The sequence below is a fragment of the Nothoprocta perdicaria genome, unplaced genomic scaffold (genome assembly GCF_003342845.1).
Source record: "Nothoprocta perdicaria isolate Ctin4 unplaced genomic scaffold, notPer1 scaffold_58, whole genome shotgun sequence".
Classification (NCBI taxonomy): Eukaryota; Metazoa; Chordata; class Aves; order Tinamiformes; family Tinamidae; genus Nothoprocta; species Nothoprocta perdicaria.
The window spans coordinates 1,830,062-1,897,145 of NW_020455843.1; the positions used below are offsets into that span (position 1 = coordinate 1,830,062).

The 67,084-nt window shown below is 55.3% G+C and overlaps 6 protein-coding genes across 9 annotated transcripts in view; 1 reads left to right on the plus strand and 5 right to left on the minus strand.

Annotated features, from left to right (window-relative positions):
• Positions 1 to 2,790, plus strand: part of LOC112955550 (28S ribosomal protein S26, mitochondrial-like) — a gene marked incomplete at its 5' end in the record, with an annotated part of 4,718 nt that extends 1,928 nt beyond the window's left edge. Inside the window, 4 exon segments of the mRNA XM_026048879.1 lie at positions 11 to 167; positions 946 to 1,083; positions 2,017 to 2,140; positions 2,481 to 2,790. Coding sequence (XP_025904664.1) covers positions 11 to 167; positions 946 to 1,083; positions 2,017 to 2,140; positions 2,481 to 2,612 — 551 coding nt within the window.
• A 942-nt stretch (positions 2,791 to 3,732) lies between these two features.
• LOC112955563 (neurophysin 1) lies at positions 3,733 to 4,937 on the minus strand. Its single transcript, XM_026048892.1, has 3 exons — positions 4,818 to 4,937; positions 4,447 to 4,651; positions 3,733 to 3,882 (listed from the first exon to the last, which is right to left on the minus strand). The coding sequence occupies exons 1-3, from the start codon at positions 4,935 to 4,937 to the stop codon at positions 3,833 to 3,835; spliced, it is 375 nt and encodes a 124-aa protein (XP_025904677.1). The 3' UTR covers positions 3,733 to 3,832.
• Positions 4,938 to 7,032: 2,095 nt separating this feature from the next.
• On the minus strand, positions 7,033 to 9,157 carry LOC112955565 (vasotocin-neurophysin VT-like). Its single transcript, XM_026048894.1, has 3 exons — positions 9,038 to 9,157; positions 7,449 to 7,650; positions 7,033 to 7,236 (listed from the first exon to the last, which is right to left on the minus strand). The coding sequence occupies exons 1-3, from the start codon at positions 9,155 to 9,157 to the stop codon at positions 7,070 to 7,072; spliced, it is 489 nt and encodes a 162-aa protein (XP_025904679.1). The 3' UTR covers positions 7,033 to 7,069.
• A 2,859-nt stretch (positions 9,158 to 12,016) lies between these two features.
• On the minus strand, positions 12,017 to 25,280 carry UBOX5 (U-box domain containing 5). 3 transcript variants are annotated; one of them, XM_026048888.1, is made up of 6 exons: positions 25,218 to 25,280; positions 19,021 to 19,109; positions 17,096 to 17,192; positions 14,978 to 16,160; positions 13,067 to 13,213; positions 12,017 to 12,255 (listed from the first exon to the last, which is right to left on the minus strand). In XM_026048888.1, exons 3-6 carry the CDS (start codon positions 17,147 to 17,149, stop codon positions 12,047 to 12,049), a joined length of 1,593 nt encoding a protein of 530 aa, XP_025904673.1. In that variant the 5' UTR covers positions 17,150 to 17,192; positions 19,021 to 19,109; positions 25,218 to 25,280; the 3' UTR covers positions 12,017 to 12,046. The 3 variants fall into 3 exon arrangements, with proteins under 3 accessions (XP_025904673.1, XP_025904675.1, XP_025904676.1); XM_026048890.1 differs by lacking the exon at positions 25,218 to 25,280 and having other exon boundaries at positions 19,021 to 19,218; XM_026048891.1 differs by lacking the exons at positions 19,021 to 19,109; positions 25,218 to 25,280 and having other exon boundaries at positions 14,978 to 15,817; positions 15,860 to 16,160; positions 17,096 to 18,011.
• FASTKD5 (FAST kinase domains 5) lies at positions 19,559 to 22,249 on the minus strand. Its single transcript, XM_026048850.1, has one exon. The coding sequence runs from the start codon at positions 22,247 to 22,249 to the stop codon at positions 19,835 to 19,837; it is 2,415 nt and encodes an 804-aa protein (XP_025904635.1). The 3' UTR covers positions 19,559 to 19,834.
• A 4,707-nt stretch (positions 25,281 to 29,987) lies between the features above and the next one.
• Positions 29,988 to 49,344, minus strand: LZTS3 (leucine zipper tumor suppressor family member 3). 2 transcript variants are annotated; one of them, XM_026048881.1, is made up of 4 exons: positions 49,293 to 49,344; positions 38,958 to 39,446; positions 36,454 to 37,284; positions 29,988 to 34,066 (listed from the first exon to the last, which is right to left on the minus strand). In XM_026048881.1, exons 2-4 carry the CDS (start codon positions 39,405 to 39,407, stop codon positions 33,356 to 33,358), a joined length of 1,992 nt encoding a protein of 663 aa, XP_025904666.1. In that variant the 5' UTR covers positions 39,408 to 39,446; positions 49,293 to 49,344; the 3' UTR covers positions 29,988 to 33,355. The 2 variants fall into 2 exon arrangements, with proteins under 2 accessions (XP_025904666.1, XP_025904667.1); XM_026048882.1 differs by lacking the exon at positions 49,293 to 49,344 and having other exon boundaries at positions 36,454 to 37,215; positions 38,958 to 39,338.
• Between the last annotated feature and the right edge of the window lie 17,740 nt (positions 49,345 to 67,084).

Consider the following 67,084-nt stretch of genomic DNA (forward strand, 5'->3'; position numbering starts at 1 on the left):
GGCCCCGCCGCCCGCCTCGTGCCCGCGCGCGGCCGCAAGAGCCGCCACGACCCGCCCGCCAAGTCCAAGGCGTCGCGCCTCAAGGTGCCGCCGCCCGTGGAGCCGGAGGAGCTGCTCGTGGTCACCGAGCGCTACCGGCAGCACCGCCGCGTGCTCAGCGCCCTCCGGTAGCGGCGGCGCCGCGCGCGGGGGGCGCCTCGCGGTAGGGCTGGGCCGGGGCCGCGCGCGGCGGGAGGCGGTTGGGGACAGGCCGGGGCTGTGGAGGCCCCTGTGCGGTGGGAGAGCGCGGTGGAGTGTGGGGCTGGAATGTGGGCTGGAATGTGGGCTGGAATGGAATATGGGGGCTGGAATAGGGGKCAGGGGGACTGAGATTTGGGGCTTCAGAAGCCATGGGGCCAGTATCCGTGTGCCATTGGAGGATATGGGGCAGGGGAGCTGGAATACGGGGCAGGGSGACTGAGATTTGGGGCTTCAGAAGCCAGGGTAAGCATGGGGCTAGTTTGGGATAGGAAAGGATAGGGGAAAGTAGGCCTGGGATTTGGGACAGACAGGGGTTGTGGAGGCCATGGGACCAGGACCCGTGTGTGTCTGGAGAGGATATGGGGCAGTGGGTCCAGGATTTGGGGTGAGCAGGGGGGGCGGGGGCTGTGGGACCAGGACCCATGTGGGGCAGGAGAGGATACGGGGCAGTGGGTCCGGGATTTGGGGCAGGCAGGGGATGTGGAGTCAGTGGGACCAGGACCCACGTGTGATAGGACAGGATACGGGGCAGTGGGTCCAGGATCTGGGGCGAGCAGGGGTGTCAGAGGCTGTGGGACCAGGGCCCGTGTGGGGCAGGAGAGGATGGGGCCGTGGGGCAGGCGGGGGGGTTGGGCCGCGGGCTGGTGCTGCCGCGGGGTGCCCCAGCTCCCCGCGCTCAGAGCGCCCCGTTACGTGTGAATGCAGCTGCGAGTTCCGAGCCGAGGTGAAGCGCAGGAAGCAGGAGGCGCTGGCGGGCGGCGAGGACGCGGCGCAGCACGCGGAGGAGCACCGGCTGCTCATGGCCTGGAACGAGGCCGAGAACGCGCGGCAGCGCGCGCGCAGGTGAGCGCGGCGGGGACGGGAACGCCAGGAGTGCCGGCCTGTGGCACCGTCGGGAGCGGGAGTGCTGCACGGAGCACCCACCCTTGCAAACGGGAATGCCGGGAGCGCCTGCCCGCAGCGGGAACAGGAAGGCCACCGAGCGCCYGCCCATGCGGCCCCTGCTCGTGGCACCCCGTGGAGGATGTTCATGGGGTGCCAGGCTGGAACCAGTCACCTCCACTGGGCGACTTGGGGGGTTTCCCTTTGTTTGCGCGGAGTTAAGCTAAATACCTGCTAGGTCAGAGCCAAGCTGCAGTGGAAAAGTGGTTGTTTCTACAAACTTTGATTCTGGCTTTAATAAATCTGCTTTTGAAGGTGGTGGAAGTGGGAAGCACCTGCTTTCCCTGCAGTAAAGGTTAATCCCTGTAGACTGCTGGGAGCTGTCAGGCCACCTGCGGAATGGATGTGATGGGCACAGCTGCRCTGTGGCCGGGAGAGCAGCCTCAGATGTGACATTCGGGGAGGGAACAGCRACAGGCTGATGATTGCTGGCCCCACTCAGCAGTGGCCAGGGTCACCTTTGCGCCCGAGCTCAGAGAAAACAGGTTGTTCCCTTTTGGTTCTGCTGCCAAAAATCACCTTGCGAGGTGGGGACATTTCAGGTTCTGACAGGTGAAGTGCTGGGCACTTGGTGGCCTCTCACTGCAGAGCAGAAGTTGATGGAAACAGAAACAGTCGTAGCTCRGAGTCAAGTTTCTACCTGTTCTGTGGCAGACACTGCTCGCAGGGAGCCATCGTCTGGCTGAACACCAGAAGTGGATAAAATATGTGAATGTAAATAAATAAATGAATAAATAAATTAAAAGGATGTTTGGGAGCCTGTCTGCACTGAATCCTGAAAACAGGGAAAGGTTCTTCGTGCCACCCTACAGGTTTTCTTCCTTTGTGTGGCAGGGAGGAGAGGATTCGGAAAGAAGAGGAAGAGCGGAGGAGGCAGAAGCTGGAGGCTGAGGAGAGCAAGGCYAGGCTAATGGAGGCCTTCCTGAAGGAGAAGGAGAAAGAGGTTCTGCAGCTGCAGGTGAGAGCAGCTGGTGGCTGCTGGGGAAAACGGTGTCATTGGGGCCTGTGAGCAGTTTGAGGGGACCCGGTAGGGGTGACGTGAAGGCAGGAGGCTTCTTTTCTGGGGAGCTACATGTTGGGAACACACGAACACAGCTGGGAACACAGGTCTTGGCTCCCTCCTGGAGACGTGGCAGCTTGTGGATGGGTTAGAGCTTGTGTGGGAGCTCTGAAAACAGCAAAGGACAAATGCCAAGCGATAGGGAAAAAAGTCTCCTTTTCCCTGAAGCTGAAATATCAACCGAATAGCGATTTGTCCGTTAACGTGCCCTAAAAGCCAGTGCTTCTCTTTGGTTCAGGAGGAAGCCAAAAACTTCATCACYCCCGAAAACCTGGACGCGCGGATTGAGGAGTGCCTGGACAACCCCCGCAACTACAACTTTGCCATCGACAAAGAAGGCAGGATCGTGAAACGGACTGTTCTGTCCTAGCGGCTCCCCTGGTGGGAGCGGAGGTTTTGGCCCTGATTTCTGTCCAGAGGCTGAGCCCGTGCCCTGGTGGGAGGAGGTTTCCTCCTTGGAATGCATGGATCAGCCATGGAATTGTTGCACAGGCAGCCTGCAGCTCTCACTGCGGTTCCGCTGCTCCAGGGTAACGGCCCCGGTGGCAAAGTTAGGGGGAGAGAGATGGATTTGAAATAAAATCCGGCCATGCTGAACCCTGGAGGCGTTAGCAGTCTGTGTCAGTCCCTGTGGAACTTCCCCACAGGAAGCTGTGCGAGGAGCTCCTGGTATTCCTGGTTTCCCCAGGCTAAACTTGCAGGCTGGAGCGAGAATGATCCCACGGCAGGTCCTGCCTCGTAGGTGCCTGATGTTTGTCTTCCAGAGGAGTCTAATCCCGTCCTCTGCTTTGCCGAGCTAAAGCAACCGGTATCGCTGCTCATCTCTCTCCTTTTCCTGTGGCCTCCTGCCCAAACCCTTTGTGCTGATCTCAAATATGGGTAACCAAAATCACACACCTTCCCCAGGTGGGATCGTACCTGGGCTTAACACGCTAGAACATTATTCCCATCACAGGCAAGAAAGCAGTATCTGGCTCATGTGACACCTTTTTCCTCTTGGGAACCTCRGGCTGGAGTATCTCAGGTGCTACCAAAACCTCTTTCTGGTCCCTGTGTGCCTGGTGTTTGTATTTCAGCCCATCCTGGTGCTTTTGAAAGAAAATGGGGTCTGGGTATTTTTGTAGGAACACTGCCACTTGGCTGTGTCTTATTGGCTGGAATAAGTCTTAGTTCCTCTGGTCTCTGCTGTGGCGGAAGGGCCGTCTTTAGTCATTCCTGCTTATTCCTTAAACCCTCCTTTGAATGTTGGTTCAAGGGAGAAGATCACACAGTGCAAGTCTAAAGGAAGCGAGCTGGTTTCTGTGCATCTCTTTCCCTTTCTGCCTCGTCAGCTGTGGCATCACTTTTCTCCAAAAACAGCCTTTTCTCTCCAGCCAGTCACATGAGTCTTTCTGAGCAGACAGCAGCAGGAGTCTGCCACCGAACCAGGCAAACACAGGAAAACAGACTGATTTTTTGGTGCAAGCTTTTATTTCTAGTTACGAACATCACTTAAATTTGAGTCACGGGACTTGCTCTGTCTGTTGGATGTGGGACTCGGACAAGGTGGCGGGTCCTGGGAAGCCTTYGCTGTCCTGTGGTCGGGCTGGGCTATGGAAAGAGCCCTTCTTGGTCGCAAGATGAGTCAAACACGCAGCCCTCTGCAGAGGGAGAGAGCRAGAGCAGCGCGCCGATGAGACGGCATGAAGCCTTAGCCATCAGGGACCCCCCGCGGCCGCTTTAATAACGGATCCAGCAGGACTGTGTTAATTCCGTGCCCCGGGAGCTGCAGCAGCAATGTAATTTGTAGCAGCACCTCCTGCAGCGTTGCCTTTCCGGAGGTTTTTGGAAAGATGTGGCTAATGCAGGAGAGCTGTGTGGTGGTAGGAGTCCTGCTGCCTCTCCAGCCCCCCGTGCTGGGCTGGGTAAAGCAGAGGCTTTACCCCCAGATCCCTCAGTCGGTGCCCTATCCTACCAGCCTCCTGTGCATCATGGTGGGTCTCCCAGTCATGTCTGCCCTGAGCAGGACGGTCTATTGGGTACATAGAGGACAAAGAAGGGTCTTATCTGCCTGTTGGGCTGCATACCCTTCCCCACTTCCAACTCGGATTGCTCCTCGTGCAAATAGGGAGAACGGGCAGCAGTAAGTGAGGGGCTGGGACTCGAGGGATGGGCAGAAGGAAAGTGGGATGAGGTCGGTCCTGCGCTGCCCCTCGGGCTCTCACCGTGGCTGCAGCAGATGCCGGCGGCCGCGCAGCTCCCTCCGTTGCTGCCGCACGCTTTCCGGCCGGACTCGCACGGCGTCGGCAGGAAGTTCTCTTCCTGGCACCGCAGCGTTTCGGAGGTGCCCAAGTAGCAGCCCAGCTCCTCTCCGCAGCAGATGTTGGGACCGAAGCAGTGGCCCTTGTTCCTGGGACCGCAGGGCAGGCACTGCAGCGGGAGAGGTAGGGGCAGAGGTAGGAAAGACAAAAACCATCCGTACTGATGCTATTCTCTTAAAAWAWAWATATATATATATATATATTTCACACCCAGCAGCAGTGTTGGGAGACAAGGAGGGAGTTGGGGAGTGTGCCAGGGTGGCGACAGGACCTACCTTCCTGATGTCCATGTCCAGCACGGCGCGCTTGCCCCCGATGGGGCAGTTCTGGATGTAGCAAGCGGAGGAGAGCGCCAGGAGCGCCAGGAGGCAGAGGGCGAGCGCCTTGCAGGGCATGGCTGCGGTTGCGGAGCGCCGCGGCTGCTCGGCCCGCCGCCCGCGAGCCGTATATATAGCGCCCGGGGCTGCTTATACATGCCAGCGCCGTCRTCACTCATTTCCCTTAAAGAATACAAGGCATTGCTTCCCACACCAAAGGGCTCGGCTAATAGCCGGAGGTCAAGGACGTGAGGTCAGTGCCAAGACGCTCGTTTTCTCCCTGCTCTGGCCACAGCTGGGGAWGCGTGTGGAGCCTCTGGATGCTGTGGGGGAAAAAGGAGTCCCATAGGATGGGAGAGATAGGGAATATTGATAGTTCAGGTTCCTTTCAGCAAGCGCTCAGGCCATGAACGGTCCGTGCTTCTGTGTTCTCCTTGTTAGCCAATGTCTCTGCTTCCCTCTTGACCACAGGTTGGGTTGGAAGATGCCTCTGAAGGCCTGGTAGGCTGTGTTTCACAGAATCACAGAATCATTAAGGTTGGAAAGGACCTCTAGGGATCATCCAGTCCAACCCCGCCTCCTCCAGCAGGGACACCCAGAGCACGGGGCACCTGGTTGCATCCAGGCAGGTTTTGAAGACCTCCGGAGCAGGAGCCTCCACAGCATCCCTGGGCAGCCTGGGCCAGGGCTTGGGCACCCTCACAGTGCAGAAGYTCCTCCTCACRTGGAGATRGAGCTGCCTGGGTTTCAACTTGTACCCMTTGCCCCTTGTCCTATCACTGGTCACCACTGAGAAGAGCTTGGCCCCTTCCTCCCTACGTTTCCCCTTCAGGTGCTTATACAGATTAGTCAGATCCCCTCTCAGCCTTCTCTTCTCCAGAGAAAATAGGTCCARCTCAATCAAGTTTGAGGGGACTAAGTGCTTCCTTTGGGTTCAAATCCCCTCACGTGGGGAATGAGCCCATTTTTTCCTCCACAATGGCCTGGGGACTCCACACTGGAGGGTGAAGCATGTGGTGATGGTGATGGGCTCTTCCTTGCTTGCTGTTGGGGGGTGCTCCTCTACATCCTGCTCGGAAACAGGTGGGAAGAGGCACAGGGACGACACAGAGCACATCCCTGTGTTTCTTTCCCATGCAAATCAATGTGGCCCTGTCCCTGATGGATGCCGAGGATGCGGACGCAAGCAGGGCGCAGGCTGGCGCGTGCCGGCGCGCGTCGCGACCCCTCGCCCGCGCTCATTAAGCGCTTCCCGCCCGGCATAAATCCCCAYGCGGCGGACGAGGGCCCGCAAGCCTCGCGCCTATCGAGCCCATTAGTCCTGGCTTACTTAACGCGGGAATATGCAATCCGGCGGCGCCAGGGCCGTAACCTCTGCCCGGCCCCGCTGGCTGGGGTCGAATCCTGACGCGCTCCAGGGTATGGAGCCGGGATGGGTTGGGATGAGGGGATGTGTGACGCTGAGTGACCCCCAGCTGAGCCCGGCGGCTGCTCTGGAGTTTGGGACAAAAGTTTTTTAGCAGAAGAGCTGTAGAAAAACCCTGTTTTCAGCTCCTTCTGTCACACAGGAGTTTTATGGGTCCTTGCTGCCCTTGGGGGTGTTGGGTGAGTGTCCCTGCCCWCATCCCAGTGCCCTCCGTGCACCATCGCCGTGTCCCCTCCTTCRCCTGCACGAGTCCCGGCTCCTTAGTGACCCCTCACGAGGCACCACATACTGCTGTTCTCCCCCCAAAACCGCATCCAGCCTTTCCTGGATCCCAAAGCAGGCCGGAGAGGCGGCGGTGCCGAGGCCGGGCACGCTCGGGACACGTGTCCCAGCGCTGGGGATGCCAAGGGGCACTGTGGGGAGGATGGAGCGGCTCGGGRTCAGGGCGGCTCATGGCTCCCGTGCTGACGTGGCCGCCGCAGGCCGGCCTCCCGCTCCACCTCCCACCCTGGGGACATTATAAAGGCCAGAGGGACAGTGACGGGCGCCCCACGAGGGTAAGCGGGAAGGGGCACAGGTGGACATGGCGCCTCTGGGACTYGGTCGGTGTGAGGGCTGGGAAGCACCAGGCAGATGCTGCGAGGGGCGACTTGCTGGGGGCAGGAAGCMAAACCTTGCTTATTTCTTTTATTATTATTATTTTATTTGAAGTAACTCTTTCCCCCCTTCCCCATGGCCAGGAGCCGCGAGCAGAGGGGCTCCGCAGGGCAGCATGGCGGGCGCCTCAGAGYGGCGCCGCGGCGCCCGGCTGCCGCCGGCTCGCCAGGCGCATCAGCTTGAGGAGCAGCTCGCCGGCCGAGGCGTCCAGTGCCGTCCCGTTGGCGCCCAGGGCGTCCTGCTCCGTGCCCGCTGCCTCCTCCTCCAGGCACGCGGGCTCCAGCCCGCAGCTCTCTGCACATGGACACACGAGGAGAGCGGCAACAGGTTAGTTGCGCCCTGAGGCGGCGGCCATTTTCTCGCGGCTGCCGCCATTTTCTTGCAGCTGCCGCCATTTTCTCGCGGCTGCCGCCATGCCTCAGTTTTCCCCCGGGCAGCCCAAACGCGGAGCTCGCGCCGTGTTTCTGAGCTCGCCCGTCTCCTCCAGGGCCCGTCGCGGCTCTTACCGTCGCTGCAGCAGATGCCGGGGGCGGCACAGCGACCGTCGGCGCCGCACGGCCGCCCGCCCGCCCAGCACGGCGAGGGCACGTAGGTCTCCTCGGCGCAGCGCCGCGTCTCCGCCGTGCCCACGTAGCAGCCCAGCTCGGCGCCGCAGCAGATGCTCGGCCCAAAGCAGTTGCCCCTGTTGCCGGGGCCGCAGGACATGCACTGCGGCGGGCGCGGGTGCGTTATGGGGGCACGTGCACCGGGGCCAACGCCGCCGCCATCCTCCATCACGGCGGCCTTGGCCACCTTGCCCGGCCACGAGCTGCATCTGCCCTGCTCGCTCTGGCCAGGGCATCATCCAGCTACCCCGGCACTTTAATCTCCAATTTTTGCATCCCTTCCCCCTGTTTTTGCATCCTTTCTCATCTTTTTTTTTTGCACCCATTCTCCTTTTTTTTTGCACCCATTCTCCCCTTTTTCTAACCTTTCTCCCTATTTTTGCATCCTTTCTCCCTCTTCATGCACTTTTTTGTACCTTTTCTCCCACTTCTGCACCCTTGCTCCCACTTTCTGCATCTTTTCTCATTTTTTAATTTTTTCGCCATCTTTTAGCACCCTTTCTCCCTCTTTTTGCACCCGTTCTCCCTCTTTTTACATATTTTCTCCCTTTTTTGTACCTTTTCCTCACATCTCTGAGCCCTTTCTCCCTCCGTTTTTGCACCTTTCTTTTTTACAGCTTTCTCCATCTTCTAGCACCATTTCTCTCTCTTTTTGCACCCTTTCTCCCTCTTTATGTACCTTGTTTCCCTTTTTYGTACCTCTTCTCACATTTCTCCACTCTTCCCTTTTTTCTGCACTTTCCTCCCTTTTTAACAGCCTTTTCCATATTTTAGCACCCTTTCTCCCTCTTTTTGCACTTTCTCCCCCCCCTTTTTTTTGTACCCTTTCTCCCTCTCTTTTCCTTTTTTTACAGCTTTCTCCCACTTTTTTTGCACTCTTTTCCTCCTTTTTTTGGTACCTTTCTCAATCTCTTTGCAGCTTCTCTCCCTTTTCCCGCCCTTTCTCGCTCTTTATGCACCTGGTCTCCCTTTTTTTTGTACCTTTTCCTCACAATTCTGCACCCTTTCCCCCTCTTTTTTGCACCATTTCTCCCCTTTTTACAACTTTCTCCGTCTTTTACCATGCTTTCTCTCTTTTTTGCACCCCTTCTCCCTCTTTTCTCGCCTTTCAACATCTTTCCTTCGCTTCTTTTGCACCCTTCCGCCCTTTTTTGCTCCTTTCTCCATCTTTTTGCAGCCTTCCTCTCTTTCCCCACCTTTTCTCCCTCTTTTTGAACCCTTTTACCTTTCTTTTACACTCATTTCCCATTAAATGCAGCTTATCTCCCGCTTCCTTTCACCCTCTGTCTCATTTTGAACCCGTTAAACCTTCTCATTGCAGCCATTCTCCTTCTAAATGCACTTTGCCTCCCACTTCCCTGCACCCATTCCCTTCTTTTTGCACCCTTTCTCCCTCTCCTTCCCCCCGCTCTCCCCTTTTTTCCCCCTTTCTCCCACTTGTAGCCCATCGCGTTACCACACGCCGGGGGGTCCCGTGCGTGCCCCGGTACCTGTCGCGTGGCCGTGTCGGCCAGGGCCCGTTTGCCGCCGCGGGGGCAGTTCTGGATGTAGCAGGCGGAGGCCAGGGCCAGGAGGCAGAGGAAGGAGAGGGGCAGCGAAGGCTCTGCCATGGTGCCGGGCGCCGGGAGCCGAGCGGAGCCGGGAGCCGCCGTTGGCATCTGCCGCCGGGGCTGCTCCCGCTGCTATTTATGCCGCCGGCGCCCCTTTCCCGCGGGAGGAGGAGGAGGAGATGGGCTTGCTTTTTTTTTTTCCTTTTTCTTAAAAAAAAAAAATAATCTTCCCTCCCAAATTGCTTCTGTAATTGCGGTGATTCAGTGCCGACGCGCGCGGCGCTCGGGGCTGGCAAGTCCCCYGAGCTGCAGGGCAGGGGCCCGGCGGGGACGGTGGCGGCGCGGGGGGGACGCGTGGGGACGGCCGCTGCAGCCCGGGGGTGCTGCAGGGCAGGGTGCTGCTTTGCAGGGTGCTGTTTGCTGGGATGCTGTTTGCCGGGATGCTGCTTGCCGGGATGCTGCTTGGTGGCATGCAGCTTTGCAGGGTGCTGCTTTGCGGGATGCTGTTTGCCGGGATGCTGCTTTGGGGAGAGATGCCAGTTTGGAAGGGATTTGGGGCTGCCGAGACAGGGCAGCTGAGCGTGCGCCCAGCGTGAGGGGCTTGGAGTTGGGTGAAGAAATTGGGCACAAACCTATTTTTTTGCATCCCTTTGGTCCCGTGTTGGTGACCCCGGCCCCACGCAGGGACCGGGACAGTGGGGTGGCCCATGGTGGGTAAAGCGCGGCCCAAGCGCGGCTGCAGCTGCCAGTGAAAGCACGAGGATGGAGCAGAGACACAGCAGCAAAAGGGGGAAAAGAATGCACAATAAAAGGTACTTTGGGGTCCAGCATTGACCTGCCTATTGGGTGGCCAAGCTGAGCCCTGGCACGCTCATGGCACTGCTGGGCTGCCAAGGCCATTGCAGGTGCTGCTGGTTTTGGGGAGCGGGGTCCCCTATGGCATCGCAAGGGGGACTTAGGCATAAGTGCTGCCGAAACGAGGCAGCCAACGGAGAAGGCGGCGGCGGAGGAGGGTGCAAATCCCCCCGCGCCGCCAAACGACCTCGTTACATGTGTGGCCGCGGAGGAAGGAGGAATGAATATTCCTCGCCCAATATTCCCGGCCGGCCTTTCCCGGCGGGAAGCGCCGGGGCGCGCGCGGCTAATGCGGGCCGGGGCGCCGGGCGCACGCGAGACGCGGCCCCGCATTAAGGCGGCCGGCGCTCCATGCAAATGCCTGCGTGCCGGGAATGCTAAAGGGCTGCGGCTGCCGGGAGGCGCTTCCCGCCCGGCATGGCGTGGAAATGCCGAGGGAAGGGGCTGCTGGCGGCCTCGGAGGCTGTTGTGGGATTTGGGCGTGAGGAGCCGCCGTGCTGGACCGCGGGAGGCTTTTGTGGCTCTGCTGCTAAAGCCTCTCCGATGCCTGGAAAGAGATGGGATTTTCCAACCCTCGGGCAATCAGCGGCTCAGGAGGGAGTGAGACAATGTCTCCCTTTCCTAGTGCAACGTACTGGGTGTTTTTGAGGGAAATGGGTGGAAAAGAGGTGTTTTCCTCGCTGCCGTTTCCACACGGCCCTTGCCCGGCCCAGGTCAGGGTGCTCCGAGTCGGAAGCAGAGCCGGAGCGCTGCTCCCGGGCTGGCAGAACATCCCAGGCTCCCCTGGAGCTGCAGCCACTCCTGGCTGGGCACAAAGGTGGAGAATGGGGAGGAGGAAGAGGGTGGACGAAGGCTGAGCAGCCTCCGGGCAGGCATCCCTAGTGCGTGGCAGAAGATGGGGGCAGAATTGCAGCCAACGTCCCCACGGACATCATGGGGTTGCTCCCAACGCGAGGAGTTTTCAGGATCACCCTCTCTCCTTTGCGACCCGTTATCACTTAACGCAGCCCCCGGGTTGCTGGTTTTTGCCAGGCGGGGTCTAACAGGGCTGGGCAGCGGCCTCGCTCCGGGGCAGCTCCCACGCGCTGGCCCTGCCCGTTATTCCGCAAGCGGGTGCCTCATAAAAGACTCCATAAAAAGGGTATTAGAGGCCGGAGGAGCTGATTCACTYGGAGACCCGTTACCCCAGAGAGCCCGGCGCCAACGTCAGCTCTGCCAGGAGAAATTGCCAATTAAGGGGAGCGGCGGGGGGTCACGGCAGCGACAAAACACGGCTGTCACCTCCCCGYGGCACAGCAGGCTGCGTCACAGACGGGACGTGTCCCAGCCCCCTCACTTAGGGCTTTTCTGATCTCCTGGGATGCAAGTATGCGGCTCGGGATGCTGGAACCCCTCAGCAGGAACRCGCAGCTCCTGCCCTGGCTCTTCCCAGCGCCTTCCCTCGGCGCGTCGCGCCAGAGTCATTAAGTTGCACAGTGAGACCCACAGATGAGTTGGAAAGAGCAGGGGACTTGAACCATAATTTTATTAAGGCTTAAATGTCTATCAGGCAGCCGGGAGCCGGTCAGGTCACACGCCACAAACCAGGAGCGACGCTGTGCGATGCGATGGCTTTTCTACAGAGCTTGGCACGAGCAGGAGGGCAGCGCCGCTCCTCCCCACGGCCGCCCCGGTGCCTGCACGGAGCAGGGCGGAACGGGGAGGCTCAGGGAGCTCCACGTGCCCTGGAGCACGAGGCCGGCGGCTGCTCCGCATCCCCCGTGRCTGCTCGGCCGACACGGAAGGGCTTTAACTCTCGGGGAAGCTGAACCCGGGGGCCGCAAGGCACCGACGCGACGCGCGGGCTGGGGACGGAGATCCGTGTCGTATAAATACGCATTCCTCCTTGGAGAAGCTATGGCTTTTATTACCCTCGGACCGCTCTGCTCCGGCGCAATGCTCTAATTCCCCCCCCAAAACTACTCTGTAAGCGTGAGGCGCCCAAGACCCCTCCGCTGGCCCGGCCGGCCCCGCGCCGGCCTCCGTCCTCGCGCGCCGGGGCCGGCCCCGCGCGGCGGCGCCTCCTGCTCCCGTCCTGCCGGCGGCCGAGCCCGCTTAGAAGTGAACCCTCTGCACGTCGTGGGTGGCCACCGACCTCTTGCAGTTCCCACACAGTATYGAGAGGGACTTCTGCTTCTCGGCCAAGCAGGGCCGGCACAGGAGGTGGCCGCAGGGCAGCTGGTACACGGGCTCCGCTTTGAAGTACGAGGAGAAAGTCTTGCCGCAGGAGGCGCATCCCGGCGTCTGGCTGCTCCGCCCGTGCTCTGCAAAGTGAGGGGAGAAGGAGCTGGGTGAGTGTGGGACACAAACCGCGGTGCCAACCCCGTCACGAGCTGGGGACCTACACGTGCAGCAGGGCTGCACCGCAGCCCAGCACCCCTTTGGTCTTGGGCTCGGGGGCTGCCTCAAAGTGGCATTTGCACCATCGGGTTCTTTTAATTGAGGACAGATGACAGCAAAAAAAGGGCTTCTCGCTCTTGCCAGGACTAAATCAGCCTCCCATCCCCTCGCAGCAGTTGAATTAATCACCGGCTCCTGCCTCGGAGCTTTACGCAGCGCTTGGTATTCCTGTCACATCGCGCTACAAAGGGCTCCTCAGACAACTCCTRAACAGCAGCAATTTGAACGGGGGACAGTGAAAAGCTTAATAGCTCCATGTCACGGCGGAACAGCCAAAGCTATTCAGAGGCACGGTCACAGGGAGCTGCACGCCCCTTCCCGGGTCCCTCCGCACCCGCTCCGGGCACCCCCAGCGCAGCGCGGTGCTACCTGGTGTTGCCTGGACCTGCTCCCCATCCAGGCAGCAGCTCCCTGGCCTGCGCCCGGAGCCCTGGGCCGAGGTGCTCCGAGCTCCGCTCTCAGGGCGGCCCAACGCTGTGGGCTGCACGTGGGCAAGGCACCGGGCCTAACCCAGGGGAGCAACCATTAAAACTGCCACCATAACAAGCAGCGGGTTGGCACTGGCAGGTAAGGCTCACAGAGATACCCGGCGATGCTTTTCGACCCGAAGAGGCCCACGAAGAGGGTGGCAGCTCTTYCCCTGCCGAGCGTGGAGCAGAGGGGCTCGCCGCTTACCCGGCACGCTGCCCCACGAGCTGCTGCAGCCGCCCTCGCTCTGCTGGCCCCGCATCAGCCGCGCCGTGAACGACGGCATCGAGCTGAGCGCCGAGGTCAGGGCCGTGTCCAGGCTGTCCGAGAGTCTCTGCTCGTGGGAGACCAGATCTGCAAAGAGAAGCACAAGCTCGAGCGCTGCTGGGAACAGGTGAGTGCCGACACAAGYGCCGTTCGCCTCTGGAATACTTCAGGAGGGGACCTAAACCCAAGCCAAGGGATACAGGTAGCGGAGCTGGAGCTTTTCCCGACGGATACAACAGCATTTCTTTTCTGAGTGCCTGCCTTTGATTAAGTCTGTGCATTAAGAAAATGGTGTCTGCGCCGTTAATTCTGTTCAATAAATCTCCCAGAGGAGGAGCTCGGAACGAGCGCCGCACAGTTACTGCGGCAATCAGGGCTGATGTGGAAAGCAGCTCTCAGGGCCAGGCACTTGCATCCGGACACGGCTCTCCTGAGAGCTGCAGGACCCCAGCGGGCCCCCTGCAATGAAAAATCACAAGTGACTGTCCCTAAAATCCAGCAMGGGCTCCAGAAGGGAGATCAGAGCAGCGGTGTGCTGTCCAGCTCCTCCCTGCAGTTTCTGGTGCTGCCAAAATGCTGTTATTTTCAAGTCACTCTTTAAAGAACACATTTTAAATCAAAGAAAGTGTTTTAAATCAAGGCTTTTCCCTCCAACACATGGCTTAGCACTTTGGGGAAGAGGAGGAAGGCTCTAGGTGCCAATGGGGACTAACAGCAACCACGAGTGCCACTTGACATGTTTCAGATGAGCAGTTTAGAGGAGACACACAAGAAAACTCAACCTACCTGCCTCGAGAGAGCCCTTCTGTGCCCAGAAGCCACGCGAGCACCGGCTGTTTGCAYCGTCCTACCTGCTTGCAATGCAGGGCCTCACAGACAGGGCAGCTCTCCTGGCTCTCGGCTAAATACCAGCTTGCTAAAGCTGCCCCCAGCTGAAGTTTACTCTCCTCCCCACCTTGGGAGTGCTACCTAAAGCTCAGCTTAATGGTACCAGAGGGAAAATTAGAGAATTTGCTGTAGGAAACACAACTATATCCAGGTACGAGCTGCAAAGACAGCAACGCTGATACATGTTTGGTATCTGTGTAAGCAAGAYGAAAACTGAGCAGAGCAAAACAGAGATTCTAGCAAAAGAACCAGCGTGGAGGAGCAATTCCCCAYGAGCTGAGCTCTTCACCACAGACTGGCGATGAGAATACTGTTGGTTTGGGGCTAAACCACAAGGGGGAAGAGATTTTTGGAAAGAGGTGTGGGTTTCCTTGGGGCTTGACTATCAATCACCCCTGATTTCTAAAGACTGTCACTTCCTAAGAAGTCAGCCCCAGCACTTAAATCCTGTTGTGTGGGAGCTGCTAAAGCTACAGTGTCCTGCACTCCTGCAACAGCCTCTAGTGCTAAGTGGGTATCCAGAGCAATAAAYTACCCCYGATTAAAAAAARCAAAACAAAAAAACTACCACATTATGAGCAAAAAAGGTTGTATCYTCATGCGAGTGACTGGAAAGCAACAAGCAGAAAGGAAATACAAATGAAAAAAGAAACAGGGTGACCTGAACCATCAAGAGAGTCGTGAAGCAGCCTGTGCAGGACCAAAAAGGTGAGAACAAGGAGCCTAGAGATGAGGAAATAATGGCACGGAATGAAGTAAATACCACCCCTGGACAGCAGGCTGTGCTCAGGGGGCAAAAATACAACAATAAACTCATCTCCATTGTGATGTCCATCCAAAGCAAAACACAAGAGCCTGAAAAGCCTCCCAGATGTGGCCTGAGAATCTGGACTGGGGCCTCCTGACATGAAAACCAGGCCCAGGCCAGTTAGGAAAGAGAAGCGAATGCGGGAGCCGAGGTACCTGTTGAACAGTCCATTTGGATCAAGTGGGAGTCAGTGTCAGTTTTCATTTTTTTAGCACTGTTCTCTGAGGTAGACACGACAAGCAAGTCTGTGGCGGCGAAGTGGGGCGGCTGCGCGGGGCTGTGATCCATGCAGTCCATCTTCCTCTTGAGAGCGGCCCCGGCGAGGGAGGAAGGCGCGAGCGCCTCGGCGGCGCGCGCCCGGCCCACCAGGTTGGTGCCGGGGATGCTGTGCTGCAGGAGGAAATGGTCGATGCGGGCCTTGAGCGTGGGGTGAGGCAGGGGCTGCGAGTGCTGGCTGAAGGCCACCCCCGTGAACGGGTCGCTGGGCACCCTGCCCCACGCCGCCTCGCTGCGGTTGCACTTCTCCAAGGTGCTCTGGTCGATCACCTTGCCCGAGGGCAGCAGCATGGGCAAGGTCATGATCTCCAGCGTGATGGGGTCCAGAAACTCCTCGGGGACGTCCTGGACGGCGTCGACGAGCTGGCGCAGGGCCTGCCGCTCGCTCTCGCCGGTGCCGAAGGGCGCGCAGTCGCTCTCCATGGGCGCCCACGGCTCGGGCTTGGGGCCGCCGGCGTCCTGGGCCGAGCACTGGGAGGCCACCTGGAAGACGCCCTCGACCACCTCCTGCGGGCACGACTTGGCCGGCTGGCCCCACACCTCCAGCCGCCTCACGCAGGGCAGCCCGCCGCCGGCCACGTGCGTGATGCAGATCTTTAAGTGTGACACGTTGCTGAGCGAGGCAGGCCCTTTGTTCCACAGGTCCTGGGATGCCGAGCCGGGATAGGAGAGGACGTTTTCCATYTGATGGAAGGGAGGCCTCGGCTTGAAGCCTCGGTGGCCAAACGTCACTTTGCTTTGATTTTTTAGCACAGCTTTGCCCACCAGCGTGAACGCCTCTTTGTCCGACACGGGCTGACCGGCCAGGCCCGAGGACTGGCCCTCGGGGCTCTGCCAGGACGTTTTGTTGCTTGAGGTAGAGGTGCAGACTTCGAGGCCCGTGAAGGTTTGGTACCCTCCGGAGGAAATGTCGATATTGATCCTGCAGATCTCGATGTTGAAGGGAAAAGAGATGGTGATGTGGACCGGCGGCTTGATGAAGTACTCGCTGCGGAAGCCACGGTTCCTTCTGGCAAGGTCTTCAGAGATGAGATTCTCCACTTCATAACCATCCGCAGAAATCTGCGTTTCGGGAGAAGTACTGGCTTTAATTTGAATCAGGAAAATAGAAAGCACCTGGTTTCACAAGCATTTAAATAGATCCACAAGAGGAAGCACAGTGGGAGCCCAGCTGCAGTTTTGGGTGCAGCTGAAAACCACAGGAGATCCCTGCTCCTTAAGGAGAGCAGATCCATTCCCACCCTCCTCCCAGCCTGTGGTGACACCCTCTCTTCTCTGCCCCTCTGTTACTGACAGGTGAGATGCAGAGCTCATTTAATTTGGTAAAGGAGCAGAAAAACACGTATGGTTTGTGGTTTTCACCATGTCAGTGAATTAAAGCAAGGGCTGCAGGGACTTCAGGAGCAGAGCTGGCTGGTTCACCCCTCGAGCAGGTGTCACCCCAAATTCAGGGGGCAGAACCAACGTTGATGCCAACACGGGCAGATGATGGATGCGAGGGCCTCATTCTGCTCAACTAAATTGGGATCCTGCTCCCCAGCAGGTTCTGATGTGCCCAAAACCTCCCTTCAGGGCTTCTGCTGGAGGAAGGACAAGCTTGGAAACCACTAGAGACCCAGAGGAAGGAGCTCAGGAGAAGCCAGGCCAAAGGGAGCCAACTTAGCCATGAGAGTAAAACCTACAGTGACTTCTGCAGGCATCTAAAGCTAAAGCAGCCACACCTGGGAGGACATAGCTTTGTCCTGCTAGGAGACCCTGAAAATCAGGGTGTTTTCCTTCCCCRTTAGAACACCCGCAGCGTTCTGACACCAAACACTGATTTTCCAACATATTTTCAACTCCATTTTATGTCCACGTGAGCGACAGGCAGATTCTGAGCACCCCAGACCCTGGATCTCTGCATGCAGCGAACCAGCCCTCCTCAGCCCCGCTGAGTCCTGCACGACAGCTCCGCCTAACCCCTCCAGCTCCCCAAACATCCCCCGTTGCCCTTTTACCTTGTTGCAGTGAATTCGCGGCTTGAACTGTGGGAGACAGACGTTTATTACCATCTTTGCAGCTGCAGAGAGCTCACTTTCTGAGCATCCGATTCAGCTTGTAAAGAAAAAGCAGAATAAAAAGAAGTGAACGGCAGCACACGGTGAAAGAGCCTCGTGTTTCAGAGCCGGGGCCAACTACGAGTTTGGTGGTTCCAAAACGTGGCTAYGCTCTGAGTCAGGGAGGCGAAATCCGTGTCCGAGAGACATAAGAACCTACGGTGAGGACATGGGATTGAGAGAAACCCGCACAGAAACATTCACATGGGAGCCCTTGCAGAAACATCAGAGTTTGGAAAAGGCTTTTCTCACCAAAAGCTTCTTGCCTATGGATTAATCAGTAATTAAGACTTGTCTTAATCAGTAATTAAGACTTGTCTATCTGCTCCCTCAGCAGCTGGAGGTCTTGGACATGACTCAGTGTGAGGTGCTGAGCTCGGACAGAGCCTCCTGGGATGAGGAATCGGCTCTGCCACCACTGATGTAGCGAGTTGAGGGCTCCAGGACGCGCAGAGGAAAGCTAAGATTAAATACAAACATCACTGATTAGTATTTAATAGCTGTGAGGGAGCAGAGGAGCTCCGAGACAGCTGATCTGTGTCTGACCACAGACCCAGTTGGTTCTTCTGACAGTTCATTACAGCAACTCAAGTGAACACGACTCAAATTGGTTGTATCAGATGCCTTTTAAGAAGGAAATTTTCTGCAAGGTGAGAGTTTTAACCTTATGTTAACCTTAGTTTAAATATGTCATTGCCTTGGGCAGCTTTACAAATCAGGAACCTGCTGCTGCTTTCAGGAACAAGTAGCCCCTTGAGTGATTTCCTACCGAGGGTGTTAGTTCAGTCGAAATGAAATTGCCTTTTGGGAGCACTTCAGTTTGGCCCTGGGAGCAGTGACCGCAATGCAGGGAGGCCTCTTGGCCAAACTCACTTTACCTGCCCACAAAGCACAGCCCAATACTCCTTTCTAGCCCCATTTTTGCTAATACAGAGATGAAGAGCCATTCCCACCCCTGAACGGGGAACAACTGAGGAAGACAAGGAGGAACTCCTGCTGCAGCCTCGTCACAGCAGAATTCTGCATGTGGATTTTTGAACTGGTCTAGTTTTTGGCCCATGTTTCTTATGATGGTAAAGATGCCCAAATTAATAACAGATTGCACAACAAAAARTGTTGCTTTTGGTTCATTCTGGACCCGGTGCCTGGTTAATTTAGCCCTCTGAGCTCTGGTTTTGTGAAAGACGGGGAACTGCTGCCYTGCTCTTCCCTTGCATGAGCCAGTCAGGAAGGAAAGCGTCTTCCTAGCCTGAGGCTCTTACTCACGTCCTCGATTTTCATTTTGTTTTACCGAGCTCTCAGCATCCTCCGGCGACTAGTTTTGGTTAATTAAAAAGAACTTACTCCTTTACTAAATTTGCAGTCTTTCAGTGCATATTCAAAGCTATCCAAATTATCCTTTTTGCCACCCCAAGCTCCTCTGGGATCTTGTCTAAAACAGTGTTTTCCATAATCAGCCCATTCAGTGCCTCTTCCTGGTTGTCCTGCAGGCAACCAGGGAGCTCCAGCAGTGCAGAACATGCACAGCAGCCACTGAAATGAGAGGCTCTGCGTTATCCAGTATTTGAGGGAGGGCAATAAAACAAAAACATTCCAGCCACTTTACATCAGGCAGCGGAATGAGCTCACAAGGCGGTGGGGCAGCAACAAGGCTGCAGCCGCTCGTCTTTCCCACCCTCCGCCTCAAAACGTCGCACTGCAAAGTGGTCAGAAAGGTCCGGCCGCTTCCGCAGAGGCGACGGGAGCGTCTCCTGCTGCTCCAGACGGGTAATTCCTGCAGCTTTGCTGAGATGCACTTCCCTGTGCAGCTCAGGAACTGCCCTCACCTCGGAGAGAGATGCCGTCTGGAGGCTCAGGAAGCAGCCGSCCGCTCTGTCTTCAGAACATGGTGCAGAAATAAGACACGGGCCACATCCTGAGCAAGAAAATAACACAGTGAGCAACGTGGCAGAAGGGGAAACGCACAGCCTCCAGAGCAGATGCTCCGCACAGCGAGAACGCAACAGGCGCCGTCACCCCGGCACAGGAGAAGCCTCCACTTGGATTTGCAGCCCTGATTCCTCCTTCCTAGCAACAGATGCAGCAGCAGGATCATTATGGGAAGTAAATCCTCGCTGMCAGCCACTGCTGAGAGCTGAAAATGAAACGAACCTGTCAGGTCAGAGCATCCCGGCTCTCTGCTCAGCTTTCGTGTCTGCTTATATCCAGACCCGGAGGAACCTGGACTGCACATCCACCTGCTCACCACAGATCAGCAATACTGAGGAAACAGAGATGTGTGCACCCTGCACGGCCAAAAACCATCCCAACTCTCTCCTACCTCTCACTGTGGCTCTGGCACTATCCTATTCCCAAGCATCGAGCCACCAAATCCACCCGCTTTCACTCAGGGGGAAGGAACAACAGTAATTGTGGAGAGAAGCACATACAACAGCCGGTTTTATTTCTAATGGAAACAGCTGAGGATCTACAGAATAAAGGGCAGCACGAGACAGCAGACGGCGAGCAAAGCAGCAGAGAACCGGCCCGCATGCCGGGGCACCCTCAGCACGCAAAATTCCTGCCAAAAACTCAGCTAACATCCAGGTCCAGATCCCGAGGAGCCTCCGGGAGAGCTCCGAGCGCGACGCCAGGCGCCGTTTAGGGCCCCGCTCCCCCGAACAGCGCCGGGTTGAACACTTTGTAGTGCAGGTAGCTGAGCTTCTCCGAGCGCGTGCGTTTGAGCAGCGGGAACCATTCCCAGAAGGGAAGCTCCACCGGCACGTAGCCCAGGCGCCGGAGCTGCCGCCGCTTCAGGCTGTGCAGCCCCAGGAGCCGCTTGGAGCAGTAGCAGTAGTGGTTGCGGTTGGACACCTGAAGCGCCAGTTTCACCTCTCGAGGCTGCTGAGCGGGCGCAGGAGGAAAGGGGCCTTCAAGAGAGCGCTGGGAATTAGGTAAGACTTCCAGCCTGGCACCAGGAGCTCCATGAGCACGACCTGCAGCCTGAGCTGCTTCCAGCCGCTCCCCACCGCCGGCCCTGGCTTCGTGTCCCGCTTCCGCAGGAGCCYGGCCACCAGGTCTGCCCTTTATGAGCTGGGTCAGTAAATCATCCGTCAGGCTGACTCCGATGTCTTGGAGGTGCTGGTGTGCAGCCGCCCCGCTGAAGTTGAAGGGGACGGGATGTCCGTCCAGGGCCAAACGAACCTCCAGATCGCTCGATCTGGTGTGGGGCAAAAGCATGTGGCTTTTCACGTACTCAGGGCCACCCAGCACGCTCTCCAGCAGGGAAACGGCCTCCACGATTTCAGGCCTCACGTAGATTTCCTCCTCRGCAAAATTCAAAACCATCTCCGTGATCTCCTTGGAAAGCTGCGGGGAGAGGCGGCTGCCTTTGTAACCTGGACACTCGATCTCGACGCTCTTGCTGAGGGTGAGCAGGTCCTTCCCGAGCTCGTATTTGCTCTCTCTGGTTTTCTGGACAAACTCAGCGCTCAGAGCAAAGTCKATGAGGTCGGCTGGGAAGCGCTGCACGAACGCCAGGCCCAGCAAGCCAGTAAGAAGGTGCTCTGGAAACTTCTCGAATTCGTGGAGCTTTCTGTGCATTTGCTCTATGAGACTGGAATAGAACTGCTCCTCGTTTGGGGGCTCGTAGTCCAGGCATCCAAACGACCACAAGAACTTGGCAGCGTCTTTGCTTCGGCAGTAAGTCACCTTGGACGGCAACGCGGCGGCTACGGCGGCCAAAATGTCCTCACTGTAGTAGTGCAGGGACGAGCAGGCAAGAGCCACGTGCATGATGCCCTGGATGTTTATCGTGGGAATCCGAGGGGGGATCACTTTTCCGAGTTGCCTCAGGAGCGGCAGGTGGTCCATGCGGCTGTAGCGGAGCATCTTGAGCACGTTCACCAGCGCGTAGCTGCTCATGTCCTCCATCTGGAGGGCCACCCTGTCGGCAATCTTTTTCATGACGTGGTCAGAGATACCGCTGATGGACTTGAAGAGCCCTAAGCAAACGGCACCCACCTCCTCCAAGGTGAAGGCGTCCAAGTACTTCAGAATCAAGCTCTCCAGCTTCTGCACCAGGTCCGCGGGCGACTTGCGGCCCTCRCCTATGATATAAATGAGCTGAACGACCTGGGGCAAGGTGAGCTCCTTCCAGTGCATGTTGGCAAAGCTGAACAAGATGCTCAGGTAGGAGGGCACGCTGCGCTCGAGGCAGCGCCAGCAGTCGGCCACGAGCAGCAGCTGCTCCACGTCCATGTCCCAGGCGCGGCGGCAGCACTCGCGCTCGCAGGCGCGCAGCGCGGGCAGCGCCGCGGGAGCCCCCACGCGAACCAAGGCCTTGAGGGTATCGAGGAGCTGCGGGGTGCTGACGGAGCGGAGGGCGCGCGCGGCGCCGCGGCACAGGCTGCYGAAGCGCGGGTCGGAGCGCAGCGCCGCGCGCCGCTCCGCGGGCAAGCGGCTCAGCCGGCACAAGTACCCCGCGAGGGCTTCGGCGCTCTCGCTGTCCCCGCACGCAGACACTCTGCGCAAAATCGCCTCCCCCTCCTCTGCGGGAAGGGCCTYGATGGGCTCCAGCGTATTGTAGCTGAGAGACTGGTATTCGGGCCTGCCCTTCTGGAACATGCGTGGGTCCTCCTTAGAGTCGTGCATCTCTGCCCTTTCCTTCTCTGCCTCTTCCTTGGCTGGTGCCGAGATATCCTGCTCAAGGAGTGGTTTGAAGGTTGGGTCCGGCAGGGCATTTTTGGGAGCCGGCTCAGCCTGCGCGGAGGTGGTGCTGACCGTCCTCCGAATCCACCCGGCGCCAGCGCTGCCGAGGCCGGGGCCCGGGGCCCTCCGCGCAGCCCCAAACCGCTGCGAGGCAGCTCTGCTCCCGGCGCGGGGATCGGACGAGACGCTGCAGCCCGCAGGATTCGGCGGCCRGGTGGCGGCTCCGCGCTCGGCTCCAGCGCCGGCCCCCGCTGGGCTCTCTTCCCTCTCGTGCTCCCGCCGGCCGCTCGCGCCCGTGCGCCGCGTGGCGAACGCAGCCACCCTGCTGAGTCCCGGGAAGCTCCGCCGGATTAGCACTGTAGCCATGGCTCACAACTTAGTGGGGTCAGAACTGCTTCCAGGTACTGAAAAAAGGGCAGACGAAGAATGAGTGGCTTCCACCTGCCTAGAGGCACTTTTTAATCTACCCTTACGCTAGCCGCAGCTAAGAGGAGGTCGCTGTTTCCCCTCCTGAAGGGGGATCGTTCCCAGYGAGGCAGCAATTCAGTCGCTATCAACCACCAGTTTATGGAACAACAGCTCAAGAAAACACCCTGACAATTAGATAAACCTGAAGACGGGGCACATAACACTTCGGTATTAGCAGCTACTCAGCAGTTACAAGTAATCTGAGAGAAACTGGAGAAGTTAAGGGAAAAAATATCCTTTCTTTTTCATTTTGCAAGGGACCCAAACTACTTTTCATTCATTTTAAACACATGGAAAACATTTTTTGATGGAGCTGCACCTTCAAAAGTCTTTTCTGTGTTCAAACAGAGCATCCTGCTTCAACATCCTTCTGACACACAAACCACCACCCAAGGAGCTGCGGGAAYATCCGCGGAGCAGCAGGGCTTCTCGCACGAGGGTGTCTGCAAATGGCTGTGTGAAAACTCTCCTGCAAACCAGCAGTGGGAAAGCCAGCCCATAACCTGCAGTGAGAAACCAGTGGAATAGAGAAAAGCAGCCCTGGAACAAAGCCGAGGGGATGAGGATGAGGGGATGAGGAGCTTGTTGAGGCGGTGCTGCCGGGTGAGCTGCCAAGTGAGCTGGTTTCCCGGTGATCCAGACAGGGATTAACAAAGCCCCAGGTCAGCGCTCCGTGCAGCGGGTCCTTCTCCCACCCCACGTGCCCACCCCCACGGATGCCGTCGACTCCTTTCCTACCACTCGCCCGCGCTCACGCTGTCCTGAGAACGAGACCCGCAGGACACGAAGCCACCAACAAGGCTGGAGCCTGGGCGAGGCTGCAGCCTCAGTACGCACCGGCCTCGGTGCTCCTAACCGGGGGCAAACGAGCCCCGATGGACACTGCTCCCAGCTCCGCCTTCCTCGCCAGGATCGGTCAGGACGTCCCACCAGCGCAGGCAAATCCCACCTGCAGGAGGAGGAAGGGGCTGCCGCGGGATTAGGGGATTACACACAGGCCTGGCTGAACAGAAACTGGGGTTTCTCACTCCTTTGGAGGACAAAACTCCCACCTTCTCCCACGCCCCGTTAGCTGATCTCCTCCATCACAACAGCAGAGCACAGGCTCCTCCCAAGGAAGGGCAAGATGTGGAGACAGGACAAGGCAAGAGACCGAGTGACATTTTTGCTCTGTTTTCCCGAGACATGGGGAGCTGGGAGGGCTGATCCTGCTTCTCGTGCTCCCCAGGCTCCTCCTTGGCAGCGGCAGCAGGAAGGGGAGTGGGCAGGCAGGGAACACGTCTCTGTGCTCTGCTGCTGCTCCCTGCAGGCTGCTCTGCCTCCAGCTCCTTCTCTCCCAGGATGGCATCCCAGCACAGAGCTGAAATGCCTGGGAGAGGCCTGTGGAAGCAGAGCAGCAACGARCTGCTCCCAGGCACATCCATCGGATTAATTCACTCCTCAGGGATCAACCGTTTTGACTGCACAGAGGCAGCTGAGGCCACCTCAAGGTCTCTGCTCCACAGCCACAGCTTGGGGACAGTAACCACCAAGTGCCTGGTGAGCAGGAGCAGCCGGAGCAGCRACAGCCTCAGAGGTCCCGAGCAGGRAGAGAGACACRAGAAGCAGCCAGGGTGGAGAACAGGGTTGGGGACAAAGAGCAGGGAGGCCAAGCCGAAAGATTCCTGGAAGAAGAAAGAAGATCCAAGAAGGATGCCAAAGTAACTAACACTGGCAAATCAGCATGATGAGGAGCTCATCAGGAGCAGAGGCTGCCTGGAACGTGACCTGTGTCTCGGCCCAGCACGTGGGAGCACCGTGGCACAGGGCAGAGCCCGGGGAGGAGGGCGCGGGAGCCGCGTTTCAGCACCCAGCGCTGCATTGAGGGGCGACTTCCATCTCTGCTGGCCTCCGTACCCAGCCTGAAGGGGCGGGAAGCGACGCGAGGCCACCTCCTGGAGACCACCTCCTGGAGGCCACCTCCTGGAGGCCACCTCCTGGAGGCCACCTCCTGGAGGCCACCTCCTGGAGACCACCTCCTGGCGGCCGGAGCTGCAGGAACGAGACCCTTCCCCTCCGGGGGTGTCTCCTTGAGGAGCTTCACCTGGGGGACGTTAAGGGTGGTTCAAGCTGCTGGGCGAGCTTTATCCGACCTAGGCTCCACTCTACCTGTTTTGCACATCATACATTTGTTTCTCTRTGGCTGAGACACAGAGAAGCGCGAGCGAGATGCATGCCACGTATTTWAAGCAAATTCTGCTCGCCTTGAGAGCGGAGACCATTCAGCAGCTCAGAGCCGCCAGGAGCACCTGCAGGCCGGGAGCCAAAGCGAGAGGCCGGCGCGGGGCCGGGCGCCTCGTGCAGTGGGCACGGTGACGCGCTCCCGCCACGGGAGCACCTCTCCCGCACTGCTCCSGATCCGGCAAAACGGCCGTGGAGGAGGCCACGCCACGCGGTGACAGAGAGGCCGGCGCAGGTCCGGACACCTGCAGCATCCGGGAAGAAGCAGGTCGGGTCCAAGAGACCTTTTGCCCCTCACCTCACCCCATCGCAGCCCCCGTTATGACCTTCCAGGCTCCCTCAGCGCTCCCTYCCCGGCGGAACCTGCCTCCCTGCCCGCCCCCGGAGCGCTCCGTGTTTCCCTGGGGAACCGCGACACCCCCCGACCGCGACACCCCCGTAACCACAACACCCCCCCGCAGCCTGGGGAACCCGCTTCCCAAGCGCTCGTGTCCCAAAGGGAGGCCGGGCGCGGGCCCGGCCCTGCGGGCGCAGCCTGGGGCCCTTCGTGCTCCGGGTCCCGGGAGCCGCGAGGGAGCGGGGCCGGGGGCAGAGCTCCTCTTCCCGCAGCTGACCCCCCCCCGCGGCTCCCTCGCCCCGCACTTACCCCGGGCGGCCCGCAGAGAGCCAAAATGGGGGAGAAAACGGCTTTTTCTGCCCCCCTTTCCTCCCCACCGCASCCCGGCTTAGCCGCAGGCAGAGCCCAACCCGCCGCCTGTAGACGTTAACTCAGCCGGGCGGGCGCGGCCCGGCCCTGCCCCGCGCGGTGTAAACACGCGGGCCTGCCCGTACGGACACGGCCCCGCGGCCGCCACAGGGCGCGGCCCGGCGGGGAGGAGCCCCCGCGCATGCGCCGCGGCCCCAACCGCGGGGACCGCCACTCACCGCGGCCCTCCGCCGCCGTCCCCGCCGCTTCCGCCCGCCTCACCGCGACGCGCTTCCGGCCTACGGCAGCCGARCGGGGCCCTGCCCGCGAGCGCGCGCGGCGCCGCCAGAGGGCACCGCGCGCCCGCCACACCCGCGCCTTCCTCACGTGACGCCGCGCCGCGTGACGTAACGGGGCRGAGCCACGTGACGCGGGGCCTCGGCCTCGTCATGGCGGCCTGAGGGGGCCGCCATCTTGGTCCGCCATAGGGGCCTGTCCCGTGTCCCCATCCCCGTCCSCGTCCCGCTCGGCGACACCACGAGGCAGCCACACGGTCACGGTTCAGCGGGGCCTGTCTGCCGTTTATTGAGCCGGAATAAAAATCCGCCGCGCTCCGAGATACATACACATATAGACCCGCATACATATGTATATATGTATATACATATACACACATATCTCTGTACATATATATATATATATGTATATATGTTCACCATAGAAAACTGCACAGGCGGGAGCTCCTCGYGCCACAGTGGCCTGGTGGGAACACGCAGCGGCTGCACCTTTGCGGTGCAAAAATCCCCAAATATTGCATTTTTCCCCCTTTAGTTTTCTCGAGCTCTTTTCTTTCAGTACACCGACCAGAAGCAAAGTCAAGACAACCATGTTTGGAAGTGAGCAGGGGACAGGACAGACACCCAACATCATGAAGTAATTTCTTTTTAAATATTTTATTTTTAAAGTATATATATAGATATATATTTATATTTTTTGATTTTTTTCTTTTTTTTTTATTTGCAAAACCTCCTTAAACGCAGTTCAGAGAACCATCAACAGTCAACGCAGAACAAACAGTAACAGAGTCGAGTTCAGAACACTTCTGGTTTGAATTCACAGTAAGAGCAGCGGGAGAGCCCGAGGCTCCGAGAAACAAACAGAGGAGGGAGACCACGAGGCCGGGAGTGAATTTACAGGCGGCAAGATCCAAAACTYGGGACGAAAGGGCCTAATGTGGGGTCCCGCGGGTGCGCGGAGCCTGCCCGGTGTCGGGACGGCCGCGCGAGGCCCTGGCGGCTTCTCCGCGGGGTTGTTATTGCTGGTGAGATCAGACAGACCCTGGGGACGGGTCTGCGGCGGGAAGCTGACGAGAGAGGACACAAGTGCCGGGCGATGTGCACTGCTTCAGCAGGAGGGGAAGCCTCGAGGCCGAGAGGGAGTCCGGAGGGGCCGCTGGGCTCACAGCCTTTACCAGGGCCGCGGCAGTGCAAACGAGGAGAGGCCTTGGAGGGTCCCAGCCCCGCGGGAYGCCGCTGCGCGCGGAGGGACCGACTGCACGGAGCATAGACTGCTGCCCGGCGGAGCTCTGCCCATGCACGTTCGGTCCCTCCGACCGACGCGGGAAGGGGCCCCTTCTGCTCCAGGAGGGCCCTTCGGATGGCCTGGCCCCCAGGGCAGTGCTGAAGGCTTGGTCTCCCGTTGGTATCTGCGAGCTCAGACACGCCTGGGGACCCCGCGGCTCCCATGCCAGGGAGCTAAAGACCTATTGCAGGGAGCCCGTAACAGTCACGGGATGGGTGCCCAAGGGTCCCGTGCCCTGGCACCCAGCTGCCCTGCTGGTTACGGCGGCTCTGGGCTCTCGGGGTGAGTGGGGGCAGCCAAACGCAGGCCACTAGTGCTTATTTGGAGCCAGGCCTGGCCTGGCCCTTTCCAAAGGAGAGCCCAGGGCTGGAGCTACGGAAGTCTTCAAGGGAATGTAATCTTACCTGCAGCTATCAGGGGTAGCAGTAGCCCCTTTAAAATCTTTTTTTTTTTTTTTTTTTTTTTTTAGAAAACAAAAAAAAAAAAAAAAACCCCACAAAAAATCTATTGCTTTGTGATGGAAAACAGAGAGCAAACAGATCTCTAAAAGTGCCTTAAATAAACGTAACCCTTCCTGTCAGCGCTTGTCCCATCTCCAGATCTGACTTGATTCCTTCATCRGGAGAGCCAGGGAGGGGTTTGTCCTGCAGACAGAGCACCCCAGATCTGGTTTTGCCAAAAGCCCCACTGCCACCATGGAAAATCCCATTGGGAAGCCAGCGCAGGCTGTGTTCCCAGTGCCGTGTGATGCTGGGGAGCGGGTGCCGTGGGCGCTGTGTGCCCTCTTGGCAGGGTGTGAAGCTCCTCGCTGTGGCTTAGGGGACTGCAGCCCATGGGGATGTCCTACACTGAGAAACAGGGTGGAAGGTAGAGGAGGGCCCTTCTAGCTGACCTGGGACGGACCAAGGGAAGAGGTGAGGATCCGTAGGAAGCTCCTCTAGGACAAGACTGGGACAAGCTACTGTCGGGGGCTTTGGGCTGCGGCTCCTTCTTGCTCCTGGAAGTAACTGGGAGGGCGCTGGAAGAGGCACCAGCTGCTCCTTGGGCAGTAGGGGCTGATGATCTAGATGAGTCCAGGGAGTGTGGAGAACTGGGGAGCAGGAGAGGCAGGACACGGGCAAGACAAAGAGTGGTATCTTGATGAGAAGTAACCCTGTGGAGTGGTCGTTAACCCTTAGGCCAAGGGTTGGGTTAGACTAGGAACAAGCTGGATCTGTGCCCAGGCCAGGGAAGGTTGTCACTGTCTGCACCTCACTGGACTCCTGGGGTCTTGGCAGGAATGAGTGGAATGAAGGCCTGGCACCACCATGGAGCGGGGGCTCCATAAAGGGCCACCGTGTGTCTATGTCCCAGCCCACTGAGCACCCTTCTCCAGGGGCAGATGAACCCCCGTCTCACACGGGCCCTGCCCAAGGCCGGGACCAGCGTGAGGAGCCGTCCTGGAGCTAAGGCAAGCAGAGATGCCTCAGCATCCCGGGCCACAGGAGCAGTGACCATCCTCAGATGATGTTTCCTTGGGAAGGAGGGAACAGTATTGCTGCCCGATTCACACTGTCCCAGCGTGCAGACAGATACAGAAACTCCCTACTCCCTGAGAAGAAAGAAGAAAAAAAGGAACAGCAGCTGCTCCCTACCCTCCCTGGGTGACATGTGGAGCTGGCTGGCACAGCACGGAGGTGATTAACCCGATTAACCAGTCTGGATCATCGGGGACACCTGGGCTCATCATCCAGGAACCAAGATGAAACCACCTTCTCTCTCTGCAGTCCTACCAGCACAAGAGAAGCCCTGCAGACATTCCCAGCTGGAGGCAGGGAAGCAGCTCCACTAGGTGCCCCCTATCCCCTGCCAGCTCCATCCCTGTTCCCATCCATGGCCTTCTCCTCCTTTGGGAAGGCAAGAGGCAGCTCCAGGCCCGCGGTGCTCTTTGGTCACGGAGAAGGCCGAGGACGATGGCGAGCGTCCCAGCGGGATGAGGGGCCGCCRCGCAGCCCTCATGGGCTCGGTGTGGAGCGGGTGGCCCTGCCGGGACCTGGCGCCCGCTCCGCATCCCGGGGGGCAGCGAGAGCTGCGAGGGTGCCGAGCACCCTCTACACAGCRGAGCGACATGGAAGCCACAGAGCTTTCTCGTCCATTCCTTTAATTGTCGTATGTACAGAGCCGGGCTGTGGTTTACATCCGAGCACGCTCGTCTCCGTATAACATAGCAGCGAAAGAGCAACCCTTGGATTCCTGTCTCGGCGAACGGGTGATCTCCGTGCGGCGGCAGAAGCTAAGTGGGACTGTGTGAAGCACAACAACGCGCGCCGCTTGTGCTCCTCACACCCCAACTGAGCACACGGGGGTTGTGCTCCCCGGCACAACGCGCAGCCTGTGACARCAACAGGAGCTCAGGAGCAGGGTGGCGGAGCACAGCAAGCCCTCTCCCACCAGGAGGGGAGAAGGGCGGCCTGCACCTTCCCCGGCACCCCAGGAGAACCCGCTGAGCCCAAGTCCTCCTGGATGGGAAGCGCCGGAGTGGCTGGGCGTGCTGCCGGAGCRGCCGTGCGCCCGCCTGGAGTGTGGCTGGGATCCCGCACGAGGGATGCGCCCCGGCAGGCGCTCCACGTAACTGCCTCCAAGGAAAAGCGCCAGGTCGGCTGGCGCTGCGTGCGGGACAGCGGCGCTCACAGCATCGTGGACCTGGAGTGCGGGCGCCTGAGCTGAGCCCCCCGCCAGCACAGCCCTTGCTATCGGCCAAGGACAGGTTAGAAATGACCTGGTTTCTTGTTTTGGATGAAGACATGGGTCACCTGCACGATTTTGAGGGCAGTACCTAGACTTAAGGGTATAAGTTGAAACCCCAGGCAGCTCCATCTCCATGTGAGGAAGAACTTCTTCACTGTGAGGGTGCCCGAGCCCTGGGACAGGCTGCCCAGGGAGGCTRGGGAGGCTCCTGCTCTGCAGATCTCCCAAACCCGCCTGGATGYGMCCGGGTGCCCCGTGCTCTGGGTGTCCCTGCTGGAGCAGGGCGTTTGGCCTAGATGATCTCTAGAGGTCCCTTCCAACCTCAGCCATTTCTGTGATTCTGTGACCTACAGAATTGCACTGAAAACATCACACATCAGCAAAGGTGGAAGGGAGGACTGGGTTATGGTCAAACCCAAACTCTGAAGGCGGGGGTTATGGGACAGAAACATTTTATCAGGCCTGCAGGAGCTCCATAGAAATGGGTCTCTCCTTGGCCATTTCTAGGATATGTCATCAAAACATGAGTCTGGCACCCCGTGGTTGTCCTGTTCCAAAGCCAAGACCACAAAGCCTCACCCAGCCAGTGGGGAAAAGCCGACATCAGGTGGTGCCGAAGTCTGCAGTGAGTCGGGTGAGCTCCAGTCTGGGCCAGATCTGAGCACAGGTGACAGGAACCCAGGTGTCCCACCAAAGTTTTGCTCCAGAGCTACTGAGCAAAGGGTAATTACTTCAAAGGGCAGAACTAGCACATGGGAGAGGATGTGATGGGAACAGTGCATCCCATCCCATTGTGGGGAGGATTCCTGGAGTGAAGGAATCACACGTAGCACTTGGGGGAGTGCCCTTGCCAAAAATATCTGCATTTTGTGGCACCTTTAATGCTTGGAGACTGCAGCTTAGCTAAGGAGGTGGTTTCTGCAGGTCAGCTGAGTGCTTGGGGGGGGTGTTGGTTAGTCCTAGTAGGAGGAAAAACAGCAGCAGCAGCTCAATTCATTAGTGGGTGTGGGCAAATCTCCCTATCATCCAGGAACAGGCACCCTGGAGGCTGCACAGATCTAGATCACAGCTCTACATCCAAGTGATGAGGTGCCCATGCATTAGCGTGGAGCTCCGGTGAGCAGGTGTCCTATAGACTGRTGCTGGTGTCCATTGCTCTTGGTTACTGACACACCTTGGTTCTGGGTTACTTGTGGTTACTTGGTTCACCTCCTCAGCAGCAGATCCTCCAAACTCAACCGCTCGTGGGTTTTCTGGAGCCTGAACCCCTGCCTCCTGTGAAGGGGAGTGGGAACCCAAATGTAACGTCAGAGGTGCTGCGAGGAGCCAAGTGGCAAAAGATCCCCTAGGTTGTGGGACTCATTAGCAGCAAGGGCATGTGTTGTTGTGGGATGTTTGCCCTTTGTTGGTGGCCTCAGAGCTGCCCATGACAGGCTGGGGCAGCTCTTTGCAATTTCTTTGTGCTTTGCTGTTTTTTTTCCCTCCCAAAGACCRCAAAGCCCTTCACAAGCACAGCTGCCTCCTGACTGCTGGGGGAAGGAAGACACTGCGGGTTGATCTGGTGGGGAAAGAAGGGCACAGAAAGCCAAGGTGACACAAGATGCTTTGAGGGGTGTTGGGCTCCTTCACAAAGGCCCAGCGATGGAATGGAGGAAGACCTAAGATTTGCTTGGCCACGTGTAAGAGCCTCAGTGTCCTTGAGGCTCCTGGCTCAGGCTGCAGCCCGTGAAGCACCGGAGCAAAGAGGAGGGTCGGGATGGGGACTGCGGTCCTGCCAACAGCTTGTGGCAGTGGCTGGTCCCATCACACATCCCCATTTCCTAAAGCTGCAGGAATTGCTGCCGTCCACCACCGGCAGCCGCAGCAGGGCCTGGCCACTAGTACTGCATGGTGGCTCTGGCAGGAGGTTGGTGGGACAAGCTGGGGACTCGTTTCTCCTGCTTATCCTCTTTGCTCAGTCTGGAGCTCTCCAGAACAACATTTGATCCCAACTTAAAGGTCCAACCTACTCATGGAGAGGGAAGCTCTGGGGGAGGGAAGCACTGTACAGGAGTAGCTTCAGGTCTTGTTTGGAAGGGGACCTGCCACTCAACATCCTGAGGCCCCTCYTTGATTCGCAGGTGAGTCATGGTCTGGGCAGACTCCCCTTGGGGTCACCTCACATGGACAGCCCATGAATGTGAATTCCAGCTTTGTTCCTYGAGCTCCTCTGGGGCAGATGCCCCCTGAGGATCATTTGCAATCATCCTTTGGCCTCTGCTCAGACAGGGCAAGGCCCATTTTAGAGCGCTTTTCACCTTTCTTTGTGGATCATTYTAAAGAGGTGTCCATGGAAGGTCGAACCAGGCCTGCTTTGCCCACCTTTTCAAGCTGAAAGCTGTGAGTTTTTTTGACACGTCATTCTCAGTGACTATGCATTCCGGTTACTCATCCAGGAGCACAAGCACTTGCATGTTTTTAAGCATTGTCCCATCTTGAAACTGCTCTGGGTTAGTAGCTAAATATTCTCTTAAACTGGACCTGCAATTTMTTTTTCCCCAGAATATTTCATACCCTGTGGGACTGCTAAGGGCCCTGTTCCAAACAGCTGTGTGGAAGGTGAGCACTCGCCTCCCGACCTCATCATTACCTGGCTGTGATGCCATGTGCTCACCGCAACTCCTGAGTGAGGTTCAGGTGCCTTTCTTCAGTAGACCCKGAACAGAGGAAACACACCGAAGCGTTGTGGATGGCACAGTTACCCACTGCCCACTAATGGGCAAACTGCTGAAGCTTCAGGTTGCACAACCATCCCACAGGTCTGGATGGCTCCCCGGACCTTGGTTCCACTGACTCTATGGGCTTGCTCTAGACCAAGAGGGCTCTTCAGAAGGTAAACGAGCTTGGGTTTCTAGGAGATTTTTTTCTTTTCTTGCTGTAGCCAACTTGAACGGATAGGAAGAACAGTGAGACCAAGGCGGAGGAAGGAGGGCATTTCTGCTCCCAGGTTGGTTCATAACCAAAGATGGGAGTGGAAATGAAGGAAGCCACCACAAACAGGAAACGCAGCATATGTCAAGCTCTGCTGAGCCTCAAAAGAGGCTCCCACTGGGCRACTAGTTCCTAGTTGGCTTATGTTACCAGGACAGGCTCATCCTGCTCCTCAAGGATGTCCTAACCTCTTGCGACCATGGTAGCCATAGGCTGGCAAAAGGGAGTCATCTGGTAGAGATATGTCTGGTTTCACTGAAATCAGTGGCCACCCTCCCACTGACTTCACTGAGACCACCGTCTAGACAGCATACTTGATGCAGAGCACTGAATTCGCTCATGATCCCTAGAGCCTTGCCCCATTAGCCAATGTGGCTAAAAACGCCCTGAAAAAAACCTGCCACTTTGAACTGTTTTGCTGCACATAATGTTTGGAAAACCAAAGAAACCAAATACAACCCTCCAAACCAACCAACCAASCAGAGAGGGGTGAACTGTTGGGAGAAGGGATGGCAGCCTCTAGTGAAGAGTAGTAACAGTCACGGCAGATTACAAAAGAGCCAATTGACCCTCACCAGCTGTACTAGGAAAAAGTAAAACAAAACCAAACGAGATGTTGCATTATCGATAGAAAACCAACGCACATCCACAGTTATTTTACCTACAGAGCACAGAAGAATAGAGTAGGGGTGATGGAGCTTGGTGTGAGCAGGCTCACACCTCTCCTATGGTAGCATATTATCCTTCGGAAGATCACTGGCTTGAGTAGGTAGTACATGCACAGCAATAAAAAAAGGGACTGCTATTGTCTTGGTCCCACCTCAGATCTCGGTGGACTCTATTCGCTCGAGTCTGGAGGGAGTCCATTGCTTTTTCTCCTCGGTGTGCGGGGGACTGGTGCCCTTTGTGTTCATCTCGTTCACCTTGTGCTCCAGGAGCTGGTTCTTCTGGTACATCTCCACGTAGTTCAGCTGCAGCTGCTTCTGGTACTTGATGACTTTCTCCTTCTCTTCTTGCCACGTGCGCCGTTCTTCTTCAAAGTCCATCACCTGCTGCTCCCGCTGCTGCCGCTCCAGCTTTAGCTCCGTTTGGAGACGCTCCAACTCCTTCCGCAGGGTGTTGACGCTGTCCTCRCTCTGTCGCTGCATCTTGGCTTCATCGCTCTCGCAGGCCAGGGGGTCCCTCAGCTTCTCGGCGAGGTCTCCGCTGAAAGGYCCTGAAGGTCCCATGCTGGCAAGTGTCCGCTTCAGGCCAGAGACCTCCAGCTCACAGTGGTTCAGTTTTTCCCTCAGCACCTGGACCTCGCTCATCTTCCTTTGTAGCTCGCTCTCRCAGATCTCCAGGTTGACGCTTTTGGAACTGTAAGAGTCCTTCAGGGTGAGGATTTGCTCCTCCTTCTCCCGCAAGAAGTTCTTACCTTCCTTGAGCTGTGACCGCAGCCCCACGATCTCATTCAGCTTCTGGGAAACGTCCGCTTGGGAATCCTTCAGCTGCTGCTTGAGCAGAGAGATCTCGCCCGCCTTCTGGCACACCTGTGAGGGCCAAGGGGAGAGCGTGAATGAAGGAACGGAGGGGACAGCCACGCTGTGCAGCCAGCTGCTCAAGTACTGACCTCCAGCTATTGCAGGGACCCAGTGTATGCCAAAGACCAGAGGTTGTCCCACATTTCTGTTGGAGATCTCATGTTTATTCCCATCTCTCAGGGACTTGACGCTCTTCGCAGATGGAGTTAAGTCAGTAGCTAAGCTAAGCACTCTGATCCTCACTGGTGATGAGGTGACACCAGTGCTGACACCTGTGCTGGTAGGAATCTGGGCTGGGCAACRGAAGGGCATAATTGAAAGTAAACTTGTAGCTACCTACAGGTGGGYGTCTTCTGTCCTGAAGCTCCTTTCTCATGTCAGAAATTAAATACTYGGTCTTTTTTTCCTGGTGGAGTGTGTGCAAGGTCTGCTGTTGTTCTGATCTGGTTGAAAGTGCTTCCCAAACAGTAGCTGTTCTCCRCTGCCTTCATTTCAACCTCCCCCATCCTCTGCTACAGAAGACCTACCTGTTGCCTAGAGCCAAGGAAGACCTCAAAGCTCAGGATGCTTTGGAGCCCTMTACGAAGCCCTGAAGAGCTGGGAAGCATATCCATAGTCCTGTCCTACTGACACTGCCTTCCCTGGAGTTGAGAGCTGAGGCTGTTTCCCAGCCTAACTCTGAGCATCCACACCCACTCCAGAACCTACCTGTTTCAAACGCTCAGGTCCATCACACTGGTTTAACTGTAGTTTCAGCTGTATAATTACTACTTAGTTTAAACATTGAATCCCTTTCATGTGGGTTCACTAAATAAGTGCCCCTCCGAGGGCCAGCTTTTCCCAAAAGGCGGAGATACACGATGAAGAACACCTTGGATAGGAGTCAGCTTATGGATTAGAACACTTGAAGGTGGCAGCTGCTTGTGTTCTGGGCCTCTGAGATCCCACTGCTGGCTGCAGTAATCGGGGCAGTGGGACAGGCTCCACGGAGCCTCTAGAGTGGCTCAGTCCCAGGTGCCTGCAAATTTTAGGATTCTTGATCCACAGGCTGAATCCCACCTCTTTGCGTCAAGATCACTAGATGCTCCTGCCCGAACTCCAAAAGTGAGGAAGATAATCAAAAACTCGTCTGCAATTTTACCAGTGCAAAATCAGGGAACTTAACCAGCCCTAACWTGCTGGAAGAGAAAAAAAGACCTGGGGCGACCAGCTGGCCAAGGAGGTAGGTGGGACAGCACAGCCAGCTTTTGCTGGATGTAACTTGCAGAGATTCAATAGCAGGCTGAATAATAGTAATAAGCTCTGCTGAACATCTGCAAATAGCACCTTACAGATCCTAATTAAGCCCAGCTTCATTGGCTTTCCATCAGGACTAGCAGAATAAGGTTGTCTGGATTCTAGAACTACCTTTTTGCTTCTGCACTCTTAATAAATTTGAAGTTTCCAACCAGTCTGTAGAAGGATTAAAATTCTTCACATAATCAAGCTGAAAAAAAAAAATGCTAGTGCTGGCTATACAAACAGTGTTTGATAAAATGGCCTAAAAATAGAAATGGGGGAAAAAACGGTAAGACTCAAGAGGAGAAATAGCAAGAGGAATTTGACTTTCAGACTTTAAGGAGAGATAAACTTATTAGCAACTGGAAACAGCGCATTATAGTAAGAAGCATGAGGTAAACTTGGCTATCAGTATCATTTCTCTCATTTTAAGCCTTAWTTTAAAAATAAATCAAATATTTGAAAAGTGGGTTTTGTGGGTGCCCAAATTCTGATGTTGCAAGAATTTAATTAAGAAAGACTTAAGCTCAATTTTGTTAGGCACAAATACCTCTGTGGAAAGATCTGTGTTCAGTGAAACCGGTTTCAAATGCTCTGCATTGGAGTGACCTGGCAGTGAAGTGTAATTATTAACCAACACAAGGATTTGCACGCAACAAGTTGCATTTGTTTTAATTTAATTGAAAACTACAGGTGTGAGGCTCAGGCAGGTAGGTGCGTGACCACATTGTCACCTGTAAGTTAGGAGCCACAGACCCACAGTCACTTTCTGTGGGGTGCTCTGAAGACAAACGGGAGATACTTCAAGCAACATCTCTGCGAAATKCACCCCAGAGCACAACCTCTAAAGAGAGAAATCAAGAGAATTTTGCATTAGCCAAAATGCATATGTTTTATTCACTTCTAGTGTCCACATGGCAATTAATTAATGTCTAGATTGCTAATTTGTCTGGAAGAATCTCGCCCCCTCCATGCATAAGTGTAGGCCGAGCTTTAGGCTYTCAAACAGATCCAGGAAAAGTTGGCGTTCAAACTCATTGCTATCTCCTAGGCACAAACTGTTCAACAAAGTCCCCAGACCTAGATACAACTCYCCGTTATTACAGAGAAGACCTTACCTCCCACTTGGTCTCTTCAATCTTCGGGAGAAACTCGGCCTGCTCCTTCTTGAAAGCCACGAATTTCTTCTCCAGTTCCTCTCGCTGTTGGAGGAGTTGCCCCATGTCATCTTGGAGTTTTTTTTTCTCCTGCTGGAGCTTGAAGATCTGGAGCTGCAAGGCCTGCTGAGCCCGTTGGGCCTTTTTGGAAACCTGCTGCAATTTGTTGGCATARTTTTGCCTCAAGTCCTCCATTTCCCGCTCCCAGATCTTCTGCTTCTCCTCGAACACTTGGAAGATGGCGGCCTCGCTTTTGTCCAAGTTCCTTCGCATCTGGAGGACCTCTTGCTCCTTTTCCCACAGCCGGTCTTCCAGGTCTTGGATGATGTCATCCGTTGAAGGCGAGTGGAAAGGCATCGTTTCGTTGAGATGGTTCAGTCTGTTGAACGAAGAGGTGCTCTTGCTCGAAGACCGCCCGCTGTCTGAGGTAGATATCCCGTTGTATCCCACGATGTTCTTATCCACGTAGGTTGTCCCGATGCGGTTGATGTGGCTTGTCGAGGCGCTCATTGGACCCACGTGTTGGCTGTAGCCTGTCCCGTACGTGGGCAGGCTTGTTAACGAGTTACGGCCTGAATCTGAAAGGCCTCCCACTTGGTTTGTAGTCCTGTTAAGGCTGGTCTTGTCGAGTCCACTTTTGGGTGCGGACGGGCTATTGCTGTTGGCATGGTTCAAGCTCTTTCTGTTCTCTGTCACCCCGTTGCTCTGCGGCGGGCAGAGATTCTGCATGGAATGGAAGTTTTTAGGAACTACTGGTTTAAAGGCTGAGGGTCTAACTAAGGGCTCATTGCTCTGCAAAAGGAAAAAGGACCACACATCAAACATAGCAGGAAGCTCAGTAACAACACACATAAGAGAGACATCGGCACAGGCTGCAGCTGATGGGTTGAGCCAGCTTTTGCTAGCTCCACATTTCTCAGCCTTAGTAAACCTTGCACTAATTGGGTTTTAACATGAGGGACGTGTGAGGAGTTGGCCACTCACAGGCCAACACTCTTATCTCCCCTCACCGCAGCTGAAAAATATCTTGACCAAATCTGCATGATTTTCCCCTGAAAATCTCCTCGGGTTCTTGTAGCACGCTCTGCAAGAGGGAACGTTGCCACTTGCCTCCCAGACCTGACCCAAACAGCTCGTTTAATTTTGGCAGGTTATATTTGAAGTATTTCTTTGCAGTGAGGGGGTGTTTCCTTGTTGAAAACTGAAACCYTGGATTAGCAGCCAGCCTGGCCTAGGAGCAACACATTTCCCTCCTGTCAGCAGTCTGCCCTCCTCCGTGTGAACATTGTGTCCTGCTTATGCTTGGACTTGGAGATTACATGGGACCTTTGGGGCCTGGCAATTGCTGGCCCAAGTGCAGCAGTGGTGGCCAAGCAACGTGGTGAGGCTGCTTCAACATCTGGGTTTCCTGCAGCCACGAGCAGTGCTGGGAGGAGAAGGGACTGCAGCTCTGAAGGATTTACAGAAAGAATTTAAAACTTGCAGAGGTTTTTACATTCCTTTGGCAGTGAATGCACCTGAAAAGCAAAATTTTCCCCCAAATGGGTTGATTCTCCTGTAGTTCAGGTGAAAATGAACATAGAGGAAGCTGCCTCGTGCTGCCAAATTTGCAGAAGCCTTTCATGGGAAGCAGTTAGTACGAGCCCTGGTGAGTGGGCAAGGTTAGAGACTGAAACCCTGGCATCTGGCATGTGGTTTTGAGATGGACTGTTAGGGCTTGGTGGAAGGTGGCAGATTAATGGCCAAGGAGATAAGGCCACTGAGCACTGCAGAAATCGTGCAGCACAAGGCAGGGAGCCTGGCGGCCTCCCAGGACACAAGTTATGGGAGTCGCTGGAGCAGATCATACTATATAAAACACCTCTGCCTTTGGGTCTGAGGCTCTGCTCTGTTAGACCTGGGAGAGGTTCGTTCCATGAGGCTGACAGGAGCCATGAGGATCATGCCTGGCTGTGCAATAATACTGGTAGGGGTAGTTCTGAAACTGTGACGACCTGTCCGTTAGAAGTAGCTCTGGGATTTTGAGCAGATACTGCACTGTAGCCATGGGCAAGCAATTCCTTATGGTGCCAGTGGGTCATTGAAGATGACTTATAAATGGCCCACAATATGAAAGTGTGACTCAGATGTTGGACCTACTGAAAGAGCTGACTGCAGCTCTCACCACTRTCCACAGAGGAGATGAGGAGGGCGTCTCGGCTAGGTCAGACTAGCTGATGACTTCAATGTGGTCTTAAATGAGCTGGAAACTTAGCAGTGAAAGGTTTGTTATCGATCTCTTGGGTTCCTCAAGAACTAGCATTGCCCTTTGCTTAATCCCCTGGAAGTAATAAGAATTGCACTATCTGTATATAAGAATTACTTTGCATAGTAAGAATTATGCTGTCTGCCAGGATTGCACCATGCTCAAGGCTTCCTGATCTGTGGTTTTAGAGACACAGGCAACATGAAGGAAGGGTTCTCACCTGGTCTAGTTTGCCAGAGATTGGCAATATCTTTGGTGGGTTACTGGGCTCTCGGTACTGGGGCGGAGGCGGCATGTTCTTCTCATTGTTGGTGGTTACGTTCCCACAGATGTCCATCTTCACCTTGTCGCTCTTGCGCAAGTCGCCATTGATGTAGAGGGAGTTGGAGACCTTCTCGGACTTGTAGGTCTTCTCCTCGCCGGAGTAGCGGTTGGAAATGTCCCGCGTGGAATACCCATTGCGAGACCCCTCCGCCTGCCGGCCGCTGCTCTGCGTCCGYGTCCCCACGCTCTTCATGGCGAACTCCTGGTCGTTGGCGACGCCGCTGCCCACGCTGCCCATGGTGCTCTGGGAGGTGGGTTGGGAAGGCCGGGGAGCAAAAGGGTGGAAGTTCTCCTGGCTGGGGTACGTTGGCTCACTAAGAACTGGCAGCGTCTCTAGTGTGGCCATGGCAGCTCGGAGGCAAGGTGGAGGCACAGCTCAGTGGCACTGGGAGGGCGGAAAAACATAAAGGACTGTTAAAGAGGTGCCCTTATCCATCTTATCTACCTCTCCTCCAGACCAGCCAGGGCAGGAGCTGTCCYGTCTTGGTGTGCAATATGGAGCAGATGATGGGGCTGCCTTTCATGGAAGGGAAGGTGGCTGCTCCTCCTCTTTGTGACCCTCAAAACAGTTTGGAGAAGCAGGGCATATAGGGAGCACCCAACTCCCTCTCCTTACTGTGCAAAAGASCTGCTGTTAAGCCTTCAGGTCCAAGGGCTGAGTCATCTCCATGGAGGGCTTTAGGAAGCAGAGCTCTTTGGGATTGGCTGGACACAGTCATTTGCTTGAATTATTTATTAAAATTGCTCACAATCTGGGCTTGAATTATTTCTGACACTGCTCCCAGGTTTAAATGACCTTGTATAGTTGGATGGAGARTTCCCATCCCTGATCCATCCATAGGCCTGGGCAATGTTGCTCCCTAGAGCACATCCTTTAGGAAASGTTTAAAGGTTTAAAAGGTTTAAAGGTTAAACCTTTAGAAATAAACCTTCCATCTCTTCCTTGGGTGTATTTCAGATGGCCTTGAAGAGCTCAGTTCTAAAATGCASTTTTTGTCCAGTACCATTATAAGTTTCCCTTAAAACCTTTATTCTCCCCTTCCCCTTTATTCTTAGCCAATCTATGCCATGAACTGCCAAAACTAGAACATGGGAAGCAGATGACATGAAGATGGTTGTTGTATTTCTCTCTGATTTAGGTATCCTTATTTCCATGATCAGTCTTACTCCAGGGTCACCAGTTGGGTCTCAGCCACAATGAACATCTAGACCCTACATATCTTCACCCACACCTTCTCATTGCCTGGACACCTACCAAACTCAACCCTGGATCCTACCCAGCCCTGTGCTAGGTGTCTCCAGACACACTGTAAGCTACAGACAGTAAAACAAGGTCTGTCCTTGAAGATGTCCCTGTCTGTGCGGCGCTCCTGGAGCAACTTTCTCTCAGGCCATAGAACAAGGATGGGATTTAGCTGGGAGAGGTCAGTGGTCTGACCAGGAGACTCAGGCAAGGCCACCAGAAATGGAACATGGGAGGGCCTTTCTGTGGGGTTTTCCTTGGGCTGCAGTTGGAAAGTCAACCCTCATCCAAGTAAAAGCAAAAAGCTGGTTTTATGTCTTTGGAGAGTTAGGTTAGGCCTAGAATGATTTAAGAGCTTGTTCTGGTGCCCAGAAGATGGGGCTGGAGTGAAAGCAGACAGCTCCTGCTGAACAGGGAAGCGGTTTCCAGGGTTTGAGGCATTTTCTGTGGGTACAGATGTGTACCCCACTGCCCTGCCGTGCACCAAGCAGGGCAGGCGTTGGAGGGTGACCAGACTCCCAACCAGGTGGCTCTCAAGCACGTCCAGGATTCTGAGGAAAGAGTTTCCCCATGGGATTTGCCCCACTGAGCCACCAGGGATAATAAGTAATGAGCACTGGGTGGGCATTCAGCAGTGCTGATGCTTTTCCTGAAAGGCTGCACCTCTGATCCCCCAAGAGAAACGTCTCCGTGTCGCTCACTGTCTATGGCACAAAGGCTCAGCAGCAAGTGAAGCTTACCCGGGCATCACTGCATGTCACAGTACAGCAAGGGGATCCACCAGCATCGAGGCATCTACATATTTATCAGTAAGACATAACAAATCCTCCACCAATGGAGACAAAGATCCAGGTATGGTCCCAAACACCATCACCAGCCATTTGCTGTGCTGAGTCAGGGCCGTGCCATGCAGTACTTGGATGTATCTCCAGCACGCTGAGGAGGACTCAAGGGATCATGACCCTCTTGCACCTCTCTACAAAGAGCAACAGGCCCTCTCCAGAGGACAACAGCATTGTTCATGGGTGCACAACATCTAGAGATACATCTAGCCACATGCTGGTCACGTAGAGCCTTGGTTGGATTATTGACCCAAAGAGAGCCAAACTCAACCCATGTTTCTTGGGGATTTTCTTAATCAAGTGATTTTTTTTCATATTGCTGATTACCTTTGTTTTAATCTGTCTTTCAATGTCTTTGGGATTTCATAGGCTCTCTGTCTCTTACAGGACACCAACTACCAGGAAGGGAGATCTCGGCTTTGGATAGGGGAAGGCTGCAGCAGCGTTTGCCTCCACGCACAGTCCTCCCCAGCCTTGCTCAGCTGGCGAAGGAGAAACCCAGTTTACCTTTTCCTCAGCTCGGTAAATTCCACAGTGACATTTACTCCAAGGGCAGGATGAGGTAACTAGTGAATTTGATCCTCAAAAAAAAAAAAAAAAAAAGACCAACAACATCCATGGAGTGTGAAAGAAGAAAGTGTCCTTGGTTGGGTGGGAGCTACAGCCTGGGCAGAGTCATGGGAATGCCCTCCAGCCATGGGCAGGGAGGTGGCTGTCCAACAGCATGACTTCTCCTGCCATGGACATCCGTGGCCATCATGGATGGAGCATTGCAGCTCCCTTTGCTCCTGGGTGGTGGTGTCTGTGTCAAGGTCACATCTGCCTAGAGACGTGGCCCAAGCGCCCGGAGGTTCAGCTGATGGTCCCGCTTAACGTCAGTGACCTGAAAGCAGGTGCAGSGGCTGCTTTCTGCTGCTGGGGCATCCAAGCTGCAGGGGCGGTCCCGAAAATGGACCTTTCTGCATATGTTTTTTATTTTTTCTTTTCATTGGGAGACTTCCAAGAAAATATTCTGAAAAATATTAGCTTATGTTGACTGTAAACCCTGGATAATCTGATAAACAGAGCATATGAGCAGGCATTTCAAATATGTTTTTAAGGAGATTCCAGAAGTGCCAGCATATCCTCGACAACAGAGCTGCCAAGTAGGGCCATTTTTCAACGATAACAGCTCTTGATTTTGTGTGTTTTGGCCAACTCTTAACTTTTAGCCAGGTTGTACCTAAATCATTCCTTAGGTGAGCTATGAAGTTAAGGGTTGAGCAGTACTCTCGCCCAAGGGAGCACTAACCAAAATTAAGTTCCTAGGTGATTCTCCARAAAGGAAACAAAGATGGTAACTGAGAAACTTCCATCTGGGATGTGGATCAATGCCTCAATGCCCCGTTTCTCCTTTGGCCCCCTAATCATTGCGGAGGAACCAAAGCATTTATCTTCACTATAAATATTGGCTGTGGAAGGGAAGCTTTAACAAGGTAAAAGCTTTCCAATAAATCTGAGGTTGGCTCCGGCAGGGACTGCTCATCCCTGCTAGGAGATGTTAGCAGGAAATCCTTGCATTTTTAGCCTGAAATGTTGTTCATCTCTAAACAGCGATCTCCAGGTTGATGGTGATCTGCAGATGGGTGGTAAACTGTCCACTGAGACTTGCTAGTAAATTAAGGTAGCCAACAGGTAGGTATTGGCCATGCATAAATTCAAGGGTTGTTGGCTTTCCTGCCTGGGAACCTTGGGGTGAAGGTGTTGGAGGTTGCACACATGGAGGACACACGTGGGGACGTGTCCTTGCTAGAGCCTGGAGAAATCTCCTTCCTCGCACGCGCAGGGACCGAGCATCTTGCCTTGCTGCAAGGACCACGGTGCAACAGCAGCCACAAAATTTATGAGTAGCTGCAACTCAGCACMCTCGGATTTCATTAGTTTACAGTGCAGGGCTCCATGGGAAGCCTCATTAAGCACAAGCAGCCTAATTAAAGTGCGGGATGAGGTCGTAAACCATTCAGACATCTGTCCTGCCGCTCCAAAACGCACGGGGATGGCRATACCGGGAAATCACTGCTCTGCACTCCAGCACCTGTGGTGCTGCCGTATAGTACAAACTGTCCAATCCCCAAGGACACATCTTTTCTTAAACCCTGTTAGCAAATTAAAAAGACGGGGCATGAGGCAGTGCTGGCCAGGGTTATTTTTGCTTTCCCAAAGAGCTAGAGCCCGTCTACGATGGTTTGCAGCAGGGTCGGAGCGTTGCCATCGCTTGTCCTGCCCTTTACGAGTGCTGCTCGGGGATATTATGGCCGTATTTCAGCCTGCCCTGACACACACGTGCTGCTTTAATGCCAGGGCTGCGGATCTGGGGGCAAATGGGACTTCCCGGTTGTAAATCTATTTAATGCAACCCCTGAAAGGTTGTCAGCCCAGGCTGGAAAACGGCAGAGCTGCAGGGAGGGCGAGCAGCAGGAGGAAAGCACCATAAGGATCCTCATGTCAATGTCCCCATCCAGCTCTTGGATGGGATATTTCCCACCCAGGGAGCTCGGAGCAGCTCCAGCAAGAACCCAAACTAGCTCCCCTGCACCAAGGAGCGTTTCACTCCCAAGCCCTTTCTTTAAAGGGAGAGGAAGGGGAAGCCAGCTCCAAACACCCCCGGGCTTCAGAGGTTTCAGCAACCTGTTGGCCTTCCCATGTGTTATATCTTTCCAGATGTTATAGCCCATCTGCAATACTGTAATGGGGAAACACCTGGACCACCTCGCTCTTCATCCTCACCATGGGCTCGGAGGGGCCTCTGGAAGACACCAGGTCATCCCCATGGAGAACYAGCTCTGCCCAAATCACTCCTGACTGGCATCTATCGAAACAGCAGCTGAAACTCAGCCCTACCCTCCCTCCAGCTCCTGAAACCCACGTGAGTGCAGGAAAACCCCAAACGAAGGGACTTTCTGCAGACACAAAAGAGAAGGGAACCTTTCCAGAAAAAACACTGATCTAATTTCCCATTTCCGAGCAATTGTGTGTTAAAAAAAAAGCCAAAAATGAGTTTCTTTGTGTGCATCACAGGCAAAACAGGCTTCCCAGCACACATCTCCACCAAAGCACATTGCCTTGAAAAGGCGCCTAGTGCCGTGGGCCGTGCTCGTGCCTGCACGAGCTAGGATCCCTGTATCCAGCTGGGGATACAGGGATTTCAGGGACAAGCTGGGCATGGCCGGACACCCTCGGGAGCTGCTGCAGCTCCACAGCTACCTCCCCATTGCATGACCTGCACATTTCCCCTTCCCCAACCCTTCCTGCTGCCTCTCACCTGGACTTTCTTCATTGCCTGCAACGCTGGGGGGTTCATGGGTGCTGCTGTGAATACAGTAACCCGCAAAACAGCTCCGGCACCTTCACACTTGCTTCACCCGCACGATTTAGCAAATACCTTCCAGTTCAACAGAAGAAAAATTGCCCTCAGATAAGCAGCTGAACAGTTAACTAAGCCCCGACTGCAGAGGCTCTTTCTGCCCGAGCAGGTTAATTGTTAACGCGCTGGCACCGAAGGCCTTTGGGAGACATACCTGGGCAGGGTGCCACGCGGAAAGGGGATCAATCAGTGCTGGCGGGCAGAGAGCGCTAACGAAGCGCCCCGGAGCAGCGCGGGGCGCCGGCACGCGCGCTGGCCCTGGCATGTGGTCCCCGCGGGACGGGCGGCAAAGGCATCCCAAGGTCGAGAAGCCTCCCCAACCACTCCTGGTTGCTCCAACAGGGGTTCCCATGACCTTCTGACATCGGTTTTCCTTGCAATTCCTCACGCAAGGAAAACATGTGCGTTTCCAGCACCTACACCGGCACTATGGCTCRGGCTCTGTTTGGTGGCAGTGGAGGTATTGCTGGAGATGAAAAGRAATCCCATCCTGGGGTGATGGAGCAGGCCAGAAATGGCATCAAAGCGGGAGGAAGAAAAATAGCTGTGAGCATTTCAGCTTCTTGTACAGAGGTGTGTGGACAGGGAAGGGAAGGGGTTGGAAGCAGGAAGACAGCAGACTCCACAGGGAGCAACATCGCCTCTGTCTAGGGAAGCTTTAGCAAGCACTGGAGAAAAAGCACTGCTGAAACCCAGGAGTCGTATCCACACGCGCTTTGAAGGTGGGCCTGGATAGGTTTTCTTCCCTTAAYCCCCATCCACAGACAGTTGCAGGTGGCAGCCACATCTCCCTTCACCTCCTTCAGGCTGAATGRGCCCAGCTCCCAGCATCTCCTCACGCACCACGGCCACCAGTCTGGCGGCCTCCACTGCGTCTGTGAGAGCAACTGTGCCTGATGGTGGGGCCAGAACCACTATTCTGCTACTGCTTTGACTCYTCTGCATCACCAGAGAGCACTCAGCACCTCCATACAATGATGTTGGAGTTATCTGACCAAGAGCATCACCATAACATGGATTCAAGACCACCTCTCTCCTGTRACCCGCCTCCAGTGCATCTCCTCCTCCTCCTCTACCCTTCTCAAGAGCTTTTCCAGTCTTTCACTGACGGACACTTTTCCAGCCCTCATATGATTCTTGTGGCTCTTTTCTGCACTTTCTCCAACTCCTCTTCCCTGCCCCTGACATCCTGACTTGGCAATTGCTGCGTTTCCTTCCACGGCTGAAGTCCCGCACAAAAGCACAACCCTGCTGGGCTCAAACCTGCCTCAAAAACACGCAGCTCTCCCACTTCTCAGCCACAACGTTTTTTCCACCACCAGAAGCCAGACCATGTCAGGCGAACAACTCCTGCTGCCTCCCAGGGGGACAGAGTTCTCTTCTATTTATCCCCACTGAAGCAAATCGGAGTTTTGTACCTAGAGGCTGTAGAAGGTTTTCTCTTATTTTTCTTTTCTTTTACTATTCAGGGCCAAAAGAGCAGATTCGGGTAGGATTAAGGAGCCACYCCGAGAGGGCTCTTCTGCAGCGGGGTTTCCATCTGCCTACGCACCCCTCTCGCTGGCTGCCTGTCTGCACGTCCTGCGCTGCAAAGACTTTGCAGTTGCTGCCGTGCAAGGAGATGGACGAGCTCTCCGGGGCCACTGAGTGCTCGGTGCACGGGTGGCCGCCCAGCTGGACCTGATTTGACTCCCAAATTGGCGAGAAGGCAACCCAGGAGTCTTGCACAAGGGCAAACCCAGGGGGAAGGACTGAGGAGGCAGGAGCAGAGCTGTGGGGAAGGGCTTGGAGAGCTCGGGAAGGGCTTGGAGACCTCGCTGCACACAGGGATGCTTTGGAGAGCACTGTGTAGCTCTGCCACGGAGCCTTCAGCATTTAGCTGGTAGCAAGCAGGGCATCYGTTCAGGAAGCAAAAGGGCACCAAAGAAACCCCAGGATGGTCTCGTGGGGGCAACCCTAAGGCCATTTCACATCACACCATGTCTAAGTGATGCATGCCARCAGGAAAATGCATCTAAGTTACACCAGAACCCAGCCCGGCGCTTGCAGGAAAGCAGAACCATGGCCCTAGAGGTGCTTTTTGCTGCTTGTTTGATAAGAAAACCCAGAACCTTTTCCCACAGAAACCCATTATGAAGATCTTGTCCTGGATTCCTGTTGAGGAGCATCTCATTTGGGCAYATGTCCCAGGTCCCTGCTCCTCAGTGAGCCCTGCAGCTTCATGGGGGATACACAACGACCGGGATGGTACCAACACATCAGCAGGCTCAAAACCTCCCATAGGTGCTTAAACACAGCAGGGACCAAGGATTCTACTCCAACACAATTCTCTACAGCTAAAGACAGCACTCAAGGACCTGAGGATGACCCTCCAGCCTGGTGCTTCATCTCAGAGCCAGCTACTGGGTTATCCCTATTTATATACATTGCTCTATCAGAGCGTGTTCCTCCCTGACCTCAAAGCATCATCAGAACAACCTGCACCAGCAACATCCTCAGATCCCACAGCGAGGAGAGCGCAGCAGGTCTGCACGGAGGTCCCCAGCGTCCTCCGAGTCGCTCCCGGCAGGTGGGTGGCAAGAGATGGGCCAGGGAGCCACTGCTGAGGGGTGGCACTTGCTTGGGCTGCCGAGGGAAACGGAAGAAAGCGGCTTAGAAACCGGCTCCTCTCCCTTTCTGCCTGCTAATGAGATAATTACAGCCCTTTGTATTCTGGGAAACTACTTTCTCATTATGGGGGCTGCCTCAGCTATTTACATAATAAGCCCGAGACAAAAGGGATGAGATGAAAAGACCCAGGCGGCTCTTGAGTTGCGTGGCAGAGGGAGAGCAGGACAGCCAGTGCCTCCTACAGGGCCCTTATCCGGGATGGAGCGGGGGAAGCGCTTGGATTGACACCTCTCCGGCATTGGGATCTCCTTKCTTGTCCCCACAACCAGCCAAGGGACATGATGTATCCCAAACCCTCCGATCTTATGTCTCACTTCCCATGGGCCCAAGTTGGCCAAGGGACACGCTGTATCCAAACCTGTCCCCATCCCATGTCTCACCACCCATGTCTGATGTCCTAAATGACCAAGGGACATGCTGTATCCCAAACTATCCCATCCTGCATCTGACCTTCCATGTCTAATATCCTAAATGGCCAAGGGACATGCTGTATCCAAAGTGTCCCATCTTGCATCTGACCTTCCATGTCTAATATCCTAAATGGCCAAGTGACATGCTGTATCCAAAGTGTCCCATCCTGCATCTGACCTTCCATGTCTCATGTCCTAAATGACAAAGGGACATGCTGTATCCCAAACTGTCCCATCCAATGTCCAGCCTCCCACCTCCCCAGTCTCCCCARTTGGCCAAGGGACATACTTTATTCCAAAGCCTCCTAGCCTGTGTTTCACCTCCCATGACCAATGACCGCTCATTGGCCAAGGGACACACCGTATCCAAAACTGTCCCATCCTATGGCTCATCTCCCAAGTCCTATGACCCCCCAGTTGGCCAAGGGACATGTTGTATCCCAAACTCCCATCCCACCACCCACTTCCCCTGTCCCCCACCCTCCCAGGTGGCCAGGGGACACGCTGCCCCATCCTACATCTCCCCCACCATGCGCCGTGCCCCCAGGCTGGCCATGGGACACGCTGTCCCCAAGCTGTCGCGTCCCGCGTCCCTGGCCAGCCGAGGGACACGGCGCTCGCTGCCGCCCCCGTCCCCCTGCGTGCCAAGCAGCCACCTCCCTGCTTCCATAAAGGCCGCATTGTTCCCGCCGGAGCTGGAGCCGGAGCCGGGAGCGCGGCCGGCTCCACCTCCCCCTGCTAATCCCCTGCGGTCGCTATCGCTCTTCCCCCTTTGCCGCGTCTCAGGTGCACACACACGCGGTGCAAAAGTCTCTGCCTGCTTCCCCTGGCCTCGCTTCCCTCCCTGGCCAGCGGCTGAGCCCCTCTCCAGAAGCAAAGACGATGGAGAGCACCAGAAAGTCCCTCGGGACAGGGTGCCTGCTCGGCCCGTGGTGGTGACACGTCCATCAGTGATTTCTGCAGCCCGGAGCACTCAGGGGAGCTCGCGGTGCACCCAGCCCGGCTCACGGGGCCCATTTGCAAACGGGAGGATACGTTCAATAACCGCCCGAAGGAAACACATGGATCCAAAGCCGGAGCCTGGGCGCCGCTCCGGCGTCACCCGTCGGTGCCATGGAGCGCAAGGGGAGCGCGGTGGCTGCGGGCAYCCCAAGCCCCTTATCGACCCTAACGAATCCATCTGGGCGTTGCTATTATTAATCCAGGACAAGCTGCTCCCGCTGCTCCAAGCATGATCCCAATGCCCCTCCTTGCCATGGATGCTTGAGCGAAGAGGCACCGAGGTGGCCGCTCTTGACTGGCCCGTAACAGTTGTGGCTACAAAAGACCTGTGTGYGGATGGACCCACAAATGGTTTCCACCAGGAAATCTCCCCACAGAGCCGCCCACCAGCAGGGCTCTGCCCCAGCATCGTGCCCAGCATCTCCCTGGGTATCCGCTGCTGCTCCCGGATCCCGAATCCCAGGGGATCCCAGAGCAATTCCCACACGGCAGCCTCCCAAGCTTTGCCCCTTCCATGCACATGATGCCACGGGACATGGCCCAACCAGAGCCCCACAAGCAGCCACCAACCTGTGCACCGGACCCAGCACGATCCCAAGGAGCCCGTCTCCACCGGCACCCATGGCTCCCGAGCCCCGTCCACGATTTATCATTAACTCACCCGGAGGAATYTCAAGGGCGCAGAGCGACTCCCCCGCTCACTCCTCCCTGGAGCCGGGAGCAAGCTCCAGAGGCGGCGGATTTGCAGGTYCCAGCCGCCGGCTGGAGTTGGGAGAGGGGAAGCGGCCGCTCCGGAGCCACCATCCCCTTCAGCCCCCGTGGCCGCCGTGGGCTCCTTCCCCTCCCACGCCGAGCAAACAGGGCGAGAGGGGAAGGGGATGCAGCGGGACCGGGCAGCGTGCAGGGATTTACCTCCGCCGCCTGCTCTCCCTGCCCTTCCCGGGGCTCCCGGCTCGATTCCCCACCTGCTTTGCAGCTGGGAGGAGAAGAATAGAACAGCAATAGTAGTGAAAAGGAAATACCTGGCGTAAACAAGAGATCACCTGTTGCTTGGCTTGGGCGAAGCGCCTGCACTTTGCTCTGCCTGATTGGGCACCGTCCGCGGAGCCCTTAACTCCTTCTGTGCGGGCAGGGATGGAGCTGGACACGCGGGAGACCCCCTGGGCTGCCGGGAGAGGGGCAGGGAGCAACACAGCGCGGCCCGGGAGCTTTGCAGCTTTGCTCAGCGGGGAGATCGGGGTTAATGGTTAGCCTCGGATCTGGCCCCGGCCTCGCACAGGAGGCAGAGCCCGCCGGGAAAGGCCGCCTTGGTTTTTATGCAAAAATGTCACCACGTTAGGAGCGGGCCAAACTGACTCATTTCAGCCGCAAACTGAGGAAGCTATACACAATTGCAAAAAAAAAAAAAAAGAAAATGCAGTGATGAGATTTGATCCCTCCATCACTTTTACTATTTATCACGCCCTCCCACGCAGCGAGCTTAGCACAAGCTGTGCGGAAAGCGGGAGTCATCCCTGCGTTTAGCCAGGCACGCAGGGTAAATGCAAGCCAGGCCCTCAGCACTGTGCCTCTGCTCTCCCTTGGCCTGGCCCTGTGCTCAAATCCAGGCAGAAACGTGAGCGGAAAAGGGACCTTCTGCTTCTGACCCTCTTCAAGATGGACCAAGATGGAGAAGGTTGAGCGAGGGAGCGCCCAAAGGAGGGAACTGGGAGAAATGCTAAAACACTCGGCTTTAAGACAGCGATCCTGGCTGATTGCACACCTTGCAATTGCTGATTGCACACCTAGCTCTGCATCCTGCTAATATCCACATAGCTGAGCTCGCAGCAGAGAGCCCTGCCCTGTCACCAGGTTCGTATCACCCAAGAAGAGCCACCTGGACCCTTCCCATCACTCACGAAGGCAGGAGCCCCGCCAAGGCGAGCAGAGCGGCCTGGAGAGACTCAAGCTCTTCATTTTGCCCTTTTGGCTTCAGAAGCAGGGATTTTCAAGAAACAGAGGCTATTTTATATAGAAGAGATAAAATAGCCTTGCAACAGCAGGCTTTGCAGAAGGCACCTCAGAAATAGCCCGAGGAGACATCCCCGAGCTCCTTCCCCCTGCGCTGCTCTGAGACAGACCCAGAGTTGTGGTAATCCCAGCTCAGCCCCTGCTGAGCTGCTCTTTGTGCTGGGGCCAGCCACGTTTCCTGGCTCCAGGAGGCACCCGAAGCAGCGGTGGCCAAGCTCCGGGAGATGTTTTATCCTCAGTCCTGCATCCAGCCATCCAGGGGCAACAAGGGCCTTGTGCGAAAGGACCATCAGCGTGGAGAAGACCTGAGACGCGAGGGAGCAGGTCCTGGGACATGCACAATCCAGCCAACGCATKGAGCCAAGGGTAGGAAGTGGGAAACGGGTCACAAGTTGGGATATAAACCCTCGAACATCCACCCGGACCACCAAAAACAGCCCTCAGAGGTCTTGCGAAGCTCATTACATCTTTCCCTCCCATGAGCATCCCTTTGCCGCGTGCCAGCCTGCGCTCCCCACGCTCTGCCCCCAGCAATGACAACGTGGTTGCCCACACCAAAGACATGTTTCGGTGTTCAGCGGGACAAACAGGTTGAATTTACACGTGTCCATCACTGCGGGTGGGAGCAACAACAAAAAGGGCACCTGTAACTTAAAGGAGCAGAAGAAACCAGAAAAGCAGCAGATCCTCTGTCTCCACTCAGCAAATCCCTTGGAGTGACTGCTGTCAAACAGGACCCCAAGGACTCTCACTCATTTCTTTTTTCCATTCTGCAGAAAAAATACTCCTGTTTGAGAATTTGAGAATGAATTCTCTGGATATGTCCTTGTCCTTTTTTTTTTTTTTTTTCCCAATGCCCTCTCCTTCCCTGGAATAAAATATGATTCAGTTCTCACAACGAAAATTACTGCTTTTCTTCCCAAAGTCTACTTCCTCTCAAGGAAAAGAAAAATAAACTCTACCAAAACCCGAACTCCTTGTTCCCCTAATCCTTTGTTTTCTTTTTCCTTTCATTTTTTTTTCTTGCAGAAGTGGCRTGTTCTGAGCAGCTCCCACAGCAGAGTGACTTCACATGTATCAGAGCCATTTCGTTTCAAGATCTCCGAGCACTTTGAGGTCCCTGGACTGCTGCTGCACGACCGGTTAAGTGTTTTGTGCACCGAGAAACGTCAGCACCAGTGAGAGCTGCAGGAGCGGCGCTGGCCCAGGACATTCCCTTGGGAACGGTGGGCAGGAAGAGGGGATGTGCCCGGGCACACCACGAGGCGGAGTGGAGGTGGGAATGGACACAGAGTCATCCGGCTGCCTGCACGGGGCTTGTTTCTCTAAAAACAGGGAAAGATCAGCGTGAAACTCACTGATGTGAGCAAGGACTTTTCCCTCCAGGTTCCTTTGTTTGCAGGGAATGCCATTTCCAAAGACCTGAGGGGCAGAAAAACCTGAAGCTCCAAAATGAGGTCCTCCAGGCTGCTGCAGAAAACCTGAAGCTCCAAATGAGGACCTCGTGGCTATTGCAAGTGCTTGCAGAGTCCTTGGTAGATCTTGCAGAGCTTGACGCCTTGCTCATCTTGGATCATCTGCATCTTGTCTAAAGATCTTGGCATAGAGGAGCAACTGTGTCACTGCTCACTTGGTGGGTGAGTTATAGGTGCCACAGGCAGGAAGGAAAGTAGAATATCTTGGATTTAACACATAAGTTTCAACACCAGCTCACCAGAGGGATCYCTATCCATGGAGGGACCAAAGGTGGGACAATCACCGCAATCCGCACAGCTTGGGCAACCTCTGTGGCTCTTCTGCACCTGGAGGTTCACCCACACCTGCACTTGGATGATGAGACCCCTCCATTGTACCCATCTAAAAGTTTATAAGTGCTATCTAAAAGATTATAGATGGGAGAGTTTGGTCCTTCATGTTAAGAGGACTAAACTAAGCCCATATGAGGCACATTCACAGCCACACAGAAGAACGTTTGTGAATGTTGCTGGTTTCATGCAGAAGGCTCCTCTCTGAGCCAAGGTGGGGGACAGCAGCCCGGGAGGACATCACCTCTCTCTGCAAAGGAAGGGTTGGCCCTGCAAAGCTGCCTTCATGCCAGTCATTTAGCAGGGGGTGCCTTCCATCTCCAACCCGTGACAACATCTGCCTGCTCAGCTTGAGGCGACACGGACAAGCCAAAAGACTCCGGATTATGTCACGCAAAGAGATAGTTTCCTCCCCTGGCAGAAATAGTCTTGCTGGTATAAGCTGTGTCCTYCTGAGGAGGCTGTCAAAGCCGCAGCAGGGCTGGCAAGCCCAAAGCTGGTGCTCAGCCCAGGTCTGCTTGTAAAGCAGGGTTGGCTCTTGCTTCTCCAGCCGTGGGTAATGAAAGCCCAGTCTATGTGCTGTGATAGTGCTACGTGGGGGCTTGGCCATGCTATGTAGACCCGATCAGGGTTGCATAGAGGTGACRTGATGCTCTGCAAAAGCAAGTCCAAAACATATGGGATCTGGTTCTGAGCCTGCTAATCGCAACTGCTCCTAGGTAGCAGGGGAAGAAATGCACATTAAGTGACTGTTTTCCTTCCTTCAGCTAATGAGAGGAAGTGGTGGTGTGGGGTTTCATTCACCGACCTACAAACAATCCCACAGAGCTTCCATCACAGGGGAAAACAGCCTATTTCTCTCCAAGGAGCTCAAAACAAGTTACTTCTGTCCAAAGTCTTCATCTAAAACTCATGAGCTGCAAAAAAATGTATATGGGCAAATAATTTCATCATTTTTCCTCCATCTCTCTTCGTGTCTTGGCTAAACAACCAAAACACTCCAGGAGAGGCTGYTCTGGTGGTGATGGTGATAAGCCCAGGAACAGGCAGAGTCAAGCTGGGGGCTCCCGGGTTTCCTTTGGGAAAGCTTGTATCTCAAGTGACATAGCCAAGAAAGCGTGTGATTCCTCATGGAGAGTGGCCAAGTGGTCTATCCAACAGGAACAACATTCCATGCAAGGCATAAACCTCAATGTCTTGGGAAAGTAGCTTTCAAAGCAAGTGGAAGGAGATGTTTTCAGCTGCAATTTGAAGGCACATAACGATGCATCTAGAAAGGATGTCCCAGAAAAAAAAATGGAGGTTTTTACACCAAAAGTGCTGGGAAGGACTCGTGATGACTACAGACACCTTGCAAATACTCTTGCAAACGACTAGTAACTGGAAGATCCGTTGTCATTAGGTGTGAACACCTTCACCGTGTCCTCCCACTCATGTTTCAGTTTATGAAAGGAAGACTCTGCTCTGYTCTGCATTGGCTGCTCTGTTTTCTCCGTTGCAGGTAAGAATAGCAGGCACTGTGTGCCTCTTCCGAGCACAGATTGAACCACAGCCATTCAGCTGCCTATGGGAGGGCTGGTGTCTAATTCAGATATCTTCTCYGGGTAAGTAGTCCCCCCAAAGGTCTTGTTGGCTGCTGGCTAGGTCAGCACAGAGGTGCACACGTGCAGTCATGGCAGAAGAAGGGGACTGGGTATTAGGAAATGYCCATAAGGACATAAGGACATAAATRACCTCATAAGGATGGTCAAACAGGTGAACAGGTCGCTCAGAGAGGTTGTGTAGTCTCCATCCTTGGATGTTTTCAAGACTTGTATAGATAGAGCCGTGAGCAACCAGGTCTGGCCTTGTATCTGACCATGCCTTAAGAAGGACTTTAAACTAGAGACCTGCTGATGTCCCCTTCAACTTGAATTATGCTATGGCCATGAGATGTTCAGGCTAGATATGATGCAGGACACATGCACCTTTCTGGAGGTGCAATGGAGACTAAGCAGGAAATCTGGAGCATCTCACAGGCAGCAGGAAACCATGCACAGCCCTCAGCTCCAGCAGGTCCTCCTTGATTCATGCACCTGCTTGGAGGCCGTGCAGGGCAAATGAGTCCTCATGACCCTGCTTCACAGCCCAACCTGATGTCCCAGAGCTAGAAGCCACCGCCGCAACCACATAAATGCAGCAAGAAGTGGCCCTGCTCTGGTGGGGCGAGTGGGACCTGGCAGGAGCAGAGGGATGTGATCAGCCCTGCTGCAGCTTCTGTGAGACGCCTCTGGGCTCTTCAGCAAGCTGGGCCTTTTCTCCTGAATATTTGCAGTCAAGGGAGGGTTTTCTGGCCSTGACGGGGATTGACTGTAGCCCCTTTGATCACTGCTGGCCACGGAGAAAGTCAACATCCCCGAGGCATCCACGTCTGACCTCTGCTCCAAGGGCAGCGAAGGGAGAAGCCAATTCAGGGAGAAGCCAATTCAGAGAGGCACCGGGAGAGAGGGGATTTGAAGCAACAACAACAACAACAACAACAACAACAACAAAAGCGCCTTTGAAAGCTCAGAAAAGAGCCACAGGCAAAAATGACTCTGGTTTAAAGGCGTTTTTGCCTGCAGACCTGCTGGCTGCTGTTTCGCCCCGGCACAAGTGGTGCTGGACGAGCTCGGCGAGCCGCTTTGCACCAAAACAATCGTCCCCACCAGGTCTTTGCCCCCACGGGGACACCCCGGCTCCGTTTTGCAGCACGAGTGTATCCATGGCATTCCCGGAGCCTCCTCTCCCGGAGTGGGACGTGCTGCATGGAGCAGATGGCCGGAGCGGCTCTGCTGACGTCTGAGCAACAGGACACAGGGGAGACCTGGCTCCGGAAGGACTCTCCTCCAGCCTGGCCAGTGGAAAGGTGAATGGGGGCCTTTTCCCGGCCTCTATGAGCCAAGAAAAGCCATTAACTCCTTTCACTCCCTTGCTAATGATGAGCACCCGAGAACGGCCTAAAAAGCCACATTTTCCGCTTACTGTTTATTTTCTGGCCAAGCCATGGAGGGTGGAGGGTGAGGAAAAGAAAGAGGCTGTTGAGGGAAAAGCTGAGGATGGGCAAGAGAGGGAAAAATTTCCATAGCTGCATAATAGCAGCGCGTTGCATAAGGGCATCTTGCATCATCTGCCACTGGCATCTCCGAAGAAGCAATTACATCTGCAGCGCACATCTAAAGGAAATGTTATCCCATTAGCTTCCAAATCCTATAATTATCCTTGCACCCGATATGTGCCAGGGGCTTGATCAATTCATATACATCGGCTATAGAGCTGCGCAAAGATGTACGGGTTTATTTATTTTTTTCCCGACAGAGCTAAGAAAATATTTGGAGTTCAGTGAGACAGACGGGCCCTGGTGGAAAGAGAAGGTCAGAAGTTTGGGAGCGATGAAGGAGGAAGATAAACCTTGTGGATGGGAGGCTGAAATGCTCTAGCARCCTTGCAAGGGCTGACAGGGACCTGGTGGGAGGGCAGGGAGGCAAAGCCAGGACCTGGTCCTCAGATATGTCCTGCAAATGCCTTGGATTTCTACCTCCAGGCTACGTGCCTCAGGGTTGCCTCATTTTCCTGTACATGTACAGGAAATGTACAGGAACATGTACAGGAACATGTACAGGAGGACATGTTTTATATCCTGGTCATGTTCCTGTACATCCCTTTGGGGACCAGGAGGAACAGCATCAGCCAACACCAGTTCCTTGCGTCCCCCTCCCATGCACTGTTAATACCACATTAACCATGTGCTCCTTTTGCCTGGGGACAGCTAATCCGGGACTTTCCTCACCTCAGCAAACTGGGATCTCACTGGAATTGCTGGAAAACAACAAGCAAGTGAGCAGAGCTTGGTTCCGCACTCCTGCGGTCAACAAAATCCTCTCCGTACTGGACTCATGGACAGTGAGTCTGTCCTCATTTTTGTTTGCATTGACTTTCCCTGATGCTCATCCCTAAAGCACTAAGAGCCTGCTGTGCTTCCAGGGGTCAGAGAAAAGGATGGGAGGGGAAAGGACTTGGAARAGCTGCTCTGATACATGTTGGCTGACCAGTTGCTCTTCCTTCACTCTTTGAGCTCTGATTCAACCTCACAATCTTTTGCATTTCCACAAGCCTTTCCCCCTTCCTCGTGCTGCTCCTGGGCAATGCTGATGGTGGCAAGTCTTCTTCCAGCCTCACCTGGAGCTGAGAGGGACCTGGAGCTGACCGGAGTAGCTCTCCAAGTCCCCCCAGCAAAGGGATCGAGGGTTTGGGGAGATTAAAATGGAAAGATTCCTTGTGATGTTAAAAAGCRAAGTGAAATTCCTAATATTTTGCGAAAGAAAAATAAAACAGGGCATTTTCTCAACTGAAGGTAGGCCATGTAGCAAGAAGGTAGAGCGCTGAATTTGCATCACTTAATTGCTTGCATGCTGAAAACACAGCATGAATTTTTCAGCAGGAGCATCCCGCGCTCAGCCTCCGCCAAGACACATTCCGCTGTCAGGAAAACATTTGTGTTCTCCCTTCGATCCTGGGGAGCCAGGGCTGGATACAAGCAAGGTGGGAAGAGGGGAATGTTGCTCTGAGGAGGCAAGAGGCTTCTTGGATGGAGCTGGGCACAAGGCAAAGCAAGAAGCTCCTCTCCAGCAGAAAGGCAGGAAGGTGAAAGAGGAGAGTAGTGGCTGCATCCCTGGAAARGCATCCTTGGGAAGAGGTCCACCAGCCCCTGGGAGCAGGTAAGGAGACAGAAGTTGTCCATGGATGAAAGCAGCCATTAATCGCCCCAAAAAGGAGAGGCAATGCTGTAAACCCTCCGGTGGGCTCCTGGGACCAGCTGACTTGTGCTGCATGTGACCCTGGACTTCTCCAGAAGGCAGAGCAGCCCATGCAGGCACCCCAAGGTCTATCTACAGATAGGTTCATATACATCTAGGTTCATATACATCTATAGCGAGCAGCCTGTCCCAGSAGGACGAGGCTTGAAGAAGCACCAGGCACCAGATCTGTGCACGTGAACACAGCTGCGCTGTGCTGGGATGCCCAAGAGCCCCTGATCCCTGCAGGAGTGGGAGCTCTGGAGAAGCTCTCCACAACTCGATGAGTCATAGGACCTTTTTAATCTGCTAGGAGTGCATTCCTAGCAAGACAAACCTCCTGGCTTGCACACAGGCCTCCAGACAGAGGAGAAGCAGGTTTAACAAAACCACAGGTGAGTGCTGGCAGGGCTCCTTTGCTCACGGTTTCTTCCAGCCTCCTTCTGCTCATGCTGACCCTGATCCCTGCTCCAACACCCCCGCTCATGCCAGTTGTCTTAAAAATAGCCTTTTCCAGCTTGCATTGACTCGTCACACACCACAAGTTCTGGGTCGAGGGGAAACTGCCTTGCTCAGTGCTGGTCCACCTGGACCACACGTATCTCCAGAGGGTAAGGCTTGGCCATCAGCACCCACATCCTTGTGTTTCTAACCCAATCTACAGAGAAAAAAACAGATCTGCACCTTAATCACCACCCCTGGCAAGGGAAAGATGCAGGTGGAYGTGGCCTCATCTTCCCTGCCAGGTCCCACCACCGTGTGGACACCCAACCCGTGGCTGCGGCAGAGAGGGGAGGATGAAGGAAGGGTTGTCATTACATTGGTTGTTTTCCACCCACAGTGCTTTATGTCACAGAGGCATTTTCTCAGCAGAAAAGTATTTTAAAAAGTAGTATGAGAAGCTCTAACCATACTGAAAAGCGTTATAGGAGCCACTTCCTTCCCCTCCCTCCTCTCCCACAGAACAGCTTTTTGTCTCCCGTTTATTTTCGTCTGCTCATGGGAAGGATTCGACGCTGCCGTATGCTTGGGGTGGGCTCAAAGGCGGCATTGACTGCCCCTTGGAACATGGCTCTTCTGGCAGCGGGAAGGCAGAGGGAATTTTGTTGTGTCCAGCACTGCAGGTCCTGGGCTGGGAATGCACCGGCTTCTCCTATCAGCACCCGTCCCYGCCTGGCTCTGCCTCGCTTTGATGAGTCCCATGTCCTCACCCAGCTCCTTCCTCGGATCAAAGGAGCCAGACACCCCCACACGCACTCCTGTCATCCTTTGCAGAGCCGATCGGAGGGAGCTCCTCCAGGAAAACTCCTCCGCGGCACGGAAAATGGGGTATCCATCGCTCCGGCCGGATCCGGCCCTGCCTTGTTTATGAGCTGCTGGGGGGCTTCATCCCTGTGTTAGCACAAGCACATCCCAAAATCACAGGCTGCCCCTTGTGTTGCGGAGATCTTCGGGCTGTATCCAACGTTTTTTCTTGCAGTCTTGAAGTGGGATGAATAGTGCAAACTGGGGTCTCCCTTGGTACCMGCTGCTGCCTGATTTCTGCCAATGCCAGCTGCCCAGAAAGGGGCAGAAATGGTTACGGAGAGTCCTGGGACCCTCAGGTGGTGCCTGTCTGCACGCTGGGCTGCAGAGGGGGATTGCATCTACCACAGCGAGTTGCAATGCACAAACCAGCCCCTCTCCCGTGGCACCCACAAGGAAAGAGCAGCATAGGTGAGAATTCAACCCTTTCGTCTTGGAGACCCGCTGGGAGGAGGGTCTTGGGTTGAGCTCCTTTCCCAAGAGCTGCCTGCAGCAGCTCTGCCTCTCCGAGGCGAGGAGGACTGTGCGCAGGGATGAGGATGCAGCATTTGCTTCGCTTCCGTRAAACCGCCAGCAGCAAATGCACTGAACTGCAGCAGAGCAGTCCAGAACGGTGCTCCTAAAATTGCTGATCACAAAGGAGAAAATGCAGAAATGCTCGATAATTTCTCTCCTGACCGCGGACGACGCGGACTGATGGTCTCGTGTTGCRCCAGGGTGACCGAGTGCTTTACAGTCCATTAGTAACCTAGGAAGACACTAAATGACATGGCCTAAGGATAAACCTTTGTAAAGAGCCGGGCCTGGATAATTTACTCCCCTGAGTCCCAGGGAAGCAGAGTGAGGAGCGGTGTGGCCTGCTGATCATCCTGCCTAAGAAAAACCTGGGCTTTCTGCCCCTTCCCAGAAGACTGGTAAGGATGGGAATTGCAAGGTAATGTTCAAGAAAAGATGCAAAGAGGAAGAGCTGGAGTGATAAAACATAGACTGGCAGAAAATGATGCTGGATTTGAGGAATAAAGCGTAAAAGATTGCCAGGGTAAGTAGGTGGCTCATGTGAAAGAGCTCTTAAGAGCGGATTCATCCAACTGTGCCAGGTGGGCTGTATTAGATGACCCCGGTATCGTCACAGACATAAATGTCCTCATGCAGAATGTTTTGCTTGGCATAACATGGGTGTTCTGGTTAAAAATGGGCGTATTGACAACGGATGTGATGGAATGTGGTGAAGTGATGGATCTTGAATGGATCCCAATGAGCTGGAATGGGAGGTGCTTCTAGGATGGCTCCACCAAGGTCCATCCAGACTCATGTCCTGATCCATGATGGGTGCTGAGAGAGAAAAGGACTAGAAAAACTCATCCGCGTCTCCCTGCCACAAAGGTTTTCCAGGGGTTCCTAGGATGCATTTGGATCCTCCAAATGCTTTAATGCCATTGGAGGGCACTCACTCTCCGTGACACTGACTACGCAGCTTCTGAACCCCTTGAGACTTGGTTCTCCGTGACATCCATGGCAGTGAATTTTGCAAAGTAATTATGAAAAGCTGCTCCAATCAGGTTGTCTTTAGCCCAGTATTTGAGCGTTTTCCAGCTGCATTTGGAGGAAGAGAGAAGAGACACATTGGTCCTTCACTTAATTCTGTAAATAGACATTTTCTTCTGCTTTTGGCCCTACAATAGCTAGTTCTCCTAAGTTCTGATGCCTCTCATTCTCCTTTATGACTAGCTGGGAGTTAAGAGTCACTGAATTAGGCTATGCCTCCCCTCTATGCCAAACATAGAGCAGTCCTAGGAATACCAGGTGTCCCTGGAGCATCCTGATCACCCCAGTAATCTCCTGCTGCCCGGTATGCTGCCATTCCCACCCAACATGGTTTCACAGGATGAAACCTGTGGCCACTGGAGACCCTTAGGAGAGAGAATCACCAAGGTAATTTATGCCAATTGCTGCAATCAGCTAATTAGCAAACAAGATCAATCAGAATGAAGGTTCGGTGTCAACAGCTGCAATGCAAGCTTGTCCGGCTGGAATAAACCTGCACTGAGAGTGTTTGGGAGACCTATCTGGAAAGAAAAGCTCTCAAAGCTAAACACTGGGAGAAGTGAGACCAKGAGAGCGAGAGGGAACGCGGTGGGCAGCTAAGAATAAAACCAGGTGGGATAAATGAAGAAGGGAAAATGCTGAGAAGGGCAAGTTAGGAATTTACTGAAAATTATTTGCAAATAGGAAGAAGCCATCAGTGATGGGCGATTCCCAGCCATCTGCCAGGTCAGGGCAAGCAGGAAGAAGGCAGAACTTCACCAGGGGAAATAACTGGGCTTTTTTTGTCCAGAACATCCTGCAAAGGAGGAACAAACTGGAATAGGAGGGTTTCTCCCCACCGTGGCACTGCCAGGCTGGAAGCTCAGGTTCAAGAGAGGTTTTGGAGGAGCCTCTCCCTTGGCGTAGGCATTGTGGGCATGAAGAGCTACAGCCTAAAGAGTCGACCCCCATGCAGACCAGCATCAGCTCTGCAACTGGGAGGCGCCACCACTTTTTCCTCCATCCAACGCCAAGTTGGTGAGCATCCAGCAAAGCCTTCCCGTGCACCAGCCTGGATGGAATCCAGCCGGGAGCCAGAGGCCGGCGCAAAGCCTGCCGAGCGTCCGGCTAATCCCSCTCTAAGCTCTCCGCGACGGATTGAAGGGGTGTTTGCGTCGGCCGCGCCCAGGATCAAGATCCTCGGAGGATAAGTGTCCGGAGGAAATGAAGGGATTCTTGTTCCCYGGGCGGGATGAAGGAAACGGGGGCCGTGGCCCCCGCTGGGATATGCCAAGGGGATTTCATGTTATCTCTTTCATGCTCTTTTTTAGGGGAAAAGGGCCAGCTTTAATCTTCCGCTGGACCTGCAGGCAGGGAGCTTTGCTGCCCGTATCGCTGCAGAGTGGGCAGATGCCCTCAGTTTATTGCAGCAAGCAAAGCTTTGGGGGTTTGGCACCCCAAAATATGCTAGAAAGCAAAATCACAGCGTGCGTTTTACTCCTCCCAGTGCCACCTGGCATGAGCCGGCCCAAGTGCAGCACTGCGAACCATTAACGCGTCGCTGTTCCTTATCCTTCCTTATCCGTGCGCCCGGAATGTGCGGCGCCTCCTGCCCCTCGGTGAGTGTTTGCAGTGCGGCTGGGGACCGGGTCTGCTTGTTTGCCCAGGGTTTTATTTATTTATTGTTATTATTAAAAGCTAATTTAAGCTCTCGAGGGAGGATGAAGCCCTCGGCTGGCGCTGGGGAATGTCGCTCGGCCGGGTGGGACGTGTCGCCCAGCCCCTGCTCACGAGTGCAATGAGTGCACTAGGGCTCTCACTGACATCCACAGGGGATTCCTTGCTCCGGATGAGCGTTGAGCCTGGGAAAACCATGGAGGAGGGAGGAAGAACCCATGAACTGAAGGAGAGCGAGCTCCCAGGCTGTGCACCGGCTGGCTGGGAACCAGCTCGGCAGCAGTGATTTACTGCATGCATTACAGGAGGAGCTGGAAGCCTCAGAGAACATCGGGATCTCCCTGAGCCTGGCACAGCAGACATGCTTTATGGGGTGCACTCAGCTGGCTCCTAGTTACGGATATCTTTGTCTTCTCTGGGCTGTAGCTGCTTCCCGTTACGCGCCGTCTGCTCCGCGGCACCCCGAGGAGCCTGCTCGGCTCTCGAACGGGCGCCAGATGCTGCCGCTTTGCCCGGGTGAATCTGGGACTGCTCCCCTCAGTCCATCCCGTATTCATCCCAACTCATCCCTTTCTGGGGAACTCTCTGCCCCGACCCCTGCCCTGCTGATTCCTGCGTTTCCCCAGGATGGGGAAGGAATCTTTCAGGTGCTGCAGATGGTCAGGAGGGATGTTCAGCCCTCCCTTCCCCAACTTCTCTGCTTTAGTGACTCAAAGGAAGGGCCTCGGGCAGGGGCTGAGCTGCATCCCCCCATTAGGAGCTGAGAGCTGGGAAATTCAGCCTGGACATGAATCTGCATAAATGAAATGAATTTCATTTTGAATGAATTCCAGTCCTCCTCACCCCAGCATGAAGACCCAGCTGGCCACTCTCCTGGCTTTTGGCCCTCTTRCCATACCTGGCCACTCTGTTACCTGCATTCCTGACATTTGGAAGGGAATTGCTAAAAGGACTGGGAGCAAATGCTAGGGAAGCTGCCAGTTATKTCTTGGCTAGAAGAAGAGAGCTGTGGATGGCCCACAAGCCCTGCAAGCAGAACCTTGCTGCATCGTGCCCTTCTACCCCCCAACCCAAGCCTTGCTGGTAGCCAYATCCAAGGGTGGATGGATGGACGTGTGTGCGGAGTCTGACGCTGTCAGTCACGGCAGATGGTGCACGTGGTGCGACTGCATCATCCCATTCCCGCCGCRGGTCCCCCCGGGCTCTGAAGCAGAAGGGGAGGTGGGTTGTTATTCCAAGTGCTTCCGAAGGGCAGGGATGGGGACATCATTAAGACGTGGTCCACGGGGAGTGGAAGGAGCTTGTACTAGATCAACTGATATAATTAGAAACCAGGAACAAGGAGAAGAGCTCCTGTCTGAAAGCTGGTCTATTTTCTTTGTCTTTTTCCTTTTTTTTTTCCCAGCTCCAGCAGCTGGGCTAATAAAAGCGATGACCTCTCCGTACACATCTTCTCTCATGCACATCTGYGAGCTCAGGGAGGAGGAGGAACACAAGCAAACACCGTTAGCCTGCTCCTGAACTGGAAAAACACAGGGATTCTCCACCTGGGGACAGCCTGGCTCCCAGGATCAACGCTGTGGCCAGGCCGTCTTCTCTTGCCCATATGTCAACCCAGCGTGATAGACTCCAGAGTCACAGGTGCTCAAAGGGTCCCGGGATCGGGGATTTAACCCTCAAGGGAGATCAGCAGAGCCCAATTCACCTGCCCTCTGCCCGKCACTGACTGCAGTCGCGCGGTGCAGAGCACCTTGTGCTCCCTGATGATGCCGGAGGAAGGTGGTGGCCTTCCATGGGAACACCTTCTTCCCTAATAACCCCGCTTGTGTCACGGACATGCAGCAAGGCACTACAGGATCTAGTGATGAGGAAAGAGAGACACAACCTTGGAAATCTCCGTCCAACTAGAAAGCACAGGGCATGCCTGGGACGGCCTGAAGCAAGTGGTGTTCCTGCTGGATAGATGGGACACAGAGGCTAAGGAGATGAAATGTGCCATGCTGCTTGGCTTCAGAGCTGGAGGAGAGCCCTGGGTAATTACATTTAGTGATATAGGCCCAGGCAAAGGCGTCTTGGAGAACCACCAAGCGACGCAATGTCTGAGATRCGGTATCTTGCAATGTTGAGCCTCTCCTATGGGGAAGAGCCTCTTTCTAGGTATACGGGAGAGCCACGTGGATGCAGGATAAAATCCAGCCCACTGCCCTGGCGTTGCTATCACCTCTCCTGCAAAATCAAAGGCTGGGAACATCCTCCTTCCGAATTTCTCCCCGGCAGACGAGGGCCTGGCAGGCAGCCCTCCACTTGCAGCCTGTGCTGCATGGAACCAATTTCCCCTATGATTCACTAGGTGGTGGACACACAGTCAGAAACTGCTTATCGCACATTTTTCCTGGCTCGGCTCATTATTATTGTTGCTGGTGCTGTGCTTCCAGGGGAAAACATGTCTTTGGGCCACATACCAGAGGATTTGGTTAATTCGTCACCCGCAGACGCACATATATTTATTTAAAAGCATCTCCTGTTATGTTACTTGGCAACTTCTGAGCCTGCTTATTTCTCCAGCTGATAAATATTTGTGAGATTGTTTGTGTGAAGAGCAGCATGTGTTAATAATACGATCATCTTTCTTCTGAGCTTCCTGCAAGGAGAAAGGGCTCTATTACATCTGTGTAAACCTGGAGCATCTCCAAGAGGCAGAAGACACGTTGTGATGTGCCTCTCTTGCCAGCTTACCATCCAGAGCAGGATTTCTGGAAAAAAGTAGGCTGGGGTCATTTATAAATGGTAGTTCCTCAGCTAATGGAGATGGGCAGAACTTCTTTGAAGACTGATGTGGGTGGGATTTCCATGCAGGAACATGCAGAAGAGCTGCCCATGGTCTACATGTYCTGCTGAGCCCTGGCTGATGGAATTGTGTTCACATGTGAAAATGGCCATTTTCACCCAAAGGAGAATTGGAATGTTTCCATCCCTTGTGATTGCCTCCAAGCTCGACGCCTGAAGCAAGAATGCCTGGAAGAAGACCTTATTCAAGTCAAAGTTGCAGCATTTGAGCATTGCAGAACGCTTGCAAACGTTTGATGATTACAGTTGTTTTCCAGGAGGTAAACACCTGGAGATGCCTTGGGGAAGGGTAAGGTGCCAGCCAAGGTGCTACTCATTGCCCTCACTGCCCTGGGTGGGCAGGATGTCTATTTTGGTCTTCCAGGACCCATCTGCTGTGTTGAATCCCTGCTCCATTTCACAGTCCTTGGCTCCAAGTCCCAAAAGCACCAAGAGAGGAGGAGCGGGAAATGGAGAGACCTGGGCATGGTGTCTCAGAGCAAATCAGAAAGAAACTTGGACTGTGTCCTCCTGGCCCAGGCGTGAGGCTTGGACAGTGAGATAAAATCATCAGGATACWCATGAGTCTGGAAAACAATTTGCCCAGAGCTCGGATCCTCTCTGTGCATGAGACATGTGCAGGAGTGGGACCTGAAATCTTGGTCACCGAGGACAAGGCAGGAGTCTGGTGGCTCCTGCAGGTCCTCCACCAGCTTTGGGTTTGGGGTGACGTTCGTGATGTTCATCTTCCTCTGCCAAGGAGGAGAGAGTCTCCTCCCTCCCCTAAGTCACCTCGCTCTTTCCTGAGGGATGCTCTAATGCTTCTATTTACTTGTTATGTAAGGAGCTACATGGATCTTCTTTGCCCCAGGGAAGCTGGCCCTCCCAGCCTGGCTGTGCTCTTGGTCCCTTCCTGCCCCACAGCTGTGCCTATGAACATGTGCATGAGGCTCTTAGACCTCTATGGACTGCAAAATCCTCATATCCTGCCCCAAAAGGGCTCACAGAGCGAGGACAACCCAACTGTAGGAAGGACGCCCCAAGCAAAGGCAGAGCACAAGGGAAGGGGACCATGTCCATGAGGGCATCGCTGGACCTGCACTCTGGAGAGGATCACTGAGAAGAACCCATCATCTGCACCCAAACCTCTTCCCCAAACCACCTCCATTCCCAAGTCTTGGAGCAGCCTTGGAGACCCTGTGACCACCCAGGGAAACCTCTTGTCACCCTTGGCTGGACTTTGATGGCCCAAGGCATGGAGCCTCTCCTTGGTGTGTCCCCATGTCACGTGGAAGTCGGTTTTAGGCCTTGTGACAGCTCCTCCAGCAACCTCTYAACTCTCAAACCTCCCCTTTGGGACCTGACTCTGCGCCACAAGTTTTTGCAGCCCCATTTTTTATCAGATCCCTCCTCCCCAATGAGTTATTATGCAGACGGGGCCTCTGGTTTGGGGAGAAAACATGATTTTCCCTGGGGATTTGAGAAGTGCCCTCTGTGCGAGGCAGGAGAGCCTCTCCCCTGTTCTGCACACGGGGTTTGGGGCACCTTTCAGCTCTGCCTGGTGCCTTTCCGCGCCRCCTTGGGAGCCGGTCGCCTCCCAGGCATTGCAGGGAAGCGATCCCGCCGCCCGGCCGGCCTCGCACGGCAGCAGCAGCGTCGCCCGCTCAACAGAGCGGCGGCAGCTCCACGGGGCCGAGCGCCCGGCCAGGGCTGCCGCGAGCCCCGCGCCGCTCCCGGAGCCGGCAGCTCCCTCCGGCGCCGCGCGCGTCCCCGCGGATCGGGAGCTCGGGAGAGCCTCGGGAGACTCCGGAGGCTCCCCCAGGGCATCCCCGCAGCGCTCGCTTGCTGCGAGCTCCAGCCTTTGCCACAGCCTGCTTTGCTCCTTGCTCGTCCCTCGGGCCTTGCTGCTCTTCCCCCGGCTCCCCGCGGGCAGGGAATGGGCAGGGGGTGTTGGGAGGCAGCTGGCAGCACCTCTCCGGGTGCGGGAGCGGAGGGACCAGCCGCTCCCAGGGGGAATATCCTGGGATATTCCCAGTGCCCCAGCGGAGCGGGTGGCCAAGGGGCTCCCATCCCTGCCCTCCGCTTGTGGGGCTCTGCAGCGGCAGCCGCTCCAGCCCCCCRCTCTCCCAGGGCAGCCGGCAGAGCTCGGGGTGACAGGGATGCTCCAGTCCATCCCTGCTCCCTGGGGGCGGCCAGGCTGCTCCAAGCCCGGCCCCGGGGCCAGCAGGCGAGTTGCTGCTCGCCCCTGGCAAGAGATGCCCGGCTGGAGCAGTGTCCTGCATGCGTGCAGGCTGCAAGGACGTGGGCTGCGTGTGTGCAGGTTGCATGCAAGGGCTGCATGCRTGTGGGTTGCATGAGTGCAGGCTGCATGCGCACAGGTTGCATGCGCAGGGGTTGCATGCACGTAGGCTGCATGCGCACCGCGTTGCACGCATGTGAGTTGCATGCACGCTGATGGCACGCACACCGGTTTGCACGCATGCAGGCTGCAC

What these genes read in the sequence shown, in the direction of transcription:
- LOC112955563 (XM_026048892.1), bottom strand. Translation starts at nt 4,937, where the DNA reads ATGCCCTGCAAGGCGCTCGCCCTCTGCCTCCTGGCGCTCCTGGCGCTC. An exon ending in TGGACATGGACATCAGGAAG is followed by an intron (nt 4,652 to 4,817) that starts GTAGGTCCTGTC and finishes CTCCCGCTGCAG; the next exon opens with TGCCTGCCCTGCGGTCCCAG. An exon ending in CGGCATCTGCTGCAGCCACG is followed by an intron (nt 3,883 to 4,446) that starts GTGAGAGCCCGA and finishes CTCCCTCTGCAG; the next exon opens with AGGGCTGCGTGTTTGACTCA.